This window comes from Dendropsophus ebraccatus, chromosome 9 (assembly GCF_027789765.1).
Source record: "Dendropsophus ebraccatus isolate aDenEbr1 chromosome 9, aDenEbr1.pat, whole genome shotgun sequence".
Classification (NCBI taxonomy): Eukaryota; Metazoa; Chordata; class Amphibia; order Anura; family Hylidae; genus Dendropsophus; species Dendropsophus ebraccatus.
The window spans coordinates 86,542,054-86,614,142 of record NC_091462.1 but is presented as its reverse complement, the minus strand read 5'-3'; the positions used below and the strand labels follow the sequence as shown (position 1 = coordinate 86,614,142).

Here is a 72,089-nt window from a genome sequence, read left to right as displayed (position 1 = left end):
ATAGTAGCTTATAAGTATGGGAAGACTTCAGATTTTTAAATAGAAGTAAATTACAAATCTATTTAAATTTCTGAAACCAGTTGATTTGAAAGAAAAAAAAAAAATTCGCTGGACAACCCCTTAAAGTCTTATATATTATACCATTACATTTTATATATTATGTCATTAGTAGAGTTGAGCGAGCATCTTCGATCGAACATCAGGGTCTTCAACCAAGCACCGAATGCTGCTCAGGTGCTCTGAATAAAAAAAGCTTGTTGAAAGGCTGTGGAACGTTATTATTGCACCCGCAGAGACTGTTATTTTACTACCCAGATTTTAATCTGCCTAGTTATATAGTGATACTGGAGGCATTGTCTGAGCATTTGAGAAATAAAGGTCATACCCAAACTAAGGCAGAATCATATAGTGGGGTGCCTTTACTATTGTAAATGCCACAATGACTTACATGAATTGGCACAGATTTATTATGTTATTATGACACTTTGTCTTGTTAAGCTTTTTGCACTTCTTTTTGACAATAGATAGGGCTTACAGTTATAGTGTGGGACTTAGTGAAAGATTAGCTCCTCTGTACCACTAAAAACTCTCCAAAAAGTTAGCTAACAACACTTACAGGTGCACATGACTTGTAGTAGATGTGGACTTGGCAGTGAATGAATACATATGGGTAATCACCAACAAATTTGAAGGCCTTAAAGGGGTAGTGCGGTGCTAAGAAATTATTCACAGAATAACACACATTACAAAGTTATACAACTTTGTAATGTATGTTATGTCTGTGAATCGCCCCCTTCCCCATGTCCCACCACCCCTGCACGTGTACCCGGAAGTGTGGTGCATTATACATTACCTGATCCGTGTCGCTCCGTCCACCATCTTGTGCCGCAATGTCATCTTCGGCCGGCCGACGAAGCTGTCCGATCTTCCCGAGTGCCGGCCGCCCTCTGCCGCGTCATCCGATGCTCAGACGCGATTGGCTGAGCATAACTGTGCTCAGCCAATCGCGGCTGAGCTGCTGATGACGCGGCCTATGTTAATTCATAGTTACAAAACTTCACCACTGAGTGATAAATGCAAAATAACGCTGATGAGAGGACCATAGCAAAAAATAGTACCAAAATACCCACCGCCCAGCCGGGCTGATCCAAGTTCACGTTAGGACACTAAGACACTCACGGAACAGACGGAGAGTCTGAGACGTTTAGAAGCACACGCTTCTTTCTCAAGCATATGTGAATTGACACCCACCACCACATTTATGCCTAGGAAGCCTCGCGAGAGCTCTTCCGCGGCTGCTACAAACAAGATGTGACATGATCAGTAACCATATATAATCTGATGTAAAAAAAAAAAAAGGCACTCTAGGCACATCTATTAGGATAATACATAGTATTATATTACAATATTTCTATTATATTAATATTTATAATAATATATAAACAGGTCTGATCATAACCATAACCGTACCACCCTCACTAATACTGAGAAATAAAAAAATAAACCAAAATTGCACATTTCATTAAGTCCTTTTGGTGTTACTGTACCCAATTATTGGATCCAGTATACCTCACGTTGTAGTATTTTTTTCTTTATGGTCACCTCATTCTCCCCTTCAATTTCCTCTGACACCATCCACCTTAGCTTGCTGATGTTATGTTTAAATTCTATAAAGTGTTTTACCACTCCTGTCTCACCGAATTTGTTCTGCTCTTCTCTCTGAAGCCCTCTCCGGATGGCTGCTTTATGCTCGCCTAGGTGCGTCTTCACACTAAGGGAAGTTTGTCCGAGTACCAACCCCTGATCTTGATGGGAAAACCTTTATGTGGATGAAGAACTGAATCCCCCGCAATAATGGCGTTACAGTTCTGACACTTGCGGCATGAAAATGTGCCTCGTCTTTTCGAGCCCAAAAACATTTGTCTTATAAGTTTTTTCTTTTTACTGTCTGCTCATTAAAAAGAAAAAACTTACGAGACAAATGTTCTTGGGCTCGGAAATACGCAGCACATTTTCATGCCGCAAGTGTCAGAACTGTACCGCCATTATTGTGGGGGATTCAGTTCTTCATCCACATAAAGGTTTTCCCATCAATATCAGGGGTTGGTACTTATGCGATAGCATGAGAGTGATTTATTTATTGAAATGTCTGTGTGGTTTGTGCTATGTCGGACAAACTTCCGTAGTGTGAAGACACGCCTAGGCGAGCATAAAGCAGCCATCTGGAGAGGGCTTCAGAGAGAAGAGCAGAACAAAATCAGTTGGAGTGGTAAAACACTTTATAGAATTTAAACATAACATCAGCGAGCTAAGGTGGATGGTGTCAGAGGAAATTGAAGGGGAGAATGAGGTGACCATAAAGAAAAAATTACTACAATGTGAGGTATACTGGATCCAATTGTTGGATACAGTAACACCAAAAGGACTTAATGAAATGTGCAATTTTAGTGTATTTTTATAATTTCTCAGTATTAGTGAGGGCGGTACGGTTATGGTAATGATCAGACCTGTTTATATATTATGATAAATATTGTTAACATATTGATAATGTTGTGATATAATACTAATACTATGTATTATCTTAATAGATGTGCCAAGAGTGCCTTTTTTTTTTACATCAGATTATATATGGTTACTGATCATGTCACATCTTGTTTGTAGCAGCCGCGGAAGAACTCTCGCGAGGCCTCCTAGGCATAAATGTGGTGGTTGGTGTCAATTCACATTTGCTTGAGAAAGAAGCATGTGCTTCGAAATGTCGTAGACGTGAACTCTCCATCTGTTCCGTGAGTGTCTTAGTGCCCTAATGTGAACTTGGATCAGGCGGTGGACGTTTTGGTACTATATTTTGCTATGGTCCTCTCATCAGCGTTATTTTGCATTTATCACTCAGTGGTGAAGTTTTGTAACTATGTATCTAAGTGTTGCTGAAGAAAAATAAATTAAGAAGCATTGGATTCAACGTGTGTATATTGCTTACTGAATTGGATTCCGGGAATTCAGGCTCCTACTTACACACACTGAGAGGACTTGATTAGCACAGTGCATTTTCTTGTGTTGGTTAGCAAAACCCTGACTGTCAATTAAGTAGGGACAGGGATAGGAGGGAGAACAAGGAGGCGTTTTCTATGTTGTGGAAGCACATATGGATATATTGAAAGTAACGTGTCTCCTTCACCTAACAGCTATCTAAGGGTATGTGCACACTCCCGACGGAACACCCACTGAGGATTCCGCAGCTTGTGCCCGCTATTAAGCTACTACATATCGGGATTGACATATGTTCTTAGATTATGATCTTACCTGTTTATAATGAGATCATAATTTGGCAAGTAATCTGGATTGTCATGAGGTGTGCTGAAACAATTGACCATTAAAAGACTGTTGTCCAAGATAGGTTCTTCAATGTAGATTTTCAGACAAAAATTTGTTGAGAATTCAACAAGGGACTCAGTGTTGAGGGTGGTGTAGCTAATGTCTGTGTAGAGAGCCATTTTTACCAAGTAAATTGGCCAATGTTTTCTAAATTTATGCATGTTATGCTGTAAGGATAAAATGGTCATGTCATTTGTTGATGGTAATAATAGTAATAAATCATACAGTACAAATCACAGATTTAGCAGATTAACCTCACTGAATGCCTAGATGAGCTTTGTCCAAAGCCACAAAAAATACATGGTCAAATGTGTAGAAAACAGTGGCAGAAATCCAAGTTTACTCGCCTGCGCCTGAAACCACTGTCATGTATAGGTATGGCGTCTCCTGTTTTTACCTGACACTTTAATGTAAAGTTTTGTAAGAAGCAAAAAAGTCTACGTCATGGTGAGTGCCCACGATCTCTCTTTTATAGCTACTGCAAACACTTTTTTGGCATACAGTCTTTAAGTACAGTAACACCATTAAAAAATTTACTTGAAAGTAATGTACGGAATTCAAACTTTGCTCGGTATCCAATCGTTTTTGTGAGCGTGGACTGTGGGTTGTATGCGATGGGTTTAGCACTGATTAAGCTTCATATACAGTACAGTACTGTATAAGATTGCTAGAGTGCATATAAAGTACAGTAGTAGTACAGTCAGTGCACCACCATCTCCCATCCTTTACAGTGCTGGGGTGTGGGGGCACTATGCAGTAAAGGATGAATGAAGTGTTGGTGCAGTACTGTACTATAATTACTGGTTTTGTTAATCAGTTTTAAATGTACTATACAGTATAGTAGTATTCTGTACTGTATTATAATGAGTAAGCTAGGCACTTTTCAATGTAATAAATTAGTACTGTAGCTAGTTATTATTGGGCGCTGGAACCAATTAAGCACATTTATATGATTTTCTATGGGAAGACGCTGCTCGGTTCTCAAACTGCCTTCCTGAACCAATTAAGAACAGAGGTACCACTAAAATATCAATAAAAATATTCATGTTTAATACTCATGCACATGCTTATTATTTACAACAGTGCTTCTCAATTCCAGTCCTCAGGCCTCACCAACAGGTCATGTTTTGAGGATTTCCCATACAAAGGACACCTGTGCTAATACCTGATGCCCTAAGTATAATATATCACCTGTGAAATACTAAGGAAATCCTCAAAACATGACCTGTTGTTGAGGCCTGAGGACTGGAATTGAGAAGCACTGATTTACAACCTGCTTTTGCATAACATGTACATGTTTTGAAAACTGTGATCAAGGAGTTTCTAGACTACCTAAAAATAGCATGATGTATTAAAGAACAATTACCCCACAGTAGGCCACACAACATCTGGAAGGAATATGTTACAGTCACGTGGATATGTACAGCTTACTTCAAGAACATATAAAGGCTTCCAGATAATTCCAGTTGGTGTAAAGAAAATCTGATTATCGTATGTTACATGTGTTTCATTGACCTATAAAGTAAGAAGTAAATTCATGATAGTAACTTACCTATCACAATACCTGCTATTGCTCGTGATATGGCAGCCCACATTGAAATTATAGGACCCGGTGGCCTATAGTATGCAGTAAACTTAGATCTAATAAATTAAATATGTCTCGGGTTGTCTGCTAGAGAATGGAGCTGAATCTTTGTCTGTTTAGGAAAGATAGGACTTGTAGTTTTAAGACAGCTGGAAGGCTGCAGGTTTGATGCTTCTACTCTACTAGATTGCTTAGGGCGCCTACTGGTTTCCCCTTTATGAGGAATCTACTCCACAGTTTAAAGAGTCACTCCAGAAAATATATTTTTTTTTACTTTACTTTTTGTAATACATTGACTTAATAGTTATATTACTTTATAATATAGCTCCTTTAAAATAAATGTATACGTTTTTGTTTATACATGAATTAACGTTGAGTAGCAGAAGTGGAGGGGTGATATGTGCCCCTCTACTGCAACCAAAATTCCCATCAAGAACTGCAGGGCTATAGAAACCCTGCAGTCTGTGGTCCCCCCTGCTCTGATCCAGCTGTGTTAGTGGATCGTAATAGTAGAGGCTGCCACAAACAGAGATAGTGACAGGCAGCTCACCCCATTGTGTATTGTATATTATTTTAAAAAATATATAGTACGGCTCTTTCTGCTCTGTATCAATAGTGCTGTGCGACACTCCTGGATCAGAGCAGGGGAGTAGGGACTGTAGGGTTTAGATATCCCTGCAGTTCTTAACAGAAATATTGGTGAAGTTAGGGGGCTCATGTCGCCCTTTATTGCAGCCACTTAAAGTGACTCTGTACCCACAATCTGCCCTTCCAAGCTACCGTATTTTCCGATGTATAAGACGACTTTTTAAACCCGAAAAATCTTGTCAAAATTCGGGGGTCGTCTTATAAGCCGGGTAAGGTCGCCCCATACGGTGGGGGGGGGGGATCAAAAATGGCCTGCATCCCCACCGTATGGGGTGACCATTTGGAAAAAACAAACAGTTAACTCACCTGGGCCTGTTCCCGGCCTCCGTCCGTCTTCTTCTCCGGTCCTGTTTCCCGGCGCAGGCAGTGTGACATACACTGGCTGCGCTGGGGATGCCCGAAGCTCTCCCGAGCAGCCGAGCGTCTAATCGGAGACGCTCAGCTTCTCGGGAGAGCTTTGGAAGAATGACAGAGGCTTTGGGAGGCTCCGGAAGTACCCGAAGCCTCTGTCATTCTTCCGAAGCTCTCCCGAGCAGGCAATCATCTCCGATTAGACACTCGGCTGCTCGGGAGAGCTTCGGGCATCCCCGGCGCAGCCAGTGTACTTCACACTGCCTGCCCCAGGGAACGGGACTGGAGAAAAAGACGGGCGGAGACCGGAAACGGGCCCAGGTGAGTTAACTGTTTGTTATTTTATTCATTTAGCTGCAGTTGACCCCTGCCTGAACGTAGCAGTGCATTCGGTCAGGCAGGGGTTAACATTTTGCGGCATATAAGGTGAATGCCTGACAATCTGCTTGAAAGTCAGGGGTCGTCTTATACGCCCAGTCACCTTATACACCGGAAAATACTGTACTTGTACCGTCGGATAGCTGCTTTTAATCCAAGATCTGTTCTGCGGTCCGTTCGGCAGGTGTCTAGAGTGTCTGTGCCCTAGGCCTGCACCGCCTCTCCGTCCTTCCTCCCCACCCTCTTCAACATTAGGAATGCCTCAGACAGGATTTCTCCTATTCGTCACTTTTCTGCTTATGTGCTGAATCGTTAGGGCCAAGTTTGCAAGTTTAAAAGTTGTTTTTTAGGACAATAACTGCATCACCTGCCGAACTGACCCCAGGACAGATCTTGGATAAAAAGCAGCTATCCAAGGTTACAAGCGGTTGTAGGGGGATTGTGGGTACAGAGTCACTTCAACAAAAATTCATGTATAAATAAAAAATATCTACTTCTTTAAATGAAACTAATGACAAAGTAATATAAGAAATGTATTACAAAAATACCAAATACTAAAACTGCAAGGTTCTTTTTTGGTCTCAGAATATCGAATATATAGTATAAATATAGTATATTTAGGAGTCAGAAATTTTTATTAAAGCAGTACTTGGAAACTATACAAATTGGGTATTGTTGTAATTGTAATCAGGGTCCCCACCTCTGATGTGCCGTATATGATACAAGTGACAGAGAGGTGGACACTGCTATCTTTCTACCCAAATTGCTAGGCCCATGTGGGATATTAACTAGCAAATATATTTTTTCAACCTTAGTAACTGTGTAACTAAGAAAACAAAAGTTGCACCTAGAGGATAGAGTCATGCAGAGCTGCTGACATGGTTTTCCTATGTCTTTGGGGAAAAGGTGTGTATATAGAAGGCGTCTTTGTTCTGCTAGAGACACTGAGGTACTTACAGTGAGTCTATTTCCACACACATCTCTCCCGAGAGCCCATATCATAATAACTTTTGTCATCCGCATATTCAAATCCAGTGCACCTTCTGTCTCGGAGATGAATGTTTTTATAGTCAATACGCCTTTCTTTCTGGAGCGGGTGCATTTGGGTCAACATTTTGACCCGAACACTGACTTCAGGCGCCCAAAGTCTCAAAGAGACTTTTACATACAAAGCCAAAAGCACAGCAAAAATGCCATGTGTCCCCTTTTTTTGTGGTGTAAAAAACACCAACAAGAAAACAATAAACCCCTAGAGAGTATCTAGCACATGATATAGTCAGTTGTGGTGGAAGGAATGCCAATGTAAGCCCACTTAGAAACTTTCAGACTCATGTGATTTAATTTGCAATAGACAAGAGAAAAAAAAAAAAAAACTTACCGCCATCAATGCAGAATTAAAAAGTCAAGCTAATGTTTAGAAGCAACAACAAAGTCAGCAGAACAGAATACATTGTTCTGAAGTTTTGTTTTGTTCCCTAAAAAATATAAAATAGGCTATACATTTGGTACAATTGTACACACATGAAACCCTGTACCCTATTTGGAAATGCCCACAACTATATTATCTTAATCTCCTTACCTGGTATGTTGGCGTGTGAAGGTCTCTGCAGGACTGACTTGCACTAGTGTTGATGTTATCTTTATATATATAGGAGGAAGAAAGTATATCAACCTTTTTACAATCATGTCTATATTGCTTTGCACCTTCTATTAAATATCCTATTTTGGATAACACAATGTTAGAAAAAGTTATAGTAAAAAAAATTACAAAAAATATAAAGAATGACAATTTAAACTTAACTTTTACACAAATTGACTAAGCTGGCAGTTTTAACTTTTAGGGCAGAGGAAGTCTCTATTGGTAAGCTAAAAGTATATAATTTCAATTATACTTCGAAATAGCACCCCCACTATAAAAAGTTCATGTGATGAGGACATCTTCATCTAAATTGTTTGAGTGCTGTTTAACCATAAAGATTTACTGGTAAGGAGATAACCCTAGCTGTATTTTTGATGTGGCACATTGGCGTGACTTGAGGCTATTATTGGAGGCACATGTCTATGCATGAGACATTAGCAAAGAGGATATCTTACAGATAGATTATATGAGATTTTTTTTCTCCAGATCAAGACATGGTGCAAACGAAACAGAAACTTCAACTTCAAGCTCAGAATTATATAAAATTTACCACTTTCTCCTATTTTGTTTTCCTCAACATTTGCGAGCTTTGCTAATTTGGGGTCAAAATCGTTAAGATTTGCAAATCGAATCTTAACAAATTTCGCTAAGACAGCCAAACTTTACAAGCTAGAGTACTGGGACTTTTCCCAGGCCTCCACTCCAAGGCTGAACATTCTCCTTCTCCATCAATTGTCTGTTCTCAACCATACTGGCCTGGATGCAATCAGGTACTGCCTCCTCCTCCTCAAATAGTCTGTTCTCAACCATACTGGCCTGGGCGCAATCAAGTGCTGCTGCCTCCTCCTCCTCTGTCAATTGTCTGTTCTCAACCATACTGAGTCCAATACAGTACTATTACTGCTGCTGGTTCCACTGTCAAATGTCTGTTTTCCACCCTACTGGGTCCAAGGAACTTTGTGTCCTATGTCCCGTGTAATCACTTACACCTTGGCTAATTTTTTTCACTATTTTTGCACTTTTAATTTTTTCCACTTTTTTTCAGTTTAGCAACTGCAACTAAATGAAACTATACCCAATCAGACTCCCACTATTGTAGCTGCAATAGTTCACCGGATCGAACCGAACCCAACTTTTCAAGAGTTCGCATATCCCTAGTTGATAGCATAGTTTGCACCTGCAATTGGTTGTCATGGAAGCTACCTAAGATTCCATTGTATGTGGCAGGGATCAGAACTCTATTCTGGTGGCAAATTCAAAATAGATGTGCATTACAGAAATTATGTACAGTGCTGATGACATTTTTTTATTGAAACAAAATACTGAGTGAATTATTCTTACAACCAACACATCAATATGTTTCAAAGATAGCACTGTCTGTTATAAAAAGATAAGGAACAACTTCATCCTGGTACTCTACAGTGCTACAGTTCTTAGTAGTACAGATAAATAGCGCAGTTTTCTAACTAAGACCATGGGGTGACAGTATCACTTTAAAACTTTTCCTTAAAAAGTATTCTTTTTTTATTTTTCTGTCTATGGGGATATATCAGCACCTAGCAATACATAATGGGGGGAGATTTATGAAAGGGTGTAAATATACACCTGGTGTAAACTGCCCACAGCATCCAATCACAGCTCAGCTTTCAGCTCTGGTAAAATATAAGAGGAGCTGTGATTGGTTGCTGGGGGCAGTTTACACCAGGTGAATATTTACACCCTTTCATAAATCTCCCCCAATATGTTAATATTTTTTCTTAACAAATTTTTATTTTAAAAATAGGTAAAAGGGGAGACTTTAACTTTTATAGGAGGGGATTTAATATTTTAAAAACATTTTTTTTTCCAGTTTTTAAGTCCCCTTAGTGGACAATTACAAGAAATGTTTAGGCTACCTAAACTGATCAATACTACGCTATACTTAATAAGCACTATCACTGATACAAAAGTCTAGTAAAGACCTCCAGCTGTCGTTGTGTCCATCAGTCACTAAACAACAATGGAACAGGTCATTGAGGCTTTTAAATGTGATATTTGCTACTGGCATTTAAGTAGATAAATGACTGACATCAGCGTGATTGCTGAGCTCAGTCATTTGCAATGAGTGCCAGCTGTTGATAGAAACTCGTTCTAATGGTATGACACAAGCTCCTGAGCTCGTGTCAAACTGACCCACCTCTTGTGTACCATACATGTATGAAATGTTAAGGAATTGGTAAAGTATCAACATGTTCCACACCACTGTACAGATATTGAAATGGGGCTTGGTATCCTACCTAATCTAGACAGATACACATGCCTTTCATTACCATTGAAAAAGTTAAGAGCTGCCAGCATTGAAGAGATGGTTACAATTATACAAATGATTTTATGATACAGAATAGGAGAACTGACTCCATACCTAAGTTGATGACACTGCCACCTGATGGCACTGCATTTAAATGGTCACTTGTTTAAAACAAAATTTGATAGCCAATTTTGTTCTCAACAGATCGCTTTATTTACCAAGTGTCCTGCCGGGCTGCTACGGGGTCCCTTGGTATAATATCAGGGTGGACCGGAGTGCTGTAGTGACCCACCGGCACTATCGGAACTGCCACTCACAAAAAGGGGAAATGTCCCAAGGTTGTAGTGTATACTGTGTCGGTGTGGGGTGAAGAATCACGAAGTCTCTTTATCATAAATAAGCTTGGTTTTACTTGAAAGGTACTTGTGTACAGCAAGTTATACAGCTTTACTTTGACAAGATAGGTTACACTTGATAGTTTCTTTGATAAAGCAGTGGATAATACACCGGATAGTACAATAACCAGATTTAAGACAGGAATAGAGTGAGGAGTACAGTCGTGCTAACTAAGTAGCGTGTTGAGTAATACAAAGAGGCAGAGTAGCAGGGAGGAGGATGTCGAGTGAGTCTTAACCCAAGTAGTACTGTGCTCTGCCGGGATGTTGGAGGATGAGGTAGAAGAATACTTAGTAGAAGAAGAAGAAGAGAATACTTGTGCCCATGAGTTGGCTTTTTAGTCTTCACACCACCTTATGCCCACTAGATTTGGGGGACCCATCCTAGAGGGTGACACAAGGCCCAGACCTTGTTACCTGGGATGATCAGAATTCTGAGGGTTCCCTCCGAGATAGAGTTCCTAGGCTTATCACAACTTTGCTCTATCTGGATTAGTTCCTAGCTTACTGCTGTCTGTGGATACTGTCCTGCTCTGTGACTCTCCTAGTCCACGGGGTGGGTGGAGATTGTTTTTGACTTGTCCTCTCTTGAAAGGAGTTTAACACTGCATAGTGTTGTGCAGCGTCACTGAGAAGAAAACTGTTAGCTGTGTCCTGTCTGGCGTTCTGACTGAACTGAACTACTCTTCCTGTTTCCCACATGACTTCCTTCCTCAGCATATCTAAAGTGCACTGTGAGTGGGTGAAGAGTGCAATAGTAGAAGTAAAGAGAGAGATGATAGAAGAGAAGAAAAACAGATTCCTCTTGGTTCACAGATCCATGTAACATACAAACAATAACCCTTTACAATATTTCAGCTGTGCAGCATCTGAATACACATATCTAATACAGCGCCATCTAGTGGCGAAACTTTATCACTACCTTCATCACTACTTTTACACAATAAGTACAGACTTTTCTGAACGGTGTAACCAATAGTAACACCCGTGGTAGGATACCACAATAGCACCTTGCAAACCTAGTCCATAAGTAACCTCTTTTTTCTTCACATGCCACCCAGTACTGTTCTGTGCAGTGTACATCATCAGCCCAGCACAGCGCCAACCCTTTTAGTCCAGTCCACTTTCTCTAACACATGTCATGGCACAGCAGAGAGAAGTGTGCGCATTGATTGGCCAGAAGAATAGCCCAACCCAGCTCTGTTCCTGCCCCCTGAAATGGAGACAATGAGAAATAGCTGTGCACCATGAAGGGGATGAAAATCAACTTGTTACCATTCTGAAGAGTAAAATTTAACAAGACCAAGATGATTTTTAAAGTGAATCTGTACCCACAGAATCATTCCCTCAGATGTAAAACAAAAGGAAAAGTGAATGACCCCGATCAGAGAAGATGCTCCCTGTTAGTCCTGGATCTAACTGCGCTGTAATCACTTATATGGTGTGCATTGCTATTAATGCATGGCAAACAGTTATAGTAATGGTTTTCCTGCATGGCAGTCGGGACGATGGAGGAGAGGGCTGCAGGGTGAGGATCAGAGCCTGCTGCTGTCATGGACAACTCCCAGCAAGCTGCTAGAAGAGAGTAAGTATACTGTACATGTAATGTGTATGTATCAATGTAGGTGTAATATGAAAGTGTGTATGCATAATGCATGAATGTTGTATGTGTTACATTTCGTGTACAGTGTATGGACTGGATGGTTTGGATTTGTATTTGTTTTCATGGATGTGTTAGTGTGTGCGTGCCTGTGTGTGTATAGTGTGTGTGTATGTATATATATATATATATATATATATATATATATATAGTGTGTATCAGCACTGCTGAGACTCCTCTGTCCATCAGAAGTGTTCAGGTGAATAGACTGTGTAAAGGAGCTGCAGCCATTCTCTGGCCTCATCATTCCTATGTAATTGCTGCAAGTGACCACTGAGGCCAATGATTGGTTGCAGCTCCTATGTATAGCTTATGATGTCACTAAGACAATACGGTGTGTTTTATTGAGAAGAAAATAAGATGGTGGTCACTGTATGGCGGTAATATTGGTCTTTATATAGTGTATATAGAGTCATAATGGAGTGGTCAGTCTATAGCGGTAATATTGGTCTGTATATAGTGTATATATAGAGTCATTTTAAGGTGGTCAGTCTATGGCAGTAATATTGGCCTATACATAGTGTATATAGAGTCATTATGCAGTGATCATTTTTTGGCAGTAATATTGGTCTGTATATAGTGTATATAGTGTAATTATGCAGTGGTCAGTCTATAGTGGTAATATTGGTCTATATGTAGTGTGTATATAGAGTCATTATGTGGTGGTCACTCTATGGCAGTAATATCGGTATGTGGCGGTCATGACGTGGTGCTAATATTGCTCTGTATATAGGGTTATTATGTGGTGGTCAGTCTATGGCAGTAATATTGGTCTGTATATGGTGTATATGTAGAGTCATTATGTGGCGGTCATAGTGTGGTGCTAATATTGGTCTGTATATAGTGTATATAGTGTCATTATGTGGCGGTCACTCTATGGCGGTAATATTGTCCTATATATAGTATAGTTTTCTTCAATAACGGTAAGGATATAATATTTGGTCCTGATAAAGTGATTTTTTATTTTATATTTTAAAACAATGCATATAAATAGATTTTGTGTTTACACTACTAGCAGCAGTCCCGAAATGTAGCGGCAGTCGCAGCATGTACAGTAGCGGCATTCCCGGCATGTACAGTAGCGGCATTCCCGGAATGTAGCAGCATTCCCCGCATGTAGCGGCAGTCCTGGCATGTAGCGGCAGTCCCGGCATGTAGCGGCAGTCCCGCCATGTAACCTTCTGAATTGACTAAATGTGACCAAGGGCCCTAATACACGGAGCGAAAATTGTCCTAATCCGGCCGATATCGCTCTGTGTAATAAAGACAACAATCAGCAACTGATCATTGTCTTTTGGCAAGTGTAAAAATCATTGGCTGACTATTGTGCGTATAAAATAATAAAGCTGTTACTTACCTGATCACGTTCCCCGGTGTCCTCAGGCTTTGTCTGTTTGTTACGGCCAGTGATTGGCTGAGAGGGGACCAAGGAGCTGCAGCTGGGGTGACTGGGAGATCCCACAGACAAGGCCTGAGGACACCGAGGAACGTGATCAGGTAGTATATATCTTTATCGTTCACTATATACAGCAAGGGCTGCATACACATCACTAATGATCTCATCTGGCCCCGTCCTCCCTATACACATGAATGTTCGGCACAGCTGAGTGTTCCTGTGTTCTCTATGGGAGGGGTAAGCCATAGCCAGACAGATCTGATGGCAGCTTGTCTCTCTGAGAACAAAGAGGTTGGATGTTGATTTTTCCATCAAGCCCATCCCCCCCATGTCCACTGAAATCATTTGTAAGAGGACTGTCCAGAGAGCCTTATACACCTTACTCTGATGGCCGAACCCACCACGAGCAGCAGATACCACCATAAAAGTGTAAAATGTATGGGGACCCTAAATTGTTGCTACAATATTTCAGCATTTGGGGCCCCACCTTCAACTTTGCCCAGGGCAACATTTAGTTTAAAACCGGCCCTGCCCTTGGAGGGTATATACAGTACCTTCTCTCCTCTCCTATCCTCACTATCTGTGGGGATCTCTTAAAATAAAAAAATATTTATATTTTGTAGTACTGCTTATATCAGTAGCAAACAAAGTTTTTGACCACACACACAAAAAACAAACAGATAAGTGAAATTTACCCTTAAGAAGCCAGGTAACTCTGCTAGTAACACATTAAAATTCTCACTTCAAAATTATTGCATTGCTTTCCTTTAACAAGTTTTAATTGTTCTGAGTAAACAGTTTCCTGTAATTTAGGGTGTAAAATGCAGCTAGCTTCTTTACATTGATGTTGGTTGTATAACTAGCTCTATAGTAGTGGTAAACTGTAACAATACCCTAAAATCCATTTTTAGATTTTAATGTGCAGCAAGAACACTTTGGCCCAGTTTGTATTAACAAAAACAAAACACTTGTGCAGCTTTTCCACAGCAACCAATCACAGCCAAGCTTTCATATTTTAGCAAGCTCCGGTGAGACTAAACCTGAACCGTTATAGGTTTTGTATCACACCAAGCCTTTATGTTGGGAGAAAAAAATGCCTATTATGAAGGCCTCATTTTCAGAACGAATTTACATCCTTTTGTACTGTGTAAATAAGTTGCATGTCATAAACCACTTTTGTGAATATTCTAAATACAGTCATGGCCAAAAGTTTTGTGAATGATACAAATATAAATTTTTACAAAGTCTACTGCTTCAGTTTTTAAAATGGCAATTTGCATATACTCCAGAATGTTATTAAGAGTGATCAGCTTAACAGCAATTACTTGCAAAGTCAATATTTGCATAGAAAATTTACTTTATCCCCCAAAACACATTTCAACATCATTGCAGCCCTGCCTTAAATGGACCAGCTAACACCGTTTCAGTGATTGCTCCATTAACACAGGTGTGGATGTTGATGAGGACAGGGCTGGAGATCAATCTGTCATGATTAAGTAAGAATGACACCACTGGACACTTTAAAAGGAGGCTGGTTCTTGGCATCATTGTTTCTCTTTTGTTAACCATGGTTATCGCTAAAGAAACACGTGCAGTCATCATTGCACTGCACAACAACACAACAATCTATCGCATCATCAAGAACTTCAAGGAGAGAGGTTCCCTTGTTGCCAAAAAGGCTCCAGGGCGCCCAAGAAAGGCCAGCAAGCGCCAGGACCATCTCTTGGTGAAAGTGTTTCAGCTGCGGGCTCGGGCTACCAGCAGTGCAGAGCTTGCTCAGGAATGGCAGCAGGCAGGTGTGAGTGCATCTGCACGCACTGTGAGGCTGAGACTCTTGGAGCAAGGCCTGGTCTCAAGGAGGGCAGCAAAGAAGCCACTTCTCTCCAGAAAAAAAACATCAGGGACAGACTGATATTCTGCAAAAGGTACAGGGAGTGGACTGCTGAGGACTGGGGTAAAGTCATTTTCTCTGATGAATGCCCTTTCCGATTGTTTGGGACATCTGGAAAACAGCTTATTCGGAGAAGACAGGGTGAGCGCTACCACCAGTCTTGTCTCATGCCAACTGTAAAGCATTCTGAAACCATTCATGTGTGGGGTTACTTCTCAGCCAACTGAATCGACTCTCTCACAGTCTTGCCTAAAAACACAGCCATGAATAAAGAATTGTACCAGAATGTCCTCCAAGAGCAACTTCTCCCAGCAGTCCAAGAGCAGTTTGGTGATCAACAATGCCTATTCCAGCATGATGAAGCACCTTGCCATAAAGCAAAGGTGATAACTAAATGGATCAGGGAACAAAACATAGAGATTTTGGGTCCATGGCCTGGAAACTCCCCAGATCTTAATCCCATTGAGAACTTGTGGTCAATCATCAAGAGACGGGTGGACAAAAGGAAAGCATTGATTGTGCAAGAATGGACTGATATCAGTCAGGATTTGGTCCAGAAGTTGATTGAGAGCAGCCAGGGAGAATTGCAGAGGTATTGAAGAAGAAGGGTCAACACTGCAAATATTGACTTGCTGCATTAACTCATTCTAATTGTCAATATAAGCTTTTTTTTTACTCATAATATGATTGCAATTATATTTCTGTTTGCGATAAAAACATCTGACAAACACACATAAAGCCAGAGGGCAGCAGATCATGTGAAAATATAATATTTGTGTCATTCTCAGAAACCTTTGGCCATGACTGTACAGAGGAATACATAATGTGACAATACGAAGTAAACTTGATAACCAGACATTGGTAAAAGGGCTCTTTACTCTGCTGCCTTCTCTACATTCAGCTGCCAGTTGAGGTTCTTCGGTTCCATCAGAGGAAATTATTCAAAAATTCTTCAACTTCATGTGTATACTGTAGAACATTACCCTGGGTGCAAGTGATTGACTCCATAATCAACTCTGAATGGGTCTGTCTGAGCTGGAGAAGCAAGCTGGATGGGGGAAGGGGGGGGGGGGCTTTGTAATTTTGTACATTTTTATATAAAAACATTTATTTATTCATTTATTTTACACCTTCAAGGCTGCGTTCACACTACGTATATTTCAGTCAGTATTGCAACCAAAACCAGGAGTGGATTAAAAACACAGAAAGGCTCTGTTCACACAATGTTGAAATTGAGTGGATGGCCGCCATATAACAGTAAATAACTCCCATTATTTCAATATAACAGCCGTTGTTTTAAAATAACAGCAAATATTTGCCATTAAATGACGGCCATCCACTCAATTTCAACATTGTGTGAACAGAGCCTTTCTGTGTTTTTAATCCATTCCTGGTTTTGGTTGCAATACTGACTGAAATATACTGACTGAAATATACGTAGTGTGAACCCAGCTTTTAAGTCCCCCGGAGGACTTTTAGAGGGAAATATTAGATTGCTTTTAGTCTTCATTGCTGTTACTGAATATTAGTGAGAGCAATACTAATTCAATGCAATGCTGCCCCTGCAGTAAAGAACGGACGCTAATTCCATTGCAATCAGTGTCCGTTCTTTACTTAAAAATGACAACGTGTGAACATAGCCATACTCAGCTACAAACTCTTTTAAAACTATGCATGGGCCCTGTGGTATGTATTTTAAAGTGACATTACATGTTTTACCTAGCTGTGACTATTAAAGGGGTTATCCAGCGCTACAAAAACATGTCCACTTTCTTCCAGAGACAGCACCATTCTTGTCTCCAGTTTGGGTGCAGGTTTTGTAACTCAGTTCCATTGAAGTGAAATGGAGCCTTATTGGAAACCACACCTGACCTAGAGGCAAGAGTGGTGCTGTCTCTTGCCTCCATGTTTTTGTAGTGCTGGATAACCCCTTTAAATATTTTACTGAGCAAGACTTTACAAAGTTATATAACTATGTAATGTGCTTCAATTACCTATCTACCTCCCTTCCCTATGTTCTCCCCCTTGATCCCCCTCCCAGAAGTGTAGGAAACTCATACATAACTAATCACTGTTGAATCCAGGCTCTTCTGTCAGAACCATCTTGTGACAATGTCGTCATCAAGAGGGAGGCTGGGCTAAGTACTGTTAATCCAGCCTCCCTCTTCTGCCTTGTCAGATGACTCAGCTTGCTCAGCTCCGATTGGCTGAGCAAGCTGTAAGCCATCTGACATTCTGCAGCAACAGAAAAGGCTGCTTGCTGTCAGTGAATGAATGATTTGCTCTGCATTTCTTTGCTGTCTGGCTGCTGACTTCTTCCAGCACATAAACAACTAGCAAGCTGTCAGCTACAGGACCTCCTCCTCCCCCCTCTCAAACGCAGCGTAATGGAGTCAGTGAGTGAAGAAGTCTTCTTATCTGTTTCTCTTTCCTCCATGACTCTCTCCCAGCATCTTATCAGCTACAGGGGACCCCCTTCCCTCCTCCCTCCCCTCTCTCCCCCAGCCCTACTGCCCTGACTCAGTCAGGGACAGCGATCCTGCAGCTTTTACATTGCAATGTACACTACTTACATTGCAAAGTAAAACTATGTGTGTGCAACTGCTGTGCACAGGCTGAAAACCTGTGTTTTTGGACATCACAGGAGCCAACGTGCATCATTGGAAGCCTAAACCAGGAAGTAAAGAAGAAATGAAGATGCAGACCTGAGCTCATGGGGTTCATAAACGGTGGAAAATTCAAACAGACGGAATTAAGAGGAATGGTAAGTATAAAAACTGTGTGTGTAACAGTTCTTTTTTTTTTTTTTCTTTTTTAACTCAGTTGTCCTTTAACCTCAGTATTATTTTTAGGAGGAGCTCCTTCCTCTAGGGGCACAATATTCCTCTTCATACTCAGGGACAAGGTTTCTTTTAATAAAAAAGCCACTCTATTATCCCATTGTAACATATAATCGATTGCACACGAAAACTCTATTGGTAAGATATAACATTTTCACTCAGAACATTCGTGCTTATGGCGTATTCCCTATGCATAGCCAAAGTGGCAGCTAACTAACCACAAAACATAGTCCCCTCTTTATATATTTCTGGTAAACTACTTTTAAAACCCACTACTAACATAAGATTTTTCTTAATACACTGACTGTGTTTTGGTCAATCTATTTTCAACCAAGATCTGGACTTAGGGTACCTTCACACATACCGACTCGCAGCAAAAACTCGCTGTGAGTTTCTGCTACGAGCCGAGGTCCTGAAAGGCTTCTATCACTACATACAAGCAGTGGTCGGAAAGACCGCTGCGTGTATGTAATGCAGCCGCCCCCTTAACCCCTTCGGCTCCCGCACCGGTCCCGCACCGCTGTCTCCATACATTACCTTGCTCTGGCTGCACGGGGTCTCGGCGTCTTGCTCTGCCGTCCAGCCAATCAGTGTGTTGCCCAACCGCAGCCACTGATTGGCTGGGCGGCAGACCAGGACCCCGGGACCCCGTGCAGCCAGAGCCAGGTAATGTATGGAGACAGCGATAAGGGACCGGTGCGGTAGCCGAAGGGGTTAAGGGGGCGGCTGCATTACAAACACGCAGCGGTCTTTCAGACCACTGCTTGTATGTAGTGATAGGGGCCTTCCACAACCTCGGCTCGTAGCAGAAACTCGCAGCGGGTTTTTTGCTGCGAGTCGGTATGTGTGAAGGCACCCTTAAAGTGACAGGACAAAATTCCCTCAGACTGCACCCAACTTCTCCAGCTGTTCAAATAAAATTGTTATTAAGGCTAGGTTTAGGAATGGTCCGAACCGAGTTCGTACGGAGTTCGTACGAACCCGAACCATCCGCAATGATTACCGCTATCTGCCTGCTCCGTGCAGCGGGCGGATCCAGCGGGAGGAACGCCTGGAAAACTGGGATACAGCCATAGGCTGTATCCTAGTTTTTCAGGCGGTCGTCCCGCTGTATCCGCCCACTGCACAGAGCGGGCAGACAGCGGTAATCCTATGCCGAGCGTTCGGGTTCAGCCGAACCCGAACCTTGGCGGGTTCGGACCATCCCTAGCTAGGTTCACACTGAGTTTTCAGCATCCGTTTAACGGATCAGTTTTTTGATCCGTTTTTCCATTGACTTCCATTATAAAAAAAAAAAACGGATCAAAACAGATGCATTTTTTGCCGCACAATAAAGTACTGTTGACACTACTTTTTTGACCATTAAAAAAAAACGGATCCGTTAAACGGATGCTGAAAACACAGTGTGAACCTAGCCTAACACAATCAGTTTTTTTTTTTTCTTGTCATTTTTTTACGTTTGAATTAATTAAAATAATTGTGAACATGTGAACACGAGTTTATATTGCCTAAATGTGTTTTTATTGTAATAAAAATCTGTAAAAATGCTATAATTCATTTAACCAGCCTTGTTCATGATCCACGGGTCAAATAAATACAGTTCATATTAGAAAACGTTCTAAAGAAGACTTCCAGAGAATTCCTGTTAGAACATTCTCTGTCATTTAGTCCTGGTTGATAAATTTAAAACTCCAGATGGAGTACAACTCCATTGTCTACAACATAACAGTAATGAGTAAAATTGTAATGAACTTCAGAAGAGTCATGCAGTTTTTACCTAAAAAAAAAAAAAAATACAAAGATGAAATTATTGAAACCACACTGTACAGTAAAAAATCAAATACATAACTACATACTAGTGCAAATAATCAGATTAAGATTTCTTAAAGTGTCACTGTCACTTAGGGAAACTTTTAACATATCCTTAAGACATGGCAAAAGTTTTTCTAGAGTAAGTAGGGAGAGGCACCCGGCTATGTTATTTTCTCCCAGTGTCACTGCTTGTCTTATGCAAAAAACAAGAGAAGTGCTTAGCCTAGCACTTCCCTGTGCAACTGGTGGGGATCTGACTACCCAGTGTTTGACCAATCAAACTTTTTAACATGTCTTTCTCAAATGATTGTAAAATTTTTAAATTTTAACCGTTTATTTGATCACCAAGAGTGTATGCAAGGTTTCACCCAAAAAGGGTCTTTGTCAAGCTTTGTCGTGCAGCTGATTTTATAAGTAAGTGAACGGCATTTATCTATTCATAATCTATTATGGCACTTGTTCATGAAACCATGGAAAATGGGATGTAAAACGAGCCTGTTATTGATCACACATTGTCTTCTTTTGGTGCGTTTTGTACATCATACTGCGCACCCGCCCATATGCATGTATTCTCTATACTGTCATTATTTAGAATTTATAAGGGAACATTTAATAAGAAGTCTAATATGTGTGACTGGTGAGGATTGGTGTTTATTTTGTTCCAATATCTTGTAACTGATTTATGAAAATGTAGCACTGCCTTAGTGAATGGATATAAGCCGCAAAAAAAAGTCGCAGAAAAAGTCGCAAAAATGCAAAAATTGTGCAAGCATACTCACCTGGTACTGACCAGACGTAGGCCTGGACCTGTTTGTGCAACTTTTTAAAAAGTTGCAAATAATAAATTGGGCGCTAATCCCGGATTATGCAATTTGGGTGAATACTCAAACCAGGCAGATTAAAAAAATTTGCATCTAAAAAAAATATTCACCCATCGAATACTGGTTCATAAATCGAACTTATTAGCGGCTTTCCATATAATGAGACAGCCACCTTTGCCTTATATGTTCCCGCAGTGGAAACACAGCCTTAGGGTAGTATTACATGGGCCGATCGTTTACTGGGCCTATTACACAGCCCAATAATCGTTTAACAAGGGCTGCACGGATGTCGCTGGCCGCGGCAGTCCTGGCCTGTGATTGGCTCAGCAGCCTGTCAGCTCAGACAGGCCGCTCTGAAGCTGCAGCGCGCAGGACCCGGGGAAAAGCAGAGCGCAAGAGGAGCCCTGCAGCATGGACAGGTAATGTATACACTTTGCATATCGTCAGCCATCGCTGATCGTTGATATAGGTTTGGACCTAAAACTATTTTACGTGTAATAGCAATGCGTGGTCGGCGCCAGATAATTTTAGGTCCAAACCTATATCAACGATCAGCCGATGATCGTTGTCATCGGCTGATCGTTGTGTTTATTACGCAAAACGATAATCAGCCGAATCGGCCCTATTCATGTAATAGTACCCTTAAGCTGCGTTCACACTATGTATATTTCAGTCAATATATGTATATTTCAGTCAGTATATTTCAGTCAGTATTGCAACCAAAACCAGGAGTGGATTAACCCTTTAAGGACGGGGCCAATTTTCGTTTTTTGCGTTTTCGGTTTTTCCTCCTTGTGTTTAAAAGGCCATAGCACTTGCATTTTTCCACCTAGAAACACACATGAGCCCTTATTTTTTGCGTCACTAATTGTACTTTGCAATGACAGGCTGAATTTTTGTATAAATTATACTGCAAAACCAGAAAAAAATTCAAAGTGTGAAATTGAACAAAAAAAAAACGCATTTCTTTTATTTGGGGGGACTGTGTTTTTACGCCATTCACCCTGGGGTAAAACTGACTTGTTATGCATGTTCCACAAGTCGTTACGATTAAAATGAAATGTAACATGTATAACTTTTCTTTTATCTGATGGCCATTAAAAAATTCAAATCATTGTTAACAAATATACGTTCCTTAAAATCGCTCCCTTCCCAGGCTTATAACGCTTTTATCCTTTGGTCTATGGGGCTGTGTGAGGTGTCATTTTTTGCGCCATGATGTGTTCTTTCTATTGGTACCTTGATTGCGCATATACGACTTTTTGATCGCTTTTTATTAATTTTTTCTGGATTTGATGCAACAAAAAATGTGCAATTTTGCACTTTGGGATTTTTGGCGCTTACGCCGTTTACCGTGCGAGATTAGGAATGTGATTAATTAATAGTTTGGGCGATTACGCACGCGGCGATAGCAAACATGTTTATTTATTTACTTTTATTTAAAACCTGGGAAAAGGGGGGTGATTCAGACTTTTATTAGGGGAGGGGGCTTTTTAGTTATAACAATTTTTTTTTTTTTTTTCTACACATATACTAGGAGCCCCCCTGGGGGACTTCTAGTATATACACTTTGATCTCTCATTGAGATTTTTGCTGTATTCTTCTACAGCAAAGATCAATGAGATGGGCTGCTGCAGCCGAAAACAAATGAATGCCGAGGCGGGGACGGCGCCATCTTGGAGCAGTCCCCGGCCGGCAGCAGTAACGGAGATCTCACCCACTAGACACCAGGGAAGTGCTGCATCCGGTAATCGGATGCAGCTGTCATGTTTGACAGCTGCATCTGATTACTGTATTAGTGGGCACGGCGATCGGACCGTGTCCGTTAATACCCGCGGTCCCGGGCTACAAGAGGCACCCAGAACCGCGGCGGTTCAGAGCTGGGTCGCTGTGCGGCCCCGCTCTGAACACCTCCTACGGGCACATGACGTATGGGTACGTCATGCGTCCTTAAGAGGTTAAAAACACAGAAAGGCTCTGTGCACACAATGGTGAAATTGAGTGGATGGCCGCCATTTAATGGCAAATATTTGCTGTTATTTTAGAACAACGGCTGTTATATTGAAATAATGGCAGTTATTTATTGTTATATGGCGGCCATCCACTCAATTGTGTGAACAGATCCTTTCTGTGTTTTTAATCCACTCCTGGTTTTGGTTGCAATACTGACTGAAATATACGTAGTGGGAACCCAGCCTTACGCTATGTTCACACTACGTAAGTCTCCGGACGTAGGGCGTTCCGTGAATAAGCGGCCGGAGACTTACGTAGTTTGCGTACAATGGAAAGTATACGATGTACGGCTGCACAGTTCACACTACGTACGAACTTACGCCAGGATTGTATGCGGCGCCGTAAAAAATGAACCAGACCATTGTTTGAGGACAAAAATGCTTACGCCCGTAGCGTAACATGCAGTCCCGTACGTAGTGGTGATTTCTTCATTTTGCAAGCTTTTTGTGCCGATCCAAAAGGTTCTGTGAGGTATCCGGGGCTAGGCGAAAATTTCCAAGTAAAAGACCGCTGTCAGATCGCTACGTAGGGCGCTCGGGAGGCGTAAGTAGACTACGGGCGTAAGTTCGCCGTCCGTATGTAGCCGGCCGCAACTTCCCGGACGGAGTTTAACATGGCCGTGAAAATATGCGGCCGAACATATACGTAGTGTGAACATAGCCTTAGAGTGCGAACTGGTTTCCTGGCAGCATTTGTCTTCCATGTCAATTTAGTAAATTTCGGCATGTTCAATACTTATTTTCCTTAGCAGACTCTGTTGAGGCCCTGTCTGTCTGCCAACACACACAAGATGGATTGCTGATCCTGCCGATAGTAGCAGCGTTACTGAGATGGGAGTATTTTCTTAGTACAGTATCTGAAAGAGCATGCTACCATTTGTTTTTCCATGGAATTCTATAGTATAGTCCCACAGACTTCTGTGGATATTCTATTATGGCTCCATATAGCTCGTAGTTTGCACAGAACTATATCATCAGTATTTGTCTGATGCTTTTTATAAGGTGTAATGGCAGTGATTTACATGTTGCATTTTAGTCTTTATTACTAAATATCTTCTTCATACCAGCATTGTTCTTTGTTGTTAGTATTGTAGTTGCACGGGTTGTTAGATCTGTGGTAGGAAAACAATGAAATGTTATGATTATTTTGATAATATACAAGTTCACATAGGGGTCGCACAGAATTAGAAGAACATAGCTGATTTTTTGTAGGAACAACATTTGTTAACAGTGAAATAAATGCAGTCAATCTACAATACTTCACACAACCTGTAGGCCAGGGCGATGCTGTTTTTGGAGGGAAAGGACAAATATTTCTAATATTGTACAATGCTTTTAACCTCATCATGACAAGGCCCAGTTTGACAATAACACAGATTTAGTTTGATTTTTTTTTATATCTCCACATTTTAACCCTTTGAGGACCAGGCCCAAAATGACCCAGTGGACCGCGCAAATTTTGATCTTAGTGCTTTCGTTTTTCCCTCCTCCCCTTCTAAGAGCTCTAGCACTCTCAGTTCTCTGTCTACAAGCCATGTAAGTGCTTGTTTTTTACAGGAATAGTTGTACTTTGTAATGGCGTCATTCATTTTACCATAACATGTATGATGGAATTCCAAATATATTATTTATGAAGATATAAATAGGTGAAATCGTAAGAAAGAATGCAATATGGTAACGTTTGGGGGGTTCCTGTGTCTACGTAATGCACTATATGGTAACAGCGACATGACACTATTATTCTATAGGTCAGTCTGAACACAACCATATGCAGGTTACACAGATTCTCTAATGTTATATATACATTTTTTTATGAAATCCTTTTTTTTGGCAATTAATTATAAATAAAATGGGACTATTGTGACGCTTATAACGGTTTTATTTTTTCACCTACGGGGCTGTATGGGGTGTCATTTTTTCCGCCATGATCTCTAGTTTTTATTAATACCATATTTGTGAAGATCGGACGTTTTGATCACTTTTTATTGATTTTTTTTAATATATAATGTAACATAAAATCGGTAATCTGCGCACTTTTTCCCCTCTTTTCGTGTACGCCGTTTACCGGTCGCAATGACGCTTGTTATATTTTAATAGATCGGACAATTACGCACGCTATGGTATATTATATGTTTATCTATTTATTCATTTTTATATGTTTTATTTATATAATGGGAAAGGGGGGTGATTTAGACTTTTATTGGGGGAGGGGTTTTGGGGTAGTGTAATAGTGTTTTGAACTTTTTTTTTTTACACTTTTGAAGTCTCTTTGGGGGACTTGTACATACATTAGTTTGATTTCTACACTGATGAATGCTATGCCATAGGCATAGCATTGATCAGTGTTATCGGCGCTCTGCTCATTGAGCCTGCCTGTGCAGGCTCAGTGTAGCAGATCGCCGATCGGACCGCATGGAGGCAGGTAAGAGACCTCCAGCAGTCCGTTTCAACGATCGGGACCCCCGCAGTCACACTGCAGGGGTCCCGATCGGTAAGTGACAGGGAACTCCGCCTGTCACTTACACTTAAACGCTGCGGTCGCGCCGCGATCGCGGCGTTTAAGGGGTTAATGACACGCGGCAGCGCAATCGCTGCAGCGTGTCATTACCGGTGAGGTCCCGGCTGCTCACTGCAGCCGGCCCCCACCTCCTATGAAGCGCGCTCCGCTCCGGAGCGCGCTTCATAGCGGGAATAACACCCATGACGTAAGGTTACGTCATGGGTCGTCTGGGGACAGACTTCCATGACGTAACCCTACGTCCAGGGTCGTCTAGGGGTTAAAAGCTGTACTTTTTTTCCCCCCATCAATGTTAGTTTACAGTTTGTTCTGTGTGGGACACATTATCTATTTTAGTAGCACCATCTTGGGTTTGTATGAATTTATTCTATAACTTTTAATGTTATATTTCTGTGGTAAAGGGTAGAAAAACACACAATGCCCTTGTTTCTTCTGTTTAATTTTTATGTTATGAGATCACTGTCTAGTGAAAACAATAGGGTTACGTATGGGTTATATGTTCATTGTCAAATTTATGGTGATATGTAATTTATACATTTTTTTTAGTAAGTTTTACTACTTTTACACAATAAAAGCATTGTTAGGGCTACAATTGACATGGCAACAAAACAGCCACTTTAAATCCCCTAAGTAATAGGGGAACTGTAAGGGAAATCCATTCCTCTGTCCAACCGCTTAGATGTCACACTTGGCAATATCTAATATGTTAAAGGGGTTATTCAGCAAGAAAGATTTTCAGTGTATAATCCATTTAAATGGTTAGAATCAGAGTAATCGTATCTTAAATGACATTTTTTAATGATTAATATTATTAAAGGAGTTGTCCAAGAAGCAGAAGGGGGCTAAAGCCTTTTGCTCCCTGGCACTTATTTTCAGCTTTTTACCATCTAAAAGTAAGCTACACCTGCACACGATGTCCAATAGCTGCACAATGTGATTGTGGGGACACATGCATATTTGGATTTAGGCTTATAGGCCCCGTTCACACTGAGCAAGAACTTCGGAATTCCGTCTTGCTCAGTGTCCTGTTTTGGGTAAAGTAGAGGACGCGCGCACGTCCGCTTCCTCCCCTCTCCGCACAAAGAAATGACATGTGCGGCGGCAGCGGAGGAGCGCGTGCCCTCTCATTCACTCGCAGTGAGACACTGAGCAAGACGGAATTCCGAAGTTTTTGCTCAGTGTGAACGGGGCCATACTGAGTTTATGTGCAAGGCGTACAAAATTGCACTGGATTTGTGTTTTGTCTTTGTGCTACTCTGAGCAGTTGGGCCGGAGGCACCTTTTTTCATTTTTTTTACGCTTGGAGAGGGCATGGTTTCTTGTAAGCTACTTTGTTAGTGAGATTTATCATGAGTAATTTTTCAGTTTTTGCGCAACCATTTTTAGATCAATACTGCATTTTTTTTTGGCCAAGCGGTTTCAGCCCAAAAATTCAGCACAAAAATTGTGCAATATTTATCAAGACACTTACACATAATGATAATTTGAACAAAACAAATTTTGCGCTGAAAATGAAAAAAAAAAAAAAGTGCGCAGATGAGGCATGTATGTATGTAATTGTATGGCAAGATCTGGAACTGGACATGTACCGCATGTCAGTGGATTTCACGCTCTTACTTCCGCAGGGAAATCCCCTGCAATGCTCTGTAGAGTCATTTCCTATGAATCTCCATTTTTGCAGCAGATTTTCATATAATGATACATTTAGATGGCTGCATGAATGATGCAGTGATTGTTCATGCAGCCAGGCCATGCGATTATTTTTGCCCTGAAACAAGCTCCAATCAGTACACACTTGCTTTCTTGCACGGTCCTATATTGGGCCGTGTAAAAGGACCTATGGTTAAAAGAAGAAGGAGGAGGCAGCTTTGTAGCCCAGGAGAAGGACCAATTGGCTTTATCTCCTAATTTGCAGAAAACGTCTAAAAATAATATCTTAATGCAGGAGCAACAGGTGGAGTAGGAGTTATATCTCCTGATTCAAGGTAAGAAGCTTTATTTTACGTGTCCTTTAGTTTAGTTAACAAAAAGTTGCTGACAGGCCCGCTTTAATGTTTCTATGTGCTGCCTTATATTATTACAAAACATATGGCTCATACCGTTATTGTCCTTTGGTGTAGTGTTTCTAGTTGTATTTGTACTGGTAGTAGAATCTGTAGGAACAAAAACAAAATAATATTACAGTTGACTATCTTGAAAATATAGCAGTATTATTAATGACTAGAAATAAGCAAATTTACAGTAGGAACAAAGAGAATGGCTTCATTCTTATATGCATTCTGCTCATCAGGCTGCAGGGCTTGAAGTGTGTTCTGCTCCTATTCCCTGGTGCTGGGAAAAGAAGGATCCATTCTGGAAAAACTCATCCCATGAGTGACAGAGCGGAACAGACTTCAAAGCCGGCAGCCTGATGCAAATAGGAACAAGGCAAATCTCTTTGTTCCTATTGTAAACTTGCTCATCTCTATTAATGACCACAGCAGGTATACTGGGAGAGGATGGGGGGCAGAGTTGTATCAAAGTTCATAATGAGGTGCAATAGCAGCACAGTATATCAGTAAGAGACTTATATGCTTCTCTATAGGATACCATCTTATGGACAGATGTCCAGTACGTCAGGAACGGAGGAGGGAGCGGTGGCGGTAGGGGTCAGAGCTGTGTCAGAAAACATAATGGGGTCGCAATGACAGTACAGTATATTAGTTACTTACTTATTATGTTTACTATGCCTTGTCCCCAACTTATTAAGAGGTAGTCAACACCTTTAAACATAGATACATTATTAGGCCAGGTTTAAACAGCGTATGACACCGGCCGTTCTGTGACACGTGTGTTGGTGAAGTTTATCCCAACCAGTACTGCAGTACCATCTGGATAAACTTCAATTTTATTCAACTGGGATTCGGGCGCACCCGTATTCGTCCGCATGCCAATTCATCATTGGGAGCTGCACTCTACATTGTGTGACCTGTCAGGCTTGTGTGGCCGCTATTCAATGAATTTGGGATTCCGGCCGGAGCATACTGCCGGGATTCCCTCTGACTGCAGTACGACGTAAGTTCTGTATTAATCATGGCCATAGTTGCAAATCGGCAACAAAGGCCGTGATTATTCCAAAACTTATGTTGTGTGAAAATAGACTTAAAGTCGACCTTTCAGCAGCTTTTTGATGACTTACAGCAACTGCTTTGGGTTTTTTACATTAACATAACAGCGGTGGCGCAGGGATACCACCTGGATGCCCCAGTGTGACGATCTCCCCTCTATGACACAGCTCCATTCTACCACCGCCATCCTCGTGCCAGCACTGGTGTGTTAATGTAAAAAAACAAAAGCGATGTACCTGGTTATATATTAGCTTTAAGTAAATTGAGCTTCTTAACACAAATCAAGAGATATAACTCTTACCTCAATTGCAAAAATATAGGCTTTACCTTTTATTCAAATTATTAGATAAAGCCCATGTAAGTATTTACTTGGGGGCATAGTGGCGTTAGTTAAGAAGGAAGAAGCCAAATGTTGCTGGGGTTTTGTAGCTCAATAGATTGCTGCATTGACTTTATCTTCTAATTTGCAGAAAACTAAAACGAATATCTCATATCATCCTATCTCCTGATTCAAAGGAAAAAGCTCTATTGTCAATGCTTTTAGTTCAAAAAGTTAAAAAAAATTGCTGACAGGCCACCTGTCAGGAACCGGACAGCAGGACAAGACAAACAGTGAGCCCTAAGCTCAGCCCCGCCCACTGTCCTCTACCTATTTGCCACAATCCGCCCTAAAATGGCGGCGAGCAACTGGGCGGCAGTCCCTGCGCTGGCTAGGTGGGACACAAGGACAAGACAGACAGAAAAAACACAATAACGAATGGTCAACAGTCCGGGTCACAACAAACGGGCAGCAAAAGTACAAAATCACAATCCGAAGGCAAAGTCAATATACAGGCAGTATGGTCAGGGGCAGGCAGCAAACAAGAATGGTCAGAACGGCAAAGCAGGGTCAGAATCAACAGAGCAAGAATAGAACCACAGAACCAGGCAGAGACAAGCTCAATATCCGGCAAAGATATCCCAGACTGAGGTAGTTATATAGGAGGCCAGGGTTCTGATCCAGAACATAATTGGACCATCCCCCTGATCTCCAAGCACAGACAGCTGAGAACAAAACAGATCCACTGGCAGGAAGACCTGTCAGTCACAGCAGAACCAAAACACAGATTAACCCTGACATGGCCAGACAGAACTCAGCAGGTGAAGTCGGGTGTGTCTCCCAAAGAGAGCAAATAAACCAGTGTTCAGACACAGCAAAACAAAACACAGAACAGAATGCAAGAAAATCAGCACCTTCTCGGCCGCACAGCATGAGCAGAGGGACGCATGACGCTCCACAAAGATACAGTCCTGACACCACCTTACTTATTTAATGTGCACTTAACCATTTATTATTACAAAATACATAGCTCATACCAGTATTGTCCTCTGGTATAGTGATTACAGATGTGCTTGTTCTGGTAGTAGAATCTGTAGAAACAAAACAATATAATATTACAGTTTACGAAAATATAGCAGTATTATTAGTGACCATAGCAGATATACTGCGTGAGGATGGGGGGGCAGAGCTGCATCATTATACAGTATGGAGCACAAAGACAGCACACTATATCCACGAGAGACCTACATATTCATCCATAGGACATCATCCTATAGATAATAACATCTGGCCAGGACAGCAAGAATGGGGGGGGGGGGGGGGGGAAGACCTGTGTTAGTATGCATAACAGGGACGCAATAACAGCACAGTATATCAGTAGGTTACTGCTATACTTTGTTCTACTGCTTTACTATGTTTATTACAGGCTTTAAACAAAGGTACATTATTATAGCGGTCTCATTAACAGCTTTTTGCTGATCTACAGTAAGTAACGATGGCGTCACTAATTGTACTTTGCAATGACAGGCTGAATTTTTGTATAAATTATACTGCAAAACCAGAAAAAAATTCAAAGTGTGGTGAAATTGAACAAAAAAAAAACGCATTTCTTTTATTTGGGGGGACTGTGTTTTTACGCCATTTGCCCTGGGGTAAAACTGACTTGTTATGCATGTTCCACAAGTCGTTACGATTAAAATGAAATGTAACATGTATAACTTTTCTTTTATCTGATGGCCGTTAAAAAATTCAAACCATTGTTAACAAATATACGTTCCTTAAAATCGCTCCCTTCCCAGGCTTATAACGCTTTTATCCTTTGGTCTATGGGGCTGTGTGAGGTGTCATTTTTTGCGCCATGATGTGTTCTTTCTATCGGTACCTTGATTGCGCATATACGACTTTTTGATCGCTTTTTATAAAATTTTTCTGGATTTGATGCGACCAAAAATGTGCAATTTTGCACTTTGGGATTTTTGGCGCTTACGCCGTTTATCGTGCGAGATTAGGAATGTGATTAATTAATAGTTTGGGCGATTACGCACGCGGCGATAGCAAACATGTTTATTTATTTACTTTTATTTAAAACCTGGGAAAAGGGGGGTGATTCAGACTTTTATTAGGGGAGGGGGCTTTTTAGTTATAACAATTTTTTTTTTTTTTTTCTACACATATATTAAGAGCCCCCCTGGGGGACTTCTAGTATATACACTTTGATCTCTCATTGAGATTTTTGCTGTATTCTTCTACAGCAAAGATCAATGAGATGGGCACTCGTTTGCTTTCGGCTGCTGCAGCCGAAAACAAATGAGTGCCGAGGCGGGGACGGCGCCATCTTGGAGCAGTCCCCGGCCGGCAGCAGTAACGGAGATCTCACCCACTAGACACCAGGGAAGTGCTGCATCCGGTAATCGGATGCAGCTGTCATGTTTGACAGCTGCATCTGATTACTGTATTAGTGGGCACGGCGATCGGACCGTGTCCGTTAATACCCGCGGTCCCGGGCTACAAGAGGCACCCAGAACCGCGGCGGTTCAGAGCTGGGTCGCTGTGTGGCCCCGCTCTGAACACCTCTTACGGGCACATGACGTACGGGTACGTCATGCGTCCTTAAGAGGTTAAAAACACAGAAAGGCTCTGTTCACACAATGGTGAAATTGAGTGGATGGCCGCCATTTAATGGCAAATTTTTGCTGTTATTTTAGAACAACGGCTGTTATATTGAAATAATGGCAGTTATTTATTGTTATATGGCGGCCATCCACTCAATTTCAACATTGTGTGAACAGATCCTTTCTGTGTTTTTAATCCACTCCTGGTTTTGGTTGCAATACTGACTGAAATATACGTAGTGGGAACCCAGCCTTACGCTATGTTCACACTACGTAAGTCTCCGGACGTAGGGCGTTCCGTGAATAAGCGGCCGGAGACTTACGTAGTTTGCGTACAATGGAAAGTATACGATGTACGGCTGCACAGTTCACACTACGTACGAACTTACGCCAGGATTGTATGCGGCGCCGTAAAAAAATGAACCAGACCATTGTTTGATGACAAAAATGCTTACGCCCGTAGCGTAACATGCAGTCCCGTACGTAGTGGTGATTTCTTCATTTTGCAAGCTTTTTGTGCCGATCCAAAAGGTTCTGTGAGGTGTCCGGGGCTAGGCGAAAATTTCCAAGTAAAAGACCGCTGTCAGATCGCTACGTAGGGCGCTCGGGAGGCGTAAGTAGACTACGGGCGTATGTTCGCCGTCCGTACGTAGCCGGCCGCAACTTCCCGGACGGAGTTTAACATGGCCGTGAAAATATGCGGCCGAACATATACGTAGTGTGAACATAGCCTTAGAGTGCGAACTGGTTTCCTGGCAGCATTTGTCTTCCATGTCAATTTAGTAAATTCCGGCATGTTCAATACTTATTTTCCTTAGCAGACTCTGTTGAGGCCCTGTCTGTCTGCCAACACACACAAGATGGATTGCTGATCCTGCCGATAGTAGCAGCGTTACTGAGATGGGAGTATTTTCTTAGTACAGTATCTGAAAGAGCATGCTACCATTTGTTTTTCCATGGAATTCTATAGTATAGTCCCACAGACTTCTGTGGATATTCTATTATGGCTCCATATAGCTCGTAGTTTGCACAGAACTATATCATCAGTATTTGTCTGATGCTTTTTATAAGGTGTAATGGCAGTGATTTACATGTTGCATTTTAGTCTTTATTACTAAATATCTTCTTCATACCAGCATTGTTCTTTGTTGTTAGTATTGTAGTTGCACGGGTTGTTAGATCTGTGGTAGGAAAACAATGAAATGTTATGATTATTTTGATAATATACAAGTTCACATAGGGGTCGCACAGAATTAGAAGAACATAGCTGATTTTTTGTAGGAACAACATTTGTTAACAGTGAAATAAATGCAGTCAATCTACAATACTTCACACAACCTATAGGCCAGGGCGATGCTGTTTTTGGAGGGAAAGGACAAATATTTCTAATATTGTACAATGCTTTTAACCTCATCATGACAAGGCCCAGTTTGACAATAACACAGAGATTTAGTTTGATTTTCTTTATATCTCCACATTTTAAAAGCTGTACTTTTTTTTCCCCCCATCAATGTTAGTTTACAGTTTGTTCTGTGTGGGACACATTATCTATTTTAGTAGCACCATCTTGGGTTTGTATGAATTTATTCTATAACTTTTAATGTTATATTTCTGTGGTAAAGGGTAGAAAAACACACAATGCCCTTGTTTCTTCTGTTTAATTTTTATGTTATGAGATCACTGTCTAGTGAAAACAACAGGGTTACGTATGGGTTATATGTTCATTGTCAAATTTATGGTGATATGTAATTTATACATTTTTTTTAGTAAGTTTTACTACTTTTACACAATAAAAGCATTGTTAGGGCTACAATTGACATGGCAACAAAACAGCCACTTTAAATCCCCTAAGTAATAGGGGAACTGTAAGGGAAATCCATTCCTCTGTCCAACCGCTTAGATGTCACAGTTGGCAATATCTAATATGTTAAAGGGGTTATTCAGCAAGAAAGATTTTCAGTGTATAATCCATTTAAATGGTTAGAATCAGAGTAATCGTATCCTAAATGACATTTTTTAATGATTAATATTATTAAAGGAGTTGTCCAAGAAGCAGAAGGGGGCTAAAGCCTTTTGCTCCCTGGCACTTATTTTCAGCTTTTTACCATCTAAAAGTAAGCTACACCTGCACACGATGTCCAATAGCTGCACAATGTGATTGAGGGGACACATGCATATTTGGATTTAGGCTTATAGGCCCCGTTCACACTGAGCAAGAACTTCGGAATTCCGTCTTGCTCAGTGTCCTGTTTTAGGTAAAGTAGAGGACGCGCGCACGTCCGCTTCCTCCCCTCTCCGCTCAAAGAAATGACATGTGCGGCGGCAGCGGAGGAGCGCGTGCCCTCTCATTCACTCGCAGTGAGACACTGAGCAAGACGGAATTCCGAAGTTCTTGCTCAGTGTGAACGGGGCCATACTGAGTTTATGTGCAAGGCGTACAAAATTGCACTGGATTTGTGTTTTGTCTTTGTGCTACTCTGAGCAGTTGGGCCGGAGGCACCTTTTTTCATTTTTTTTACGCTTGGAGAGGGCATGGTTTCTTGTAAGCTACTTTGTTAGTGAGATTTATCATGAGTAATTTTTCAGTTTTTGCGCAACCATTTTTAGATCAATGGGTGACCTAGCGAACGACTAAAAAGTCACTACTATCCATTAGCATCAAACACAATGATATACAACCTATAGAAGTATAAAAATGCTGGACAACAAAATCTCAATAAACAATGAATACTTTATTATTACATATCAAGGATAATGGGATAATGGGTGAGTGGCAATACTTGGCAGCATACAGTGTGGACCCCGAGGTTTAAGTATTATTGATTATTGTTATTCTTTCAGTTCAACTTATAGCTTACTTTAGCACATGTGACCCTGCACTTGTACTGCACTTGCAGCAATATATAGAGGTTACTTTAGCACTTTTTTAGTTTTTTGTTTATCTGCACTAGTACACTTTCCTCTGGGAGTCAATTGACATACCACTGTGTATTCAGTATGTAGTGTATTTAACATCTATTTATTTCCTGCCTTGTATACCATTTGATACATGTTATGTATATTTTTCTGCTTCCCTTTTTTAATGTTTTTAAATATTATCCTTGATATGTAATAATAAAGTATTCATTGTTTATTGAGATTTTGTTGTCCAGCATTTTTATACTTCTATAGGTTGTATATACATTTTTAGATCAATACTGCATTTTTTTTTTTGCCAAGTGGTTTCAGCACAAAAATTCAGCACAAAAATTGTGCAATATTTATCAAGACACTTACACATAATGATAATTTGAAAAAAACAGCCATAGAATTTTGCGCTGAAAAAAAAACAAAAAGTGCGCAGATGAGGCATGTATGTATGTAATTGTATGGCAAGATCTTGAACTGGACATGTACCGCATGTCAGTGGATTTCACGCTCTTACTTCCGCAGGGAAATCCCCTGCAATGCTCTGTAGAGTAATTTCCTATGAATCTCCATTTTTGCAGCAGATTTTCATATAATGATACATTTAGATGGCTGCATGAATGATGCAGTGATTGTTCATGCAGCCAGGCGTGCGATTATTTTTGCCCTGAAACAAGCTCCAATCAGTACACACTTGCTTTCTTTCACGGTCCTATATTGGGCCGTGTAAAAGGACCTATGGTTAAAAGAAGAAGGAGGCAGCTTTGTAGCCCAGGAGAAGGACCAATTGGCTTTATCTCCTAATTTGCAGAAAACGTCTAAAAATAATATCTTAATGGAGGAGCAACAGGTGGCGTAGGAGTTATATCACCTGATCCAGGATAAGAATCTTTATTTTACGTGTCCTTTAGTTTAGTTAACAAAAAGTTGCTGACAGGCCCGCTTTAATGTTTCTATGTGCTGCCTTATATTATTACAAAACATATGGCTCATACCGTTATTGTCCTTTGGTGTAGAGAGAATGGCTTCAATCTTATATGCATTCTGCTCATCAGGCTGCAGGGCTTGAAGTGTGTTCTGCTCCTATTCCCTGGTGCTGGGAAAAGAAGGATCCATTCTGGAAAAACTCATCCCATGAGTAACAGAGCGGAACAGACTTCAAAGCCGGCAGCCTGATGAGCAGAATGCAAATAGGAACAAGGCAAATCTCTTTGTTCCTATTGTAAACTTGCTCATCTCTATTAATGACCACAGCAGGTATACTGGGAGAGGATGGGGGGCAGAGTTGTATCAAAGTTCATAATGAGGTGCAATAGCAGCACAGTATATCAGTAAGAGACTTATATGCTTCTCTATAGGATACCATCTTATGGACAGATGTTCAGTATGTCAGGAACGGGGGAGGGAGCGGTGGCGGTAGGGGTCAGAGCTGTGTCAGAAAACATAATGGGGTCGCAATGACAGTACAGTATATTAGTTACTTACTTATTATGTTTACTATGCCTTGTTCCCAACTTATTAAGAGGTAGTCAACACCTTTAAACATAGATACATTATTAGGCCAGGTTTAAACAGCGTATGACACCGGCCGTTCTGTGACACGTGTGTTGGTGAAGTTTATCCCAACCAGTACTGCCGTACCGTCTGGATAAACTTCAATTTTATTCAACTGGGATTCGGGCGCAACCGTGTTCGTCCGCATGCCAATTCACCATTGGGAGCCACACTCTACATTGTGTGACCTGTCAGGCTTGTGTGGCCGCTATTCAATGAATTTGGGATTCCGGCCGGAGCATACTGCCGGGATTCCCTCTGACTGCAGTACGACGTAAGTTCTGTATTAATCATGGCCATAGTTGCAAATCGGCAACAAAGGCCGTGATTATTCCAAAACTTATGTTGTGTGAAAATAGCCTTAAAGTCGACCTTTCAGCAGCTTTTTGATGACTTACAGCAACTGCTTTGGGTTTTTTACATTAACATAACAGCGGTGGCGCAGGGATACCACCTGGATGCCCCAGTGTGACGATCTCCCCTCTATGACACAGCTCCATTCTACCACCGCCATCCTCGTGCCAGCACTGGTGTGTTAATGTAAAAAAACAAAAGCGATGTACCTGGTTATATATTAGCTTTAAGTAAATTGAGCTTCTTAACACAAATCAAGAGATATAACTCTTACCTCAATTGCAAAAATATAGGCTTTACCTTTTATTCAAATTATTAGATAAAGCCCATGTAAGTATTTACTTGGGGGCATAGTGGCGTTAGTTAAGAAGGAAGAAGCCAAATGTTGCTGGGGTTTTGTAGCTCAATAGATTGCTGCATTGACTTTATCTTCTAATTTGCAGAAAACTAAAACGAATATCTCATATCATCCTATCTCCTGATTCAAAGGAAAAAGCTCTATTGTCAATGCTTTTAGTTCAAAAAGTTAAAAAAAAATTGCTGACAGGCCACCTTACTTATTTAATGTGCACTCAACCATTTATTATTACAAAATACATAGCTCATACCAGTATTGTCCTCTGGTATAGTGATTACAGATGTGCTTGTTCTGGTAGTAGAATCTGTAGAAACAAAACAATATAATATTACAGTTTACGAAAATATAGCAGTATTATTAGTGACCATAGCAGATATACTGCGTGAGGATGGGGGGGGCAGAGCTGCATCATTATACAGTATGGAGCACAAAGACAGCACACTATATATCCACGAGAGACCTACATATTCATCCATAGGTTATCATCCTATAGATAATAACATCTGGCCAGGACAGCAAGAATGGGGGGGGGGAAGACCTGTGTTAGTATGCATAACAGGGACGCAATAACAGCACAGTATATCAGTAGGTTACTGCTATACTTTGTTCTACTGCTTTACTATGTTTATTACAGGCTTTAAACAAAGGTACATTATTATAGCGGTCTCATTAACAGCTTTTTGCTGATCTACAGTAAGTAACGATGGTGTACAATAGTGTTTTTACCCTAAATCAGGAGCTATAACTCTTACTTCAATCTGTTCCTCCATCGCTGAGATAGTAGCTTTAAAATGTCAGAGCTGTGTCAGTTTATACTTCACTGTCATTGTATGTATTATGCCACTATAACATTCAAACTTTGATGTCTCACCCCTAGTGAATGGTCTTTACCATATTAAACCATGTTAAATTATCATTATTACTGACAAAATAACTTAAAGAAGTTATCATATTCTTAGGATAAATCTTTCATATTAGTTTTTTGGGGATCCAGTGGGCCAGGCAGCTGTTTAATGAGGCTGCAATACCCATTGGGTTTAGGGCAAACTGAGCTTCTGAGCCCACTTCATACCTTTCAACGTGACATTTTCTTTGTATCATTTTATACCTTTTATTGGCGTGTCCTGGGTTATGGTCGTTATAGTGGAAGCTTTAGTGGTAACTGTGGGATGTAAACGCAACAAATATATAGATATTATAAAATCTAAATATAATCAATGGTCATAGTATAAGTATTGATAGGAACATTACTTAATGAACATCTAAACTTTAATCGTTATCCTAAACAGTCTTTAGGCTGAATTTCCACATATAAGTTAAATTTAAGGCTATGTGCACACACAGTAAGAGCCGGACGGGTCATGGAACGGCAGGTCTCTGAAAAGATCATCTCGGTCGGTACTGCAGTAGTGGCCGGATGATTTTTGCAGCCGCAGAGTTCTGATGCGGGCGCATCCGTGCGCGCCTGCATCAGAACTCCCCACAGCACACTATGGAGGGAGCGCCTGGAGCCACACACTCCATGGTGTGCACTGACAGGGTTTGCTGCGGGCGCTATTCACTGAATAGCAGCCGCAGAAAAGTGACATGGCAGTTGTTTGCGGTGCTGCCAAGGATCCCGGCTGGAGCATATGCTATGTGTATGTGCTCCGGCTGGGATCCCATAGAAAGCAATGGCACATATATTTCCGTAATAATAACAGCCTTTACTTGTCCTGTGGCATTATGGGTCTGATTTAAGATGGTTGTTTACCACAAAGGGGTCCAGTTTCAGCAGTGTTCACACACTTTTACTGAAACTGAAACTATGAAACTGTGTCTAAGGATTCTACTTACGTTCAGGTGTTTCCTCTGTGGAATCTGTAAATTAAAATAAACAGGATCAGAATACTCAGTGACATGGCTGTAGGAAGGAAGTGATCTGTTTGAAAATTCCTCCCGTAAGTCTCTGCAAATCTTACAGAGTTACAGGTCAGGACTCTGGTTAAGCCACTGAAGAACATTCCCAGTGTTGTCTCTAAGCTGCTCCTGTGCTGTCACAACTGTGTGCTTAGAGTCAATGATTGACGGTGGTGGACCTTATTATATACATTGTCAGCTTTGAAACCTTGGTGTGTCAGGGGTGTCTTTCTTAATCATGTTCAGTCAGCTGAATGTACCACAGGTAACTTCAATCAAGGTGTAGAAACATCTCAGTGATGATAAATAGAAATGGGAGGCCCCCAGAGCTAAAATTATGTCATAGCAAAGGGTCTGAATACGTATAACTAGAGATGAGCAAATTTACAGTATTAACGAAGCGCAGCACTTCATTACACTCGATGGTCGGCTTGTCAGCCTTTGAACTCTGTGCCACTCTGCTCCAGGTGCCTGTAAAAGCTGGATCCAGTCCTGGGAAACTTCTCTTTGCTCTTTGTCACTACTGTAAATTTGCTCATCCCTACTTATAACCGTGCAAAGCTTTTACATTTGAATCAATGTGCAAAAAAAATGTACATTCTATTATCACATACTCAATATGGGGTTCTGAGTGCAGAATTATGGGAGAAAATGAACATAAAAAAAAAAAAATAGCACAAGGCTGCAACCTAGAAAAATATGGGGGAAAAAATTAAAAGGGTCTGAAGACGTTTCCAAATGCGCTGTATATATGCCATACAGAAGGACCTCTCCATTATTCTCTAATAATAGCCTGCACCATATAAACAAATAATAAATATATAATCTTGCTGACATCTATGTTTGTTAGTGTTTAGTATCTGAGCATGAAGTAATGTACCTGCACGGTGAATGGGTCCAAAGGTTAAAATGTCTGTCTTTAGTTGAGCACTGCGGGATTTTGTTCCAGAACAAACCTAGAACACAAGATTATATAACATGCAGTAACTTTCAAAATACAGTGGTACCTTGGTTTTAGCGTAACTTGGATTAAGAGCGTTTTGGTTTAAGAGCTCACAGTTTTCAAAATTGTAACTTGGTTTAAGAGCATTGCTTTGGCTTAAGAGCTCCTTGTACTTGGTGGGAGCAGGAGTAGGGGGAGGGGCATGGCCTGCACAGGGTGGTCTACAGCCCTGTACTCTGACCCAGGAAGTCTCCCTCACTTTCCAAATCATAGCAGATCCACTTCAGGCTGGGGCTTACATCAGGGGACAGGACTGTGGAGGTAATCTCGTCATAGCTGTAACCTCTCTCTCCCCTGACAGAGAGCTGCATGTATGTGCCCACATCTGTAATGCTCATTCCTTCATGCTCCCTGCAGTCTCTGTCAGCCCTTGTGTTTGCCATCGTCGCCATTATGGGGATCTGCAGCTCCATCCTGTAGCTACAAACTGCTGCTGTTTTTCAGGTTTATGCACTTATTATTAGAGATGAGCCAACCGGGTTTGGGTTTGAGTTGATCCGAACCCGAACGATCGGCATTTGATTAGCTGGGGCTGCTGAACTTGGATAAAGCTCTAAGGTTGTCTGGAAAACATGGATACAGCCAATGACTATATCCATGTTTTCCACATAGCCTTAGGGCTTTATTCAAGTTCAGCAGCCCCCACTAATCAAATGCTGATCGTTCGGGTTCGGATCGACTCGAACCCGAACCCGGTTCGCTCATCTCTACTTACTATGCATTATACTCCACATGCTGATTGCTATACTGTACAGTAATGTACAATATCACATATTCAGCTGTTTCTCATCTTTGTTTCATTTGTTTTACCAAAATTGTCTGCATTTCAATGATTTCTTATAGGAAAATTTGTTTTGGTTTAAGAGTGGATTTGGATTACAAGCACGGCCCCGGAACGAATTATGCTTGTGATCTAAGGCACCACTGTACCCAGTCAGGACAACAGATTATTACCTTTAGGCCGGCATCATATGAGCATATTTAAATACGTCCATAATACAGATCGGTAATAGGGACGTATTTCAGATGATAAAAAACCTTCAGTATTTTTGTATAGTACTGACGACTTATTGAGGAAATTTATTAGGCTCTGAAAAGCAGATTAACATTAGCTTTATTGTCAAAGCACAGATGTAGTTACAGATAGTAAATATGCTCATATGAAGCCGGCCCTATAACTATTTTATGTAAAATAAACTTGTACATTAGTACATAGCACCAAACTTCCACTTACAGGTTCACATGGTCCAGGAAATTTCCTGCAGAGGTGAACGTTACAATGAAGATAAACGTAAGGGCGGTCAATGAACTTAAACATTTGGATGGAGAACTTTCCTTGGCTGGAAACTCCATTAGCATGAACTTCTACAGTTCCATCTTCTTTATTAGGGCAGCTACACAAAATGAAATAAATGAAGGAGATACATAATATAAATACATTACAAAGCTAATTATCTATCTATCTATCTATCTATCTATCTATCTATCTATCTATCTATCTATCTATCTATCTATCCTTTCATTCTTTCACATGTATCTATCTATCTACATATTACCTAGTATCTATCTAGTTGTTTATCTATTTATCTATCAATCCCTTTATAGTTTTGTATGTGAAGCTATATATTTATAATATATATAATTATATATTGAAAATGGTCCCATTGTGAGGACAGAAACGTTGCTTCACTTTTAGATGTTTTATTTTTGAATAAATAACTTTTGGATTACATTTGAACCCCATGGTGTACTGCAGTATTTGAATTATTTATCAGCTGTTGGACTCGTGATTAGTGATGATCAAACAGTTAAATGTTCGAGTTTCAGCCGAAACTCGAATAGTAGTGAAGTTCGGTTCGAAGTTCGACTCGAACTCAAACCCTATTAAAGTCAATGGGAGATTTTTAGGTTAATTTTGACACCTATATGTAGTAGGAGTAACTGTAATTACCATCCAGAATATTGGAAACATGGAACAACTTATAACTTAAAATTTGGCTTTAAGAATTAAAGGGAAAAAAGTGGGGGATAAAATACTGCTAGAGATGAGCGAATAGTGAAATATTTGATAATTCGAAATTCGATTTGAATAGCTCCCAATATTTGTATATTCGAAAGAATATCGAATCCCATTATAGTCTATGGGACAAAAATACTTGGGAGCTCCTCTGTACGGAACATCGATACATCTAACAGATTATTTTTTTTAAAAAATGTTCTGCAGTGCAGACTGTCAAAAATGGGCCATGAATGATATTCCAGACTACAGGACTCATATTCCACACTATCAGACTGATATGCCAGACTACAGGAGTCATATTCCAGACCATTGAACTGATATTAATGACTACAGGACTGATATTACAGACTATTGGACTGAGAACGTATGTCAGCTGATAGGAATACAATTGTAATCTCTGAAAAAATCAAAGTACACAAATCACATGTACGATTAATTACTTTCGGCACTATGTATAAATTGGGAAATCCAATATGCAGCCTGCAATACCACAGCTAAGTATTGCTATGACTGAAAAGCTGTCTATGGACAGGAAAATGCTTGTTGCAGAAATGCTAGTCTAACCTTGATAAACACCCCACTAATTTCACTAAACTCACTAATCTCACTTCGTATCTGACTAATCGAAATGGCTGCATGCATGGAAAAAGGAGACACTAAGAGAGCACTCTATCCAGCACAGTAAGTGAGCTTAAAATGGCGTCCAGAACACAGCACAGTTTTATTCTTTGGAGATGGTCATGTGATTTTAGCAGCCAATCAGACCCCTACATCTCAGCAATGACATTTCTGACACTTCTATGTGCTCTGCACTGATTGGCTGGCAAAAAGGGTCTTGAACGCTAACTGGAACTCAAACGCTAACTCGAACAAAAAGTAAAATGTTCGGTTCGGGTTCGAGAAAATCGAGATGTTCGACTCGAACCTAACTTCTTTCAAACAGTTCAATCAACACTACTCGTGATCAAAGCGTTATACGCTGGCACCCAACATATTTATGCGTCTGGCCCACTATTTGAGTTTGGGACCACTCCCTCAGGAGTAATGTGTTGGTGCTCTACAAGTAATAGCAAAAAGTATATATATTAGTAGAAGTGAGCTTAGCTGGTTAAAAATAATACCAGATCCTATCAAATATTTATCATTCCCCTAGAAACAGCCAGTTTGTAAAAGCCCTTAGTTTATGTTGGAAGGTTTGGGATGGCTGTCAATGAGGTTTTGTCTAAAGCAGGGGTCTCAAACTCGCGGCGCTCCAGCTGTTGCAAAACTACAATTCCCATCATGCCTGGGACAGCAAAAGCTTGCTTTGACTGTCCCAGGCATGATGGGAATTGTAGTTTTGCAATAGTTGGAGGGCGCGAGTTTGAGACCCATGATCTAAAGCCCCTCCTTATTTAAAGTTTCTTTAGATGATCTTACCTGTTCACAATGATTCCATATTTTGTTGGGTCTTCAGGGATATAAGAAGGTGTTGCATAACAATATTTCATGACCAGGTTAAACTGATCCGTATCTCCTTCAGAGATAAAAACACCAACAAATAACCTGCTCTTGGTCGATAATTGGATCTCCCCGTCTTGGTAAGGTTCTTGGTAAAATTTGTCTTTGAAAGCAGCCATTGTTACGTCAAAGCTCCCATAACCTATAACTTCAAGAACTATCGTCCTGTAGAAAAAAAATATATATGGAAGAATTTATTGTAATATTTACAGTAGTGTCATTACAAATCATTGTGCAACTTCCTATCCTGATGTTCTACTAAATGTTATCTGAGACGGAAATTGGAAACCAACTGCCATGTATTAAAAAAGATTAAGACATCCTTCATACAACCGTGTCAGTTTTTGCGGTCAGGAAATCCTCATCAGGAGACCTCAAAAGGCTTCAGGAAACCATCAGGATTTCCTGACTAATGCGTTTTTACCTTAAGAAAACCATCAGGAAACCATTAGGAATTGCATTCAATATTTCCTGATACATATCTGCAATGACCACCACACACATACCGGCAGTTAGAATACCATATGCATAAATTCCAGTGATATGCAAAACAACCCCTCCTTCATTTGCCAAAGGCCCCATTCACACTACGGAATCCACACAGAATCTTGGTGCCGATTCCGTAGTGTGAACGGGGCTTAATAAAAGCTAGTACCCCCTCAAGACCCCTAACAACTTATTTTCCATCTCACACCTAAAAAACAAAAGCTTATTACAAGCCTCAATGTATTGTATGTATGGGATAGAATACTCAGCTTTATATTATTACGCCATGTTCACACTGTGTATATGTCCGGCCGCATTTTTTCGCGGCCGGACATATACGCGGTAAACTCTGGCCGGAGATTTACGCTACTTGCGGCCGGCTACGTACGGACCGTGAACTTACGCCCATAGTCTACTTACGCTTCCCAAGCGCCCTATGTAGCGATCTGACAGTGGTCTTTTACTTGGAAAGCTTCGCCTAGCCCCAGACACCCCACAGAACCTTTTGGATCAACACAAAAAGCTGTAAAAATGTAGAAATCACCACTACGTACGGGACCGCATGTTACGGGCGTAAGTTACGGCATTTTTGTCCGCAAACAATGGTCTGGTTCATTTTTTACGGTGCCACGTACGATCAGGGCATAAGTTCATACGTAGTGAGAACTGTGCAGCCGTACATAGTATACTTGCCATTGTACGCAAACTACGTAAGTCTCCGGCCGCTTATTCACTGAACGCGCTACGGCCGGAAACTTCCGTAGTGTGAACATAGCCTTAAAGTAAATGTCATACAAACCTAATCATTGGATTGAGGACTTTTTGCAGAGAAACATTCATGTCCAAGGGGTAAATGCAGGAAACATTGATGTAATATTCTTCTCTATAGATGATTTGAGTAGGGTTCGGAGGGAAATAAATAGAATTTTTATAGATGGCATGGCTTTCATTTGTCTGAAAAAAAGGAAAGAAAACGTAAGATCCCATATTGTAAACTGAACACAGATAAATAATAACTGGCTTATCTTTTGTAAATTTAAGCTAGACCATCTACAAATGTGCCAGATTTGAGATTGTGGCTCTTTTAAAATCTGGTGCAACCTTAGGCTATTTAGTCTACGTTTACACAACCTAATAGGTTTCTTACTTTACACCATATGGCTTTGTTCATACACTGTGTGTTTTTTTTTTGGCCATTTGACGCCGTTCTTTTAGGACCGCCATGGTTTGTATAATCATGGGCATCATTATAAAATAGCATCCATCATTTTGCCTCAATATGAACCTATTTGTTTGCCAAAATTTATCATCTAAAGGAGAAGTGCAGTGTTTTCTAAAACTCAACATCCTGCAGGGGAAGGGGGGGAAATTGATTACAACTACTAACTTACCTCCCCCAGAAGTCATTTTCCCCCAGGTTGTGATGACATCACAACCCAGGAGGAAAGACCTGTCCCAGATGCTGAACTGGCTGTTCAGCCAATCAGTGACTGGAGCAGTGTCTCGCCCCAGTCACTGACTGGCAAAAGAGCCAGGCCACAAGGCAAGTCATGACATGGACACCCTGGAGATCCTGGAGCCTGGCGGGTGTGTCGCATGGCCACTCCCACCACTCACCGAGGGCATGGGAAGAGGTAAGTTAGTAATTGTGGTCAATTTACCCCCTCTTTACCCCCTCCCCCTGCAGGATACTGGGTTTTAGAAAACGTTGGACTTTTCCTTTATGTTGCGTATTTTTCAGAGAGACCATGTCTGCTTTCCAGTGTTAAAAATGTCTAAAATACTTAAACATAGTTAAGTAAGCCAGTTTTTTGTATACAAATTGCATAAATTTTTGGGACCCCTAGTTTTATTTATTTCCACCTGTTCCAGTTTATTTTAGGTGCACTCATCTAGCCATAAGTTGAACAATTTAGGTTGATGTTGCATTCAAGGGGAAGACAATGGCATATTCATAATATTGTCCAGTGTGCTGGCTGCTACCTCTAGAAGTCCTCATACACTTTACACTTATGTACCCTGAACCTGTCGCTCACGGTATAAAGTGTGTTGGACTCACCCGAGGCTTCACCAATAAATAATGTCGGTGGAGATAGGGATCAGATGTGATGCAAAATCACGGCCCAACCCCTTTGCTCTCGGAGAGCTAACCCTCCTCTCTCCATAAAGAAAAGAGGGATATTCAACCATGCCAAACATTTCTGTGTATAGGGAGAATATGGGAGATAACTGTTGGCTGAAGGTGTATGCCCACCTTAAAGGGGTTGTCCAGCGAAAATCTTTTTCTTTCAAATCAACTGGTGGCAGAAAGTTATATAGATTTGTAATTTACTTCTATTTAAAAAATCTCATGTCTTCCCATACTTATCATCTACTAAATGTCATGCAGGCAATTTTGTTTTATTTTCAGTCTGACACAGTGCTCTCTGCTGACATCTCTAGCCGAGACAGGAACTGTCCAGAGTAGGAGAGGCTTTCTATGGGAATCCTCATAGAAAACCTCTACTACTCTGGACAGTTCCTGTCTCGACCAGAGATGTCAGCAGAGAGCACTGTGTCAGACTAAAAAATAAAACAGCATTTCCTGCATGACATATAGTAGATGATAAGTATGGGAAGACTGGAGATTTTTTAATAGAAGTAAATTACAAATCTATATAACTTTCTGATACCAGTTGATTTGAAAGAAAAAGATTTTTGCTGGACAACCCCTTTAAGGGTAAGTTCACACTGAGTAAAATTGACAGAATTCTGCAGCAGACAGCTCTGAGAGAGCTGTCTGAGTGTGAAACAGTCTCTCTATGGGAGGGTTCATGCGCCACCACTCTCTGCTCAAAGAATTGACAAGTCAATTCTTTGAGCGGAGAGCCGTGGAGAGCAGAGGCGTGTAAGCCCTCACATAGAGAGACTGTTTGCCACTGAGGCAGATGGGATTCCACGGTGGAGAGTTCCCCTGCGGAATCCTGATGATTTTGAGCAGTGAACGGATGTGAAAACAGATGTTTCAGACTGTCCTTTACATGTGTCCTGCATTTCTGATCCTTTCTTGGCTTTGTATATTGCAGGTAAAACCTTAATGTGATGTCTGTTGAGTCTATTTATATACAGTATGACACAGTGTAAAAATAGATAGATGGATAGATAGATAGATAGATAGATAGATAGATAGATAGATAGAAAAGTAATACCTACAGTCAGTGTGGTTCCACATATTCCAACTCCAAGAGGCCATCCTATTCTCAGAGCATTTCCATCGTCATAGATATCATGACAGTTGAGATAATTGAGGCGTATCCCTGAGATATCTAGTTTAGAATCTATAAGGTCTTTTTTGTTAAGTGTGATGTTGATATAGGAAGCACCGCACTGAAGATCAGGACACAGCTGCTCAGGTTCTAAAATAAAATAAAATATTTATAGTATTTAATAAGAGCCCCTGCTACAATGAGCTTTTTCCTTTTACCTGGATAACCCCTTTAAATACATCATATCAATCCTGAACATAGATCAAAAGAAGAAAATAGATTTACTTTTCCCTTTAAAATAATAGCATTGACAAATCTCCCCCTTTTCTAACACTCTGCTTCCTCTTTCAGTGCTACTGAGGGTAGAATCCCCTCCCACCTCTCACAGCTAACAATATACAGTAATTATTTATTTTCCATTGAGTCTCATCAGTGATCCTGCTATGCTGAGGCAGATGTTCTGGTCCTAATATTAAAAGCAGGGTAGACCACAGGGCTTCCCAGTGCAAATGTTGGGGCCCACAGCACCTCTAGGGGCCCAAAGTGGGAGAGGGGCCCAGTGTTCTAATGTTCAGCCCGCTCACTGTAGTGGAGGTTGAGCGAGCTGAATATCAGAAGACACAAGAGATGGAGCAGGACCTGCGCAGGATCCAAAGGTCCTCAATCTTACAGTGTGGAGAGCAGCCTGATAGAGAAGAAGAGGGAGAAGACTAAGCTGTGTATGCTGTGTGTCAGTGTCTGACTGGGTCTTTGTCAGTCAGTCAGTGTCTGTGTCAGTCAATCAGTAAGTGTTAGTCAGTGTCAAAGTCAGTCAGTCAGTGTCTGTGTCAATGTTGTGTGTTTGTGTATGTTAGTGGTGTCTCAAGTGATTGTGCATAGCGTGTGGATGATGCATGCATAGTAGATGAATGAGGACTCTGTCACCCGAGAGCCCGAAAAAACCTGGAGCCAGCCCTGGTGGACCATTATTGCCTATGGCCTGAATGTTGTGCGGGAAGCAGAGAGACACTTTGAAGATTTCTTATTACGGGGACAGTGGCTAAGTATGTGTTTCCTCCAGTACACATTACATTTGGTGGACATGCACATTGCTAAACACTTTGAACATAAGGAGGCACTGTACTATGTATTAAAGATTAGATTCCCTAACAGGCTATGGACAACAAATTGCATTGTAATGAAACACCTAGTGATGGAGGCTTTAGGGCTTTTTTTAAGGAATTATATTTGGTAAATTAAGTTACAAATAAATTATACATCCCACAGGCTATCTAGAGAAGTCATTTCAAAGTACAGTTAGGGCTAATGTACATGTCCGCAAAAACCCGTCTGTCCACGGGCGGAGTCCTATGGAGTGAACCTGGGAGCTCCTAGCATCATGATTCATTATGATGTCAGGAGCTCTGAGCTCTTTGCTGTTTGAAAGTTGTAATTGTTGCTGCTCTTCTGATATTATAATACATAGACACTTTTCTTACTTTGATTTCCTCTAAATTTGATCAAGCTTCTATAGATGATATGAAGAAAAATGACAGAATCCTGACAACATCTATGTGTCTGTTAAGATTTAGTAGGTGAGCATTTAAAATGTTACCTGTAATGGAAAGGGGCCCAAAGGTTATAGAGTGTGTCTGGAGGGGAGCACTGCGAGATTTCGCTTTAGAACAAGTCTAGAACACAAAATGATTTAATATTATATTATTGCCAGTTATGATAGATAGATAGATAGATAGATAGATAGATAGATAGATAGATAGATTATTGTGAAACTCACAGTATATTTCCTATAAATACAAAAAGAATTAATAAAAATACAAATAATTAATCTATAAGGCAATTTAATATGGTAAATCCTTTATCATTATTTTATATGAAATAGGCAAAGTATAAACTTTCACTTACCGGAATACATTGACCAGAAAGCCAACTGCAAAGATGAACGTTGCAATGAAGATAAACTTGATTGTAGTTAATGAACTTAAACATTTGGAAAGAGAACTGTCCTTGGCTTGCAATTCCATTAGCGTAAACTTCTACGGTTCCATCTGCTTCATTAGGGCAGCTGCACAAAATAGAAAAGGTACATAATATAGACATCTAGCTATATAAAACAAATACAATAGACCAGCAATGCTTCCTAAATGTAGCAGGGTTCCAGCAGGTAAAAACTTGACTCCGGGCCTCCTTGTTCTATATCAGGGCATGAATCACTGCAGTACTCCCAATTGGTGAAAATTATTCAAAGCGATGCATTTTATTCCATGTGATAGCCTTACAAAGCTTTTTATGTCTGAACAATATGTTTGTACTTTATGGCTAAGTTCACACAATGTGAAAATTCATTAAACAACAGCCATGGTTGCAGTTTTGCAACCACGGCCGTTATTTAATGAATTGGCTGATCGTATTGAAGTCTATGGAATCCCAGACACACTGTATACACTCCAGCCAGGATTCCAAGCGGCCACACAAAAAACTGACATGTCAGTTTTGTGCGGCCGCTATTCATTGAATAGTGGCTGCACAAGACTAAGAGAGCAGAAAATGTAAAGTGCTCCGGACGCACTTTACATTGTCGGCTACGGTCATTTGAAATGCGGGCACACTCTAATGTGCCCGCATTACAATTCAAAAGAAAATAAGTTCATCTGGCCGGTACTGCAATAACGGCCAGGATGAACTTTACAGACAGCGGCCGTTCTGTGACATGGCCGGGTCACAGAAGGGCTGCTATAATGTTGCGTGATAGGCACTTAGGGGGACATGCATAATCCGGCGTACTGATGATTTTCGGCGTAAAGTGCCGATATGCGAATGATTTTATTCGCAAATGGCCGATTTGCGAATAAAATATTCGCATATCCGCACTTCACACCGAGTACGTCGGGAAGGAGGGCGGGGAGGGTGTGTGGAGGGGGCGGAATGGGGGGCGCGGACTCAGAGTCCGTGCGATTTATCATTTTTTCAACTCAAAGATACGCCGAAAACCTACTCCACCTTTCAGGTGGCGTAGGTTTTCGGCTGTTCGCACCGACGCGAACGGGATTTATGTAGAGGCAGTCCGCCAGAGATGCAGGGACATTTATAAGTCCGGCGTAAAAAAACGCCAGACTTAATGAATGTCCCCCTTAGTTTATAAAGTGAAGGGTTTGAGCATATCACTTGGATAACTGTCAATCAGGGGTTGTCTAAGGCCACTATAATGGTGCATAGTTTTTTAGAATACCTTACCTGTTAACAATGATTCCATACTTTACTGGATGTTCAGGGTTATCTGTAGGCGTTGCATAGCAATATTGCATGACCAGGTGAAATTGAGCTGTATCCCCTTGGGAAATAAAAACACCAACAAATAACCGGTTTTTGGTAGATAATTGAAGCTCCCCATCTTGGTAAGGTTCTCTGTAAGCTTTGTCTTTGAAAGCAGCCATTGTTACTTCAAAGTTCCCAATGCCTTGGAGAATAATAAATATTTTTCTGTAGAAAACCAAATCCAAAATATGGAAGAAAACATTAAATACATCCATTAAATATCCAAATAATAATCTAGTGCAGCCTTGTGTTGTGATGTTACTAGTAAATGTCTATTCAAAGTGGAAGGCCATTGTGAAACAGCTCTGAACTATGGGAAAAGATGTATGTTGTTAATGGGATACAAAAAGATTCACAGAAATGGACACATGTGGGGGATGGTGTGGGAGTTAAAACTCCTCTTCACAGTAACATCTGGTCATAATAAAGTCTAATCTGGTATTTTAGAAAGTTTGACACTCTTTGGGGGAGATTTATCAAAGGGTGTAAAATTTAGACTGGTGCAAACTGGCTACAGCAACCAATCACAGCTCAGCTTTCCTTTCAGCACTGCCTAAAGCTGAGCAGTGATTGGTTGCAGTGGGTAGTTTGCACCAGTCTAAATTTTACACCCTTTTGATAAATCTACCCCTTTGTATTACATATTACATCCCTACATCCATCGAGATTCTACACCTGATATTAAAGGTTGGATCCAGGATTAAGGGCCATTACACCAACAGATTATCTGACAGATTTTTTTGAGCCAAAGCCAGGAATGGACTATAAACAGAGAGCAGGTAACAAAGGAAAGACTGAGATTTTTCCTCTTTTCAAATCCACTACTGGCTTTGGCTTACAAATATCTGTCAGATAATCTGTTGGTGTAATAGGGCCCTAAAGGTGGGTTCACACAAAACGGATCCACTGCAGATCCTTCCCTGTCACTTTCAATGAGATTTCATCCCGCTGTGAGTAGGTAAAAGTCTGACCCCTTAACCCCCACAGCCCGGTGCATATATTACTGGGTCCGTGCTCCGGCTTGCTTCGTGGGCTCCTGGCATCTGGATGTCCTGCTCAGCCAATCAGTGCTCTGCGGCGGGGCAGCGCACTGATTGACTGAGCACTGGGAGCCCCCTGAAGCAAGCCGGAGCACTGAGTAATGTACACTGGTAGAGTACAGTTTGCACTGGGCTAAGATTTATATACTCGTAGCGAGATGACAGGGAAGGGTTTTACACTGCGAGTTTGCAATGAAATCTGCTTCGGATCCATTACGCATTAACCCTAAAAAACAAACAAAAAAAAACAACAACTGTGTCTTATTAAAATAGCACCACCCTGGCTTTTAGGTTGTGTATAGTTTTCAACTCTGCTTTATTAACTTCAATGGAACTGAGCTGCAATATCACACACAACCTGAGGACATAGATGGTGCTGCTCTGGAAGAAAGCAGAATTTTTTTTTTCTAATCTTGAAAAACTCAATCAGGTGCCTTTACACATATAGATCAGTATAGAATGATGCATTTTTGAGAGGAGTTTGGAAGAAGCTTTTGGACTTCTGCTCTCTAAAAACTCAGCCAAGTGTGCATGTGTATTGTAGATTCAAGGTGGAACAGTTCCTAACTGACTTCTAGTATAGATGCCCCCCTTTACCTTAGAGGGTTCTCAAGGATTTACATTGAGGGCCTATTCTTACAATGGGCCATCACATTGTGAATAGTGTGTGTGTGTGTGTGGGGGGGGGGGGGGGGGTCCTAGCCTCAGGATTCACATTAATTCACAAAATAAATTTAATCTATGTAGCACTATGATCACTTAAGTTGAAGATAGTGGCACTATGGTAACAAGTCTCGATCTCTGTGATTGGCACTTGCATGCTAAGTCTTCTTGGGGCTCAATCAATCAAATGACTATTTACATCCACTGTTTACACAAGGAAATGTGTGGTAACAAACACTGACTTTTCAGACGCATTCATTGGCTAATCACCGGCCATTGTACACAGGTCTTTTATCTGGGAAAAAAACATCATTGGGTACATTCGTTTAGCCAATAATAGCTCCATGTAAGAGGCTCATAAGGCTTTAAATGAAGGGTAAGATTTTATTAAAGGGTATCTTCATCTTAGATCAAAATATCATCAGTAAGCCTTGCAGTCCAGAACAGGATGACATCAACACCCAGACAGTACTTAGATACAGTATGTTACTTATTTTTGGTGTAAATTTTTTGTGTAAATCCCATTTAAAGGGAATATATGGTCTAGAAATAGTTTTTAAAACCCATCCACCCCACATCCATAATTATTGGCTAATTATGAGCCTGATCCTAGTATATGTATAGGATTGGATGTTCTGGTTAATAATAATAATAATAATAATAATAATAATAATAATAATAATAATATCAACATGCAAACCTTATAATTGGATTCAAGGCATTCTCAATTGAAACAATCATGTCCAAAGGGTAAATGCAGGAAACATTTACATAATATTCTTGTCTGTAAATGATTTGAGATGGGTTTGGAGGCAAAGAAATAGAATTTTTATAGATGGCATGGGTTATATTTGTCTGAAAGAAACAAGAACATAAATATTTACTGTTGTAGGACGACAGGAAACACTGGAGGGGATTTACTAAGACATTCTGTTAGCGCAAAGTTTGACTAGGCAGTCTAATTTATCTCCAAATTTATCTCATTGGTTCAGGCTACGCAATAAATCTAGTGCATTTTTAGGCTATCTTCACACTAAGTAAAAAAAAAGAAAGAGAGAGAAAAGGTGTCCGCTTTTTCTTTTTAAAATAAAATCCGTTATTTCTGAATTATAATTGAACTCAATGGAATGCATTGAACTGAATGGAATGACGGCCACCCAATGCACATTGTGTATTAAGTAACGGACGGGGTTTGTGCAGATGTCACATACTGTAAGTGTTCATGACATTTTTTGCAAACAGCTGACGTTTTTTTTTGTTGTTGTTGTTGTTTTACTACTAAATTCAATGGACCTTCAGAAAAGCATCACATCCAAATGGGCCTGAAGTAGAAAAATGTACCAACAACCATAATTATAGGGGGGGGGGGGGAAACGGACAGAAAAAAACGTCATGTGAACGTCATGCCTCCAACTGTCTAGTCTAAGCTTAGACCACAGGTGTCAAACTCAGGCCCTCCAGCTGTTATAAAACTACAATTCCCATACCATGTGAACAGAGCCTTACTACCCCACAGTCCAGAATTCATTTGCTTTATATTTATTAATTACACTTTTTGTATTGATGTGGCTAATTTTTACTTGGCTTATATAATGGATTCTTATTTTATTATTGGTGTATAAGTGCAATGAATTCACATTTTGCTAAACTCGTGCTTTTGAAGATATGATGATTCTGCAAAAGGTTAACAATGGAATTATTGGTAATTAGATTTATAGTATAATTGACTATAGTTGAGCGATGAGTAAGCAGCAGGGATGGTCCGAACCTGCCGAGGAACCCGGACTTTCGGCAATGATTCCCGCTGTCTTAAACCTCCGTGGAGAGGGTGGATAAAGCGGGAGAACCGCCTGGAAAACTGGGATACAGCCTATGGCTGTGGCTTTCCCCCTCTTTTCCAGGCGGTCCTCCCACTGTATACACCCTCTCCACGGAGGTTTAACACAGTGGGAATCATTGCCGAGAGTCCGGGTTTGTACGAACCCGAACCTCGGCAGGTTCGGACCATCCCAGCATAATATAATATGATATGGTTTTAGAGTCTCAGTGTAATGGACTTGTTATCCTCTCTTTATGGGTATACATTTTAGCCCATAAACAGTTATGCAAACAACTGTATGTATCATTCTTTACCCCAGCTGTCCTATTGCACTATAGTTGGGAGTAAGGAGAGAGCTCTACATTTGTATAAAGCTTCTATTCAGATTTCTGTGTCTCCATCGTTAAAGACTACAAACAACCTGCAGTTCCAAACATCTTGCTAAGCCATCCGCTATGTGCTTTCTCTCTTCATAGTCAACTATAGATCAATAGTCAGATCAATAGAGAGAGAGGGACAGAGATTATGTTTTATAATATTTACACTCAGTGTGGTTCCACATTTCCCTTCTCCAAGAGGCCAACCTATTGTCAGATCTTTTCCATCTTCATAGACATCCTGGCAGCTCAGATGATTTAGGTGCATCTGTGGAATATTTATGTTGGCGTCTATAAGGTCGTTTTGGTTAAATGTGACGTTTATATAGGATGCACCGCACTTAAGATCAGGACACATCTGTTCAGGGTCTAAAATGAAATAAATAAATTACATATATACACGATTTAAGAGGAGCTATGGTCACAGAGACGTTAATATAGCACATTATTGGATTAAAAATTCGGTTGCTTTTTATACCTATTTTACTGTCATGTTTTGCTTTCATTTTACATAGTTTAAAAGTAGTTGAAAAAATGGCCGTATTTTAAAATTAGAAACTACGGTTATGTTATCACATTGTCTTTAGTAGCAGGGAGCGGAACAGCAATGAAAAGCCAGCGGTTTTATGAGCGGAGCACTGACCAATCGAAGCGTTTCACTTTAGATGAGCTGAAATGACACACATTGGCCTTCTCCAGGTTTATGGGGCATAATGTGTATGTGCCATTAGATTTCTATGTTTATATGCCAAACATGCAGTACAGTAAAGAAAGGTGAACACAGGCTTTTTACCATAGGACCAAGAATGTAAGTCCCTCTTGTGTAGATTGCATAGAGAAGCATGCCTTTACAGCGACTATTATTCCTGCATGTATTTACCTTTCACTGCGACTGATCCAAGGCTTATGTATGGTGAATCTGGATCCTCGGTAGGTTGACCATTTTCTGGATTACAGTTCTATACAAGAAAAAAAAGGTGTAATGAGGACAAAAGCCTACATCGACCCTGATATACAGAGTTGGGCTATGTTCACACAACATAATTTTTGTATTAATCACGGCCATTGTTGTCGATTTGCAACAGCCATGATTAGTACAAAAGTTACGTTGCACTGCAGTCAGAGGGAATCCCGGCCGGAGTGTATTCACATAGGGGAACATTCATTAAGTGTGGCATTTTCTGCGCCAGACTTAAAAATTTCCCCGCAGCTCCGACAGTACGGAGATGCCTCTACATAAATCCCGTGCCCACCAGTGCTCAGAGCTGGAATAGGTTTCCTGATAATTTTTCTCTGAGAAAAATGATGAATGAAGCGGACCCTGAGTCAGCGCCCCCGTTCAGCCCCCTCCACACCCCTTCCCCGCAAAACGGCCATTTGCGAATTAATTTATTCACATCTGGCCATTTTCTGCGGAAAATTACACAATTTTAGCTTGATAAATGTCGTCCATAGTATACACTAAATTTACTAAAAAAATGCACATGCTGAGGCTATGTTCCCACAATGGGAAAATGACAGCTATCTTTTAATGTTCAAGATCATTATGTGCAGCCGTCATTACCTATAGATGACTGTCTTTTGGCGCCAAACTGATAGCCGTCCAGAAAGACTTTCAAGTTGTGCGAAGATAGTTACATTTTTTACAACTTATTTCAACAGTTTTTTTTTTACACCTGTTAACACATTTTCACTCAAAATTACGGACGTATCTTTCTTTTATTTTACTGTGTGTGAACATAGCCTCATTATTTGATCCCTTTATTTCAGTTGTAAGACCTTCGCAATTGTTTTCTGGCACTAAAAATAGGGTGCTAAATGCATTAGGAGTGTTGTTATGGCTAGGTTTACACTATGCAAAAATGATGGGCTTCTTTCATAACAATGGGCGTCATATAATAAAAAATAATGGACGTTATTTGCGCATTAACGGCCATTGTTATGAAAGATAGCCGTTGTTTTTACATAATGTCAACCTAGTCAAAGTCTGAGCAGGGAAAATCATAAAATGTAATCCCAGCCTGTCTGCTTTGGTTATGTTTCAACAACAGAAAAAAGACAGCAACTGTAATTTAAAAGGAACCTGTCACCCGGGACGTGGGCGCACAGCTCGCCCAACCCCCCCAGTGCAGCCCCAGATACTTACCCTTTCCTGCAAGTCCCGCTCCTGGACCCGGTCATGGGACGAAAATATCCCTGTCAGAAGTGGTGCATGCACGCTGCAGTGATGCGTTCGATGCCCATAGAGAATGACGGCTCCATTCATTCTCTATAGGCATCAGACTCATCTCTGCTGATAAGCATACAGTGTGCTTCACTTCGGGCACCGAGATATCCGTCCCAAGACCGGGTACATGAGCGAGACTTACAGGAAAGGGTATCCGGGGCTGCACCGGGGGGTCAGGAGTGACAGGTTCCCTTTAAGCACCAAAAGACGGCAGGTTTTTGATAATGATGGGCACAAATAATGTTCATGATCATTATTTGCAGCCAAGATTATCAAAAGATGTCCCTCTTTTGCCGCCAAAATGACATCCATCTAAAAATAACCTTCCTTAATTTTTCTCCCGTTGTGGGGATATGTTCACATTGTGTGACATTGTGTGTTCTAATTGAAGTCAATGGAATTGACAGCTGCCTAGCGAGATGACGGATATCATTTGGTACTCAAAACGATGGATGTAATTTTGAGGGAGAAAAAAAAAAAGACAGAAAAAACGTCAAGTGAACATAGTCAAGTAGTAGCACATTTTATGACATTCGTCAGACAGAAGCTATTCAGTTACATTGATAATCCAGTAACAGTCTGATGACAATAAACTTAACTTACAGGTATACAGCTTGGGCCCTTCTTACAAAGGTGAACTTGACAATGCAGAAAGATTTGACCATAACCTCCAATGAACTTAAAAGCTTGAACGGAGAACTGACCAAAGCTGGCAACACCATTGGCTCCAATTTGTATAGTTTTGTCATTGTTATTTTTACAACTATAAAAAAACACACAAAAAAGCTAATTCTCTATGATTTTTGTGTTGATATGTAAAATGTTATAGTGTTATGTGCATGAAATGTCCAAAAATATACAATGAGTAAAAGGCCAAACAAAGTACTCCAAAAACATATGGATATGCAAATATACAATAAGAGGAAAAGCAAGTCACTTCCGTACTGATAACCTCAAGCTACTCACACACTATTCATAAGCCTCAGAAAATGGCTCATTTGTCAAATTTGTTTTACAAAACCAGACCTTTTTTTAAAATGCCATTTTTTTTATTTTTGGCTCAAAAAAGTCATTTGCATTTATTTCACAGTACAATTAAATTACATGAATTGATACAGTTTACTATTGAATTTGATGTAATTTAATTAGGAAAAAACGAATAACCCTATAGCCCACTGGTTCCCAATTTGTGTCTCTCCACTTACAAAACTACATGTCCAGACAGACAGGGTGTAAGTATAGAAGTGCATACTGCATTCACACTGAGGCACTTAAAGGGATATTTTGGAGTGATACAATTTTGGATATGCTGCTTGGGATAGGGGATGATGTAAAAATTTAAAACAAGAGATGCTTACCTACAAGAGACATTCACCTACCTCAACCCACAATAGCTTCCATTCCAGAAACTTCCCTCTACTCATCTCTTCTCCTTGCAGGACCTGCCTGCTCAGCCAATCAATGACCACAGTGAAACCATATCTGAATCAATAAGTGACCAGATCTTGTACCGACCTCTCAGAAGCAGGGAGAAAAAAATTGCATTGAGGAACCAAAAGTCTCTGGAACGATAGCTGTGGTGGACCAAGGAAGCTTAATGTCACTTGATTTTTATTTCTACACATTATGCCCAGCAACAAAACAAACTGTTGTTGTTGTTGTTGTTATTATTATTATTATTATTATTATTATTATTATTATTATTATGAAATATTACACTGAAATACCCTTTCAAGCCTAAATGTTAGTTGGAGTTTCCTATTACAGATTTTGGCCAGGATGTTTAAATTATCAATCCACATACAAGTCATCCTGGGAGTTTTCACTTTTCAAAAGCCAAAAAATGGTAGACCTCTTATGATAGAAAAGAGGGGGAAATTTTAATTTGTGACAGATCTCTACTAGACGAAAAGAAGGATGATCAGCTATGTATCTAAGTATCTATGCACATGTATTCCCTCCTACTGGTGCACGGAGGCGCGAGCAATCACCAACAAGCAGACAGTAAGGATAATTTCAGGACCCAGTCATCCAATTCCAATTTTTTTATTGTAGCATGGCAAAAAAAAACTATAAAATTCTGACAATTTCTGACGCGTTTCGGTCTATTCAGACCTTAGTCGTTAGCTATGACTAAGGTCTGAATAGACCGAAACGCGTCAGTGATTGTCAGGATTTTATTATTATTTTTTTCCCATGCTACAATAAAGAAATTGGAATTGGATGACTGGGTTCTGGAATTATCCTTACTGACATCTCTACTAGAGTATATGAACGAGCGTAATTGCGTAACTAACGAATATTCTTCCGCATATTATGGTTAATGATTTCAGGTCATTCTCAAAAGCGCTCATTTACAATCGTAAAGGGTCCACTTACACAGAAAGATTATCTGACAGATTATCTGCCAAAGACTTGAAGCCAAAGCCAGAAAAAGGTTATAAACAGAGGTCAGGTCATAAAGAAAAGCCTGAGATTTCTTTCTTTTCAAATCCATTCCTGGCTTTGGCTTCAAATTGATGGCAGATAATCTGTCAGATAATCTTTCTGTGTAAATTGACCCTAAAAGGATGAAACTGCCATATAGCTTTCCTGTCTAAGAACATTAAGATTAAGAAGTCTTATCTAGAGATGAGAGAACCTCGAGCATGCTCGAGTTCATCCGAACCCGATCGTATGGCAATTGATTAGCGGTGGCTGCTGAAGTTGGATAAAGCCCTAAGGCTATCTGGAAAACATGGATATAGTCATTAGCTTTATCCATGTTTTCCAGACAACCTTAGAGCTTTATCCAACCACCGCTAATCAAATGCCGAACGCTCAGGTTCGGATGAACTCGAGCATGCTCGAGGTTTGCTCATCTCTAGTCTTATTCAAAAAGGGCTGCGCGTACATGAGAAATACATAGAGGTATGCTTTACCAGAATTTGCTGCAAAGAATTTTTTTTTTTACAAAAACATTTACACTTGGTTTAGCCAGCCAATATACACATTATAGAATACAGAATAGAGCAATACAACCTTTACATTTACCAAACTGCAAAAGAAACGGCCTGTATGACCTAGGAGGGATAATAATTCCCTAGCCCAAAAATGAATATTGTGCAGCGTCCTTTACAAAATAAAAAAATATATTTACATAGTGAAAGCTAGGGAGCACCCTGCAGCTGCCATTCAGCTCCCTCCTGTCTGCCAATCTTCTTTTTTTCTTCTGCTTTCGAATTTGGGAGCAGGACCTAATGGTTCAGTCAACTGTTGGTGGAGATGGAACACCACTACAGCCAGGAAGAAGAGATAGTATTGGGTGACTGGACAAAGACGAAGTTGAGCTAGATGGGACTTGAGCTAGTTTAATATTTTGTAAAGGACTGGGACAATAATAATTTTTAGCCTAGCGCTGGAATAGATTTTTAAATAAATCCTGAAATTATGATTATAAAGAAAAGTTAATTTTTCGTGATAGCCAAAAAAAAAAAAACTTTTTGTGAAAAAAGACTTAACACAAAGACTTTAGACATAATATACATTTAGTCTCTCACTTACCTATTGTAGATTATGTAATATTTCTGAGATGAATGAAAATTCTGTGTAGGAGTAGCAAAACAGTTTTTCATCACTAAGTCAAACTGAGATGTATCTCCTTCAGCGATAAAAACGCCAACATATAGCTTGTCCTTAGTTGTAAGTAAATCTTGGCTCTGACGGGGAATGGAATAAGCAGAATCTTTGAAAAGTGCCATTGTGACTTCAAAACGCCCTTCTCCTGAAATGTCGATATTTATTGTGCTAGAAGAATTGGAGGAAATCATTTAAAAATTAAACATTTTTCTTAATGCGTCAATAGAAGAGTACAAATACAGAACAACATTTTTAAAGACAAAGGGGGAGATTTATCAAAGGGTGTAAAATTTAGACTGATGCAAACTGCCCACAGCAACCAATCACAGCTCAGCTTCCAGCTCTGGTGAAAGAAAAGAGGAGCTGTGATTGGTTGCTGTGGCCAGTTTGCACCAGTCTAAATTTTACACCCTTTGATAAATCTTCCCCAATGTCTGATGAGCAAATTACATTATTCAATTTAGGGTTTTATTATTTAATTCTTTTTGTGCCCTGAACTATTCTAGTTTTTACAGTATCTAGACTAGCCTCAATAAAATGTAATTTTCAAATTTCTGATGTTTGCTTTTCAGTTCTACAGTTAGTAGCTATTCTACAATGTAGAAATGTGTTCAATCACTAACAAATATTCCTAGCTGAATTTCAATCGTGTCCGCTATGATAATGCACTATATAATATACTACTGGAGCAGCAGATGTAAAAATCGGCATGCGGAAATGCGATGTGAGTAGTTGCACTGGCCCGCCGCTCTGTGCTGATCTAGTGTCCAGTTGAGCCGCCCTGGTGCGGCGTCCTTGCTGATCCAATCTTTCAGCTCAAGTCCGACCTCAGGGAGATGGGTATTATCTTCCAGATGGTGGCTATGTTCACACAACGTTTTTTTTTAGCTCTGTTGGAAATGAAGTCCGTCATTTTGAGTCTAAAATAACGGACGTTATTTAGCAGCTATGCCTCCCCTTAGTGCAATGACTGGTGTTTGTACATTATTCTAGTTTGGGTAACTAGTTGGTCTTTGGGTGCGGTTTAATATAAAAGTCCATTGAATTTAATTGTAAAATGGAGAAAAACGGTGACAGAAGAAAACCTATGTGAACAACTAATAAAAAACGTCCATTGTGTAGACTGTGACAGGGTCAAAAGAGGCATCACATTTAATGAAAGAGTTGGAGATTTAATAACAAATGACAATTTTTGCATTACTGTGGATCTAGATAAGGCAGTATCATACAATTTATTCCCTGTGTGCATCGTCCCTGGTCTCCGGTGTATTCTGTCCCTTAATGGAGAAAGTATCAATAGCGTGACACTTTCCTGACTATAAAGTCCAATTCATTTTACCATCTTTAGGCTAGGTTCACACTACGTAAGCTTCCGGCCGTAGTGCGCTCCGTGAATATGCGGCCGGAAACTTACGTAGTTAGCGTACAATGCAAAGTATACGATTCCGGCCACACAGCGCACACTGCGTATGAATGTACGCCGGGATCGTATACGGCGCCGTAAGAAATGAACCAGACCAGTGTTTCCGGCCGAAAGGCTGTAACTTACGCCTGTAGCGTATCGCACGGATCCGTACGTAGTGGTGATTTCTTCATTTTTCCACTCTTCTATGCCAATCCAAAAGGTTCTGTGGGGTGTCCGGGGCTAGGCGAAGATTTCCAAGTAAAAGACCGCTGTCAGATCGCTACATAGGGTGCTCGGGAAGTGTAAGTAGACTACGGGGGTACGTTCGCAATGCGTACGCATCCGGCCGCACATCGAATATTCGCACGCCCGTAGTTTCAGCCGCACATGTACGGCGCCGTAAGAAATGCGTACGGATTTGTACGCAGTGTGAACATAGCCTTAAGGCACACACCCTTCTGCAATGTCTATACAAAACAATTCAGGATGGATGTGTGTGTTTCCAATATAGTTACTCCAAAGGAATTTTTAAGAGTAAAAAAATAACAAGCTAGCACAAAAAAAGGTACACATAAAAAGGTACACATCTTTTTTTCCTCAAACCAACAGGGATGGGGAAAAGAAGTATTTTAAATGCAGCTGTAAACTAATTGCCGCGGTCCCGGGCTGCAGATAGCACCCAGGACCGAGACGATTCAGAGCGGGGTCGCGGCGCCCCACCCCCACCCCCCCCGAACACCCTTTGCGACGCCAGAATATACATTTACGCCCTTGGTCGTTAAGGGGTTAAATGACCAGGCCTATTTTCATTTTTTCATTTTAGCAAAGCTAAGATGCTTTTTTTTCCCTATCTACAAGGCCATGTAAGGGCTTGTTTATTTTTCAGGATCAAGTGTACTTTGTAATGGAACCTTTCAATCTAGCATAAAATGTATGATGAAACCACCCAAAATAATATTCATAGGTAAAATTGGGGTAAAAATGCTATTTTGCAACTTTTTTCAAAATGCGATAGTTTTTATTAGTATCATAGGTGTAGATCGGACATTTTCATCAGTTTTTATTATTATTATTTTTTTTCTGATAAAGCCTATGTTCACACGACGTCAAAAAAAGAGAAAAAGCAGCCGCTTTTGTAATTTAAAATAACGTCCGTTATTGCCGCAATTTGACCGCAATGCAATGCATTGGAGTCAAAGCAAAGACAAACGTCCAATGCACACAATGTATTGAATAACGAACCTTATCGCCGCGGACGTCAAAATAATGATCATGACAATTAATTTAGGACATCTTTTGCAAACAGTTGGCGTTTTTTAATAAGTTGTTCACATACAGTTTTTCTTTTGTCACCATTCTTTCTCCGTTTTTACTATTAAATTCAATAGACTTTTCTATTAAGCCACACCCAAGGCTAAAGCTAAAATAATGTACCAACAGCCATAATGGCACTAAGGGGAGGCCAGACAGCTAAATGACGTCCGTTATTTTAGACTAAAAATGATGGACGTAATTTTAAATGGAGCTGAAAAAAAAACGTGTGAACATAGCCATTAGGGATGGTCGGAACCGAGTTCGTACGGAGTTCGTACGAACCCGAACCATCCGCAATGATTACCGCTGTCTGCCCGCTCCGTGCAGCGGGCGGATCCAGCGGTAGGAACATCTGGAAAACTGGGATACAGCAGTAGCCATAGTCTGTATCTTAGTTTTCAAGGCGGTCCTCCCGCTGGATCCGCCCGCTGCACGGAGAGGGCAGACAGCGGGAATCCGATGCCGAGCGTTCGGGTTCAGCCAAACCCGAACCTCGGCGAGTTCGGACCATCCCTAATAGCCATGTAATGTTGCAGTGTCCCAGCACAAGGTGTGCCACTAAGTCTTTATGGACCTGGGCAGAGTAACTCACTCAGGTTCTCACAGAAGGTGATGAAGGAAAGTGTATTATCTGTTTTTCCTAAAAGTGTATTATCTGTTTTTGCCTTAACCCTTAGGCGACCCTGGACGTACCCGCGCTCTGAACTGCCATGATCCCAGGTGGCGCATATAGCCTGGGATCGCGGCTATTAGCGGGCACGGTGTGGTCGCCGTGCCCGCTAATCAGGTAATCGGAGGCAGCTGTCAAAGATGACAGCTGCCTCCGATTACCGGCTGCAGATGATCGGTGGTGGTATAGTGGGGAGATCGCTCCTCCGGGACGTTATCTCTGGTACTGAAGCCGGCCAGGGACCGCTCCAAGTTGGCGCCGTCCCCGGCTCGGCACTCGTTTGTGCCGATCTCATAACTATACAGCAAAGATCTCAAAGAGAGATCTGAGTGCATATACTAGAAGTCCCCCAGGGGGGCTTCTAGTATATGTGTAAAAGTACAAATAAAAGTGATGTTATATGTAAAAAGCCCCCTCCCCTAATAAAAGTCAGAATCACCCCCCTTTTCCCATGTTATAAATAAAAATAAACAAATAAATAAATAAACATGTTTGCTATCGCCGCATGCGTAATCGCCCGAAATATTAATTTATCACATTCCTGATCTCGCACGGTAAACGGCGTCAGCGCCCAAAAAATCCCAAAGTGCAAAATTGCGCATTTTTGGTCGCATCAAATCCAGAAAAATCGTAATAAAAAGCGATAAAAAAGTCACATATGCGCAATCAAGGTACCGATAGAAAGTAAACATCATGGCGCAAAAAATGACACCTCATACAGCCCCATAGACCAAAGGATAAAAGAGCTATAAGCCTGGGAATGGAGCGATTTTAAGTGACATATATTTGTTGGCAATGGTTTGAATTTTTTACAGGCCATCAGATATAATAAAAGTTATGCATGTTATATATCGTTTTAATTGTAACGACTTGAGGAACATGCATAATAAGTCAGTTTTACCCCAGGGCGAACTGCGTAAAAACACAACCCCCCCCCCCAAATAAAAGAAATGCGTTTTTTTTTTTCTTCAATTTCACCAGACTTTGAATTTTTTTCTGGTTTTGCAGTGTACTTGATGCAAAAATTCAGCCTGTCATTGAAAAGAACAATTAGTGGCGCAAAAAAAAAGGGCTCATGTGGGTCTCTAGGTGGAAAAATGCAAGTGCTATGGCCTTTTAAACACAAGGAGGGAAAAACGAAAATGCAAACATTTAAATTGGCCGGGTCCTTTAAGGGTTAAAAAGTTTTTTTTTTTTTTTTTGTGAATATAGCCTATAGGGTTTTTCGATGCAAAATCGATATTTATCAGATAGTATAGGTTCAAGAGGTTGACCTAATGGTTCATAGTAATGGAGCTAGGAGTTGATCTCTTCATATAACTACTACTATCACTACTTATATTTACTAAATAATTTTTTTTTATTGTTCATCTGACATTATTAAAAATATTGTTTAAAGACATCAAATATAATACCAAGAAAATGTTATACATATATAGGCTATAGCAACGGACAATGTTAGGCTATGTTCATACAACATTTTTTCATCTCCGTTTAAAATAACGTCCATAATAGAACGGTGACAAAAGAAAAACTGTGTGAACAACTAATAAAAATTGTCCGCTGTTTGCAAAAAACTTCCAAAAATAATGATCATGATCATTATTTTGACGTCCGCTGTAAAAACGTCCGTAATACATTGTGTGCATTGGACACCCGTCTTTTCATTGACTTCACTGCATTGCTATAGCAATCAGTTAATTTGCAGCAGAAACGAACGTTATTTTAAATAGCAAAATTGACCGCCTTTTCTCTATTTTTGAAGTTGTGTGAACATAGCCCAATACGGCCAGCCGCTGGGTCATTCCTGGCAGCATCGGCTGCAGGAATATTGTGTACTTTACTTTGTGTGAACAGCTATTGTTTCCAGTCATTGTTCGGTAAACAGTGTTAAGAAATAAGAGGCATGTCCTTTATTTAAAATAATGGTGTCTGCATACAGCAGGTGGCATTGCATTGAATTCAATGCAATGCCACCCCTGCAGAAAAGAACGGACACCGATTTCATTTCAATCAGTCCGTTTATTTTTAAAAATAAACGCTTTGTGAACATAGCCTTATACATGTCTTGTTAGCCACTGGCAGATAAATTTCACTATAGCATTAAATATAAATAAAAGTAAAGAAAAACCTCTGAATTGGATTTAGAACAGTCCCCAGAGAAACTTCCATATTTAAAGGATAAATACAAGAAACACGGACAACATAATCTTCTCTATGAATTACTGAAGAAGGATCTGGCTTCAAATAGACATTATTTTTATATATTGCATGTGTCCCATTTACCTATAAAAGAATAATTGTTGTATTAATGAAACATATCACAACATCACATGTATTGATAATAAAATAGGCTCAGCTGTACAAAGCATTCATTAATATTTCCCTTTTGCTCTCTGGTAAAGCGTTTTATAGGCTTGCTAATCTTACAGTAAAGAATTCCCTTCTATGTTGGTGTGGAAACCCTTTTTTTGCCCTAGACATAGAGGATGCCCCTTTGTTATAAACACAGTCCTAATGGTCTTGCACCTTGATATATAAGAGTGCCTTCACATGTACTGCATCACAGCAGATTTCACGTTGCAAGTTCCATTTCGATGCTTGAAACTGTCAATTTCTATGGCTTTACGCTTTCGCAGTGAATTTTTCATTCCACTGCGAGAAAGTAGCCCCTTCCCACGTAACCAACAGCTGCCGGGCTAATACATTACCTGGCCGAGCTCCTGCTTGCGTATCAGGCTCACAGCTCCTTGGCTTCCTGATCAGCCAATTGGTGTGCAGTCCCTCAGCAGCCACTGATTGGCTGAGCCATAGAATGAAAAGCCATGGAAAACAACAGTACAGAGCATTGCAGCGGTTTTAGCTGAGGAACTTGCAGCATGGAATCTTCTGCAATACTGTACATTTGAAGGCACCCTTATACAAAGTTATGTCACTACTCCTCAGCCATCTTTTTCTAAGCTTAAAAAAATAAATTGTAAGCTATAATAAGCTAATAGACTGTAATAGACAGCAATACAAACAACTGCTATTCAATAACACAATTAGAATCTTCAGCTATACTGATAAATTATATAGTCGAAGGTTCAAATTGCTTTTTTGACTAACAAGCAATTGTTTGTAATGCTGTCTATTACAGTCAGTAAGCCTGTTACACATGCTAATTGATTTGTACATAGCGATTTCATTCCTAAATTTACCAGCAATTAGCTTTTTCAGTGATATTTATATGTTAACTTAAAACAGCATGTTTTCATTTCAGTTTTGCTTTTGTAATCCAAAATAGCAAAATGAGAATGAAAATATGCTGTACTAAGTAAATAAATAATAAAATAGCTATAGTGTATTAAATGTGATCCCCCGCATTAAAGCTGCCAGGTATTTTACTATATATGTGCCTAACACTGCATATTTCATATTTTCATTCTAATTTTGCTAATTTTTCTTTACAAAAGCAAAAGGAAATAAATATGTTTTTGTGTTTGTTTTTGCAAACAAAGTGTGCAAAAAATTAGCTTAGTCAAGAAACCAAATGTTTGCACATTTCGCAGTGAACCCAGCTTTGCCTATGTCTACTTAGAGGTTCTCCTGACTTTCTAATTATTTTGTCTTATAAAAGATGACCTGTTTATCTCCAGTGGGTATCTGGCTGGTGAATCAAGCTAATTTGCTCCACATGCACAGTCACACTCAGAGAAACTGCTGAGCTTGCATATTGAATGAAGTGCCTAAGACTGGAAACACGCACAGCAGTTTTTTTTTTTTTTAAATGCCACTGTAGTTTTTGTGCAAAAATCAGAAGAGGATCCAACAGAATAGTACAAGTCCTCCCTTTAAATTTTCCAGCCCATTTGAATCCACTTCTAGTTTTGGCACAAAAATTGCAGTGGCAGTTTTTCAAAAAGCTGCCGTGTATTTTTCCAGCCTAAAAAAATCCATTTACTTTAGGGGATCTATTGGGGCTTAATCCATTTTTTCCTTCACATTGATAGGAGTCTCACAGGTAACACCTAACTGATTGTACATTAATAGCCCCTTCTCAGGAGAGATCATTAAATGAAAATGCCCAGAAAACCTCTTGGGCACCTTTTTGTGTGCATGCGTGTGCGTGCATACGTGTGTGCCGACACACACATGCCCACATGCATGCACAAAAACACAATATTTTTAGTTTTTAAATCATTGTAAAAACAAAATGCCATGAATTCCAATAATTTTTGGTCATCAAGAGAAATACCCAGAGCGGACATAATTTGCATGATACAGCCATATTTTGCCTCAAAATGAGGGCCATTCAACAAGAAGGCCATAAAATGATTAAAAAAGACATTGGGGGCCATTTATCAAGGGCTTTGCAACTATTTTTCCATAAATAATTGAATTTTTCGCCCATTTTTAGTCTAAGTCCTATTATGAACCAACGTTTGATTGGCGAATAATTTTTAGATGCAACTTTTTTTTATCTGCCTGTTTTGAGTACTCACCTAAAACCACACATAATCCAGGATTTGCCCCTAACTTATTTGTAAAAAGTTGCACAAAGTGGTGCATGCCTATTTTTTGCTTTTTAAAAAAGTCAGTTATTGCCATTATTTAACTGACTGCAATGGCAATGCATTGAAGTAGTCAAAGTCAGAAGTCAGTAGTCAGTCATTAGTCAAAGTCAGTAGTCAGTAGTCAAAGTCAGTAGTGAGAATTCAGTAGTCAAAGTCAGTAGTCAGTAATCAGTAGCCAAAAAGTCAGTAATCAGTAGTCAATCAGAAGTCAAAGTCAGTAATCAGTAGTCAAAGTTAGAAGTCAGTAGTCAAAATCAGTAGTCAGAAGTCAAAGTCAGTATTCAAAGTCAGTAGTCAAAGTCAGTTGTCAGTAGTCAAAGTCAGTAGTCAGAAGTCTGTTATCAGTAGTCAAAGTCAGAAGTCAAAGTCAGAAGTCAAAGTCAGTAGTCAGAATTCAGTAGTCAAAGCCAGTAGTCAGTAATCAGTAGTCAAAGTCAGTAATCAGTAGTCAGTCAGTAGTTAAAGTCAGAAGTCAGAAGTCAAAGTCAGTAATCAAAGTCGGTAGTCAGTAGTCAGAAGTCAGTTATCAATACTCAGATTTAAGTGTTGCACTTGTGTAAAAGTAATTCTTTACTTCTGACTTCTGACTATGTCCTAATATGGATACTGTATACGTGGGCCTGCACCTGTTAAATAAATTGACAAATTTGGCCCTAATCTTTGATTATGTGAACTTTTGGGTAAATTTTCAAAACAAGCAGATTTAAAAAAAATTAGTATTTAACCTCTTAAGGACATAGGACGTATGCGTACGTCATATGTCCTCACTGCAGCAGCCGAAAGCAAACGAGTGCCGATCTCATGGATCTCTGCAGCATATCTATGCTGCAGAGATCTCAATGAGAGATCCAAGTGTATATACTAGAAGTCCCCCAGGGGGGCTTCTAGTATATGTGTAAAAAAAAAAAAAGTGTTGTTAATAGTAAAAAGCCCCCTCCCCTAATAAAAGTCAGAATCACCCCCCTTTTCCCAGGTTTTAAATAAAAGTAAACAAATAAATAAATAAATAAACATGTTTGCTATCGCCGCGTGCGTAATCGCCCGAACTATTAATTAATCACATTCCTGATCTCGTACGGTAAACGGCGTCAGCGCAAAAAAATCCCAAAGTGCAAAATTGCGCATTTTTGGTCGCATCAAATCCAGAAAAAATGTAATATAAAGCGATCAAAAAGTCGTATATGCGCAATCAAGGTACCGATAGAAAGATCTCATCACGGCGCAAAAAATGACACCTCGCACAGCCCCATAGACCAAAGGATAAAAGTGCTATAAGCATGGGAATGGAGCGATTTTAAGGCACGTATATTGGTTAACAACGGTTTGAATTTTTTACAGGCCATCAGATACAATATAAGTTATACATGTTATATATCGTTTTAATCGTAACGACTTGAGGAACATGCATAACAAGTCAGTTTTACCACAGGGCGAATGGCGTAAAAACACATTTCCCCCAAATAAAAGAAATGCGTTTTTTTTTTTTCAATTTCACCACACTTTGAATTTTTTTCTGGTTTCGCAGTGTACTTTATGCAAAAATTCAGCCTGTAATTGCAAAGTACAATTAGTGAAGCAAAAAATAAGGGGTCATGTGGGTTTCTAGGTGGAAAAATGCAAGTGCTATGACCTTTTAAACACAAGGAGGAAAAACCGAAAACGTAAAAACGAAAATGGGCCATGTCCTTAAAGGGTTAAAAAATATTCACCCTTCCATTACTGCTTCATAAATTAAAAAGAACTTAGACCAAAAATGGATAAAAAATTCAATTATTCTCCTACAAATAGACACAAAGCCCTTGATAAATTCCCCCAGTGTGTAAAAAAAAAAATAAAAAAAAATGAGCATGTTCATTGTTAGGACAGTCATAATAAGTTATGGCTATTATTCTATATGTGTGTGCACTGCCAACCAATTTCTCATTGACTTCAATTATTACATTGAAAATACGGCTGTATTTTAACCTCAAAATGAATACCATATTTTAGTGTAACTTTATTTTACACTGTGTGAACATAGCTTTACCATATTCTAACTCCTAGAACTTCCTTTTTTTTTTTTACGTTGAAGGTGTTAGAGGGCCCATCATTTTTAGTTGAGTTGAGGTGTAGTTCTTATTAGTACCATTTTGGAGCAGATTTTTCTGATAACTTTAGTTACAGTTTATATACAGTTTAGATACAGTAACAATACATATATTTAATTTTTCGATTTTTATTCTTTACTGAGTAGGATAAAAAAAATTATATTTTAATAGCTTAAAAATTTATTGAAACAGCAAGGCTATGGTCACACTACGTCAAAAAGAGAAAAGGCGTATGCTATTTCTATTTAAAAAGATGCTAGTATTTGCCGTGATTTAATTGACCACATTGCAATGCATTGACATCAATGGAATGACGGCTGTTCAATACACAAAATGTATTAAATAATGGATGTTTTCTGCGCAGACGTCAAAATAATGATCGTGTTAATTATTTTCTAGCATTAATGTTTTTGTTGTTCACACAGTTTTTTGTTCTTCATCATACTTTGGCTATGTTCACACAACGTTTTTTCATCTCCGTTTAAAATGACGTCCGTCATTTTGAGACTAAAATAACGGACATTATTTAGCAGCCTGACCTCCCCGTAGTGTTTGTACATTATTCTAGTTTGGGGTTACTAATTGGACTTTGGATGTGGCTTAATTAAAAAGTCCATTGAATTTAATAGTAAAATTGGAGACAGAACGGTGACGAAAGGAAAAGTGTGTGTGAACTACAAATAAAAAACGTCCGCTGTTTGCAAAAGACGCCCGAAAATAATGATCATGTTCATTATTTTGACGCCCGCTGCAAAAACATCCGTTATTCAATACGCTGTGTGCATTGGACGTCCGTCTTCCCATTGACTTCAATGCATTGCATTGCAGTCAGTTAAATCTCGGCAAAAATGAACGTTATTTTAAACATGAAAATCGGCCGCCTTTTTAATATTTTTGACATTGTGTAAACATAGCCTTTCTCTGTTTTTACTATTAAATTCAATGGACTTTTCAATTAAAAACACATCCAAAGGCCAATTAGTCCACCTACACTAGAATAATAAACCAACAGCTGCACCTCAAAATGACGAATGTCATTTTAAACGGAGCTGAAAAAACATTGTGTGAACATAGCCCAATAGCGACTTATTATTATTTATTTTAATATGGGGGTATATAGAATTTTTATATACAGTAGATTTTTAGTCCATCTATGTACTCAAACATACAATAGAATAATACAATAGAAATATTGCAGTAAACTGACATTTTATTGATCTCCTAATACACCTATAGGAGGGTGTGATAGGAGTACAATTATGGCAGAGCTCCTCTTGACCGCAACCCAACATCAGGTTGAGATGATGTCCTAAGGTGTCATAGACCACTTCTCGCTTGGTTATCTACACTATGTACAGTATGCCATTTTTTTATTATTAACCGTTACACCTAGTGGGTTAAATTTCAGGGATCTGAGTTATCTCTGGTGTTGGCTACTGATAGCCAGTACTAGCTGTATAACAAATCCTGAGCTTTTTCTATACTGCTGTAATGCTGCTATGAAAAATACATGGGAAAAAACTAAATAACTAAAATACAGTGAAAATGACATCTATGGTATACAATCTACATATTTGGTATTCTCCTACTAAGTGTCTGTGTACAATTACTTACACTGGCAACTGTCCCACACTGGCCAACTTTAGTTGGACTTTGTACGGATATAGTTTTTTCACTGTCCGCAAAACCTTTACAACCAACATTATCGAGGTGGATATTTGTGAGATCCATTTTCAATTTGATTAGATCATTCTTTTGAAAAGTGATGGTGATGTTTCTGGAGCCACACTTGAGTTCCGGACAAATGTTATTGGAGAGCAGGCTAATTTCACCAGCTTTAGTGTTTAAAAGAAAAAAAGACAATACATGTATGTTAGATAATGAATTGTTACAAAGGCATTATAAAAAAAAAAAAAAAAGAATAGTTACTGAGAATAAGTATAAGTTTCAACATTCGACCTTTGATTGAGATCAACAAGTCAACATCAGTTGCATATCAGGTCAGCTGCCATTTTTACCCTAAGGTTGG

General features: G+C 40.1%; 1 protein-coding gene and 1 long non-coding RNA gene across 2 annotated transcripts; both read right to left on the bottom strand.

The window, feature by feature from the left end:
* Positions 1-47,050: 47,050 nt before the first annotated feature.
* LOC138802090 (uncharacterized) lies at positions 47,051-48,934 on the bottom strand. The gene is made up of 3 exons (XR_011364686.1): positions 48,875-48,934; positions 48,567-48,642; positions 47,051-47,122 (listed from the first exon to the last, which is right to left on the bottom strand). It is a non-coding gene; the product is annotated as an uncharacterized lncRNA (long non-coding RNA).
* A 6,109-nt stretch (positions 48,935-55,043) lies between these two features.
* Positions 55,044-71,791, bottom strand: LOC138801812 (pancreatic secretory granule membrane major glycoprotein GP2-like). Its single transcript, XM_069984909.1, has 5 exons — positions 71,675-71,791; positions 65,549-65,703; positions 59,954-60,196; positions 57,014-57,173; positions 55,044-55,142 (listed from the first exon to the last, which is right to left on the bottom strand). Exons 1-5 carry the CDS (start codon positions 71,789-71,791, stop codon positions 55,044-55,046), a joined length of 774 nt encoding a protein of 257 aa, XP_069841010.1.
* Positions 71,792-72,089: the final 298 nt, after the last annotated feature.

Bases quoted from the DNA above. Each gene is read 5' to 3' on its own strand.
- LOC138801812 (XM_069984909.1), bottom strand. From the start codon at position 71,791: ATGGATCTCACAAATATCCACCTCGATAATGTTGGTTGTAAAGGTTTT. The intron at 60,197-65,548 runs GTTTTTCTTTAC...CAATTCTTCTAG, and splicing joins GTTCTAAATCCAATTCAGAG to CACAATAAATATCGACATTT. The intron at 55,143-57,013 runs GTAAGTTAAGTT...TTTCTTGTATAG, and splicing joins AGGGCCCAAGCTGTATACCT to AACTGTAATCCAGAAAATGG.